General features: G+C 44.9%; 2 protein-coding genes across 2 annotated transcripts; one reads left to right on the top strand and one right to left on the bottom strand.

The window, feature by feature from the left end:
• Window positions 1–3,604: 3,604 nt before the first annotated feature.
• Window positions 3,605–20,529, top strand: LOC308269979 (sulfotransferase 1B1-like; the record flags this gene model as incomplete). The annotated part of the gene is made up of 6 exons (XM_080705565.1): window positions 3,605–3,749; window positions 4,907–5,091; window positions 9,238–9,364; window positions 15,858–15,949; window positions 16,446–16,632; window positions 20,411–20,529. 6 exons carry the CDS (start codon window positions 3,605–3,607, stop codon window positions 20,527–20,529), a joined length of 855 nt encoding a protein of 284 aa, XP_080561691.1.
• Window positions 20,530–40,662: 20,133 nt separating this feature from the next.
• CMAS (cytidine monophosphate N-acetylneuraminic acid synthetase) lies at window positions 40,663–57,603 on the bottom strand (the record flags this gene model as incomplete). The annotated part of the gene is made up of 8 exons (XM_080705852.1): window positions 40,663–40,853; window positions 42,776–42,929; window positions 43,688–43,859; window positions 44,204–44,298; window positions 46,184–46,317; window positions 49,409–49,564; window positions 49,716–49,858; window positions 57,344–57,603. The coding sequence occupies 8 exons, from the start codon at window positions 57,601–57,603 to the stop codon at window positions 40,663–40,665; spliced, it is 1,305 nt and encodes a 434-aa protein (XP_080561978.1).
• Window positions 57,604–72,089: the final 14,486 nt, after the last annotated feature.

The following is a 72,089-nucleotide window of genomic DNA, read 5'->3' as shown; positions in this document are numbered from 1 at the left end:
ACTGCAAATGGGCTTTTCATAACTTTATTTTATGCATATTTGTTAGTGGATAAGCATAGAAATAGTTTCATACATCAAGCTTTATTTTGCAAACCTGCTGAACTAGTTTATTAGTCATCATAATTATTGGTTGAAACTTTGGGATTTTCTAGATACAAGATAATGTTATTTGTAAATGGAGATCGTTTTTTTCCCTTTTCCATCTGAATAGCTTTCGTTTTCTCCTTCTCCTTCTTCTTGCCTAATTACTTTGGTACAAAACTCACTGCAATATTGAAATGAAATGACAAAAGCAGACATTCCTATTTTGCTCCCATCTTAATGAGAGAGCATTTTTTTTTTTACCATTATGTGTGGTGTTAGCTATTGTGTTTTCATAGTGACATTTATTAGATTGAATAAATTGCCTTCTATTCCTAGTGATGTGAGTGGTTTTTTTTTTTTTTTTAATTTAACCATGAAGGAGTGTTAGATTTTTCAAATGCTTTTCTGCATTGACTGGGAGAATTGTGTAATTTTTATCATAACTTCTAACAAGTGTATTAAATTAATTAATTCCCACTGTTGGGTCATGGGGTATACAGATCTTATATAGATCTGTTCTTTCTCCATCTGCTGTTACTGTTGTACATATTACACCGATTGTGTTAAAAATCCACCAATAAATTTTTATAATTGTTGCATTAAATAATATTCTTTAAGGAAGCTGAGAGAAGAAAGGAGAACAAGTGTATATTTATACAGTTCACTGCGCTAACCTAATTTACTACTTCTTTTTTGTCTTGTGTGTTCGTACAGATTCAAGTTGTCATCGGGGGTTATTTCCTTCTTTCAGTTTTGCCTTTTCTCAGATCCACTGCATTTCTGCAGATTATCTTTAACAGTATGACATATTATTTTATGTAGTTGTTTTTTAACTTAGCTGCAAGAATAAAGGAAACAAAATGTGCATTTGAGATGTCTTTTGTTACTACCTAATCACCTTCAAGGGTGTTCTTTCTTGCGTGGTTTGCTTTTCTATGTGGGTGCTTGATTTCGGAGCTGACTTTAGATTTCTCGTGAGGTGGGTCTGCTACCAATTGGTTCTCGTCGTTATTATTAATCCTGGGATACCTTTGTTTCTTCTTCATTTTTATACAATTTTGCTGCAAAGGAGACTCCGCGCTCTCAACAGGCTGCTTTGGTGTCTTGGCTCCGTTCTTTGAAAAGTAGGCTGTTAATTACATTCGGGTTTCTCTGTATGTGAGAATCCTTTTTCTCTTGGGGGCCAGCGTTGAGCATTTTGCTAGGATCCGTCTCGTGTGGATCGCGTTCGGCTTCTCCTCCTTAGAGTTCTTTGAGTTTCTTGGGTGTGTGAAGTAAGGCTTTCGATCGAGAGCCGTGTTTCCAGCCTTGACTCCTTCAAGGTTTCGTCTTTTCTCCACCTCCCCCGGCACTCCCTGATGTGTCCCTGGTGTACTTCCCGATGCCCGCCTTTCTCCGAGTCTCTGTTCACTTGTCTTCATCTGGGCTCTGCCTCTACGGCTTGCACAATCTCCGACGCTCTCCAGCTCAAGTTTACCGAGTTGTGTTTTTCCTGCCAGCTCTTATCTATGGCGGAGCAACCGTAGTGAAGACTTCATGTCAGTAGCTGTATTTTTCAACTCCAAGATCTCCACTTGGTTTTTTAATATTATCTTTCTTTCTCTGCACACCAGGAGACGTCGTGGGCATGCGTTACGTGTTAAGTCACGGTGGTCTTTGGCTCCGCTAGTGTATGGACAGCAACTGTTCCGAAGTGAGTATCTGTTAAGTGACTTCTGAGCCTTTTCACAGACGCGCTGCTGCTCCCAGTCCTTCTCTACGAGTCATGCTTTTCTGTTTCTTTGTGCATCTAATATGTTTGTTGAAATGTGTACGTTTTAGGGAAAACACCGTAATAACCCTGGAGACTGCCGCTCCTGGAGACTTGATTTTTTTTTTTTTTTGTTTAGTTATTCGTTTGACTGGTTTAATAGAGTACATTCCCCTTGGCAAACTGAAGCCTCTGATATCAGTGCTGAAAACGTGTGGCTGGCCTTGGGCAACCAGATGCACAGCGGCCCTGAGACAGGGGCTGCAGCAGGACTTTCTCTGACTCTTCCCTGATCCCCCTGTATTGCTTTTCTACTCTAAATTTCATGAATTTTCATTCTAATCATCATTCCTTATGTTTGTTTTAGGTTGAGCCTGCTGTCTCTCCCAGTGTCTTAAGATGCGAGCGCACGACCCAGCAGCCAGGCTCGATTCACTTTTCGGATCTAATTGTGGATTTCTTAGGATTTTCTATGTACATGACCCTTCTAAACTTCATCTTTGTTATTGTCATAGGTAACCATTTCTCTTTAATTATTTCTCCCACAGAAGACCTCTACTCTTCGGTGATCAGTTAAAATGTTGTTCAGAACCAGGCATGGTGATACACACCTGTAATACTAGTAGTTGGGAGGCTGAGATAGGAAAATCACAAGTTTAAGGCCAGCCTCAGCAATGTAGAGAGACCCTCTGCAAAAACAAGAAATATAATAGGGATGGGGGTATAGCTTGGAGGTAAAATGCCACTGGGTTCAATCCCTAGTAAAAAACACACACACACACACACACACACACACACACTCATACATACACACACAACACACTCACACACACACTGCTCATTAATTTGTGTTAAATTTTCTTATATGGTTAGACAAGCAATGTTTAACTGTGGTTCACTGAAGTAACTGAGCATGTCATTGCCATTTCTAACTGAATCCAGAATATTGCAATATTACTGATAAAAACTAAGAGTTTTGACAAAAAAAAACCCAAGAGTTTAGTTACTTCAACTTTCTGTCTTTATAAAACCTCAAGATAACGCCTTTCCAACGTGGGTGTTTTTACTTCCTTATTATTTCTTCTATAGTATGTCTTAGAGGTGTAGTCTTAAGTCACAAACATATCTTCCAGTTTCTAGAAAAAAACTTCCTGTTTCTCTTTTCTCCCTTTATTTCTTTCCTTTCTTAAAAACTAACTATGAGGGCTGGGTGTGTAGCTCAGTGGTAGAGCATGTGCCTAGCATGAGTGAGACTCTGAGTTCAATCTCCAGCTCTACAGGGGGAAAAAAAAAGAAATACTAGGTACCTCCTCTACTGTGTTAATAGGTAGAAATTTAATTTTTATAATCAGTTCCATAGTGATGTAATTTATTATAGCTACTAAAAAAATCCTTTCCCTCAATAGATCAAAGAACCTGATTAATTGTACTTTCTTAATATAATGATTACAGCCTGACAGCTTGGTAGCTTTGTACACAAATTATACTGAGTCAAGATGGAAGAAATACTTTATAATAGGTGTTATCAGAAAAAAATCAGATAACATCACTTTGGCAATAGCCTTTGGCTCGGTTCTGGTTTAAAAATTACTCTTGACAAGAATTGCAAAAGGTGTATGCATATATATATTTTCCCTGGTTGGAGTGCCAGTTTAATAATTCTGAGATTACTGTGCCACTCTGTTAGAGCTAAGATTAAGGACGACGTTTGCTCTGTGCCCTATGCACAGTTCGTATCCAGTAAACAGCTCGTGGTAGATTTGACACAAGATGTCATCTCAGACTCAGAGGAGCATCCTTCATAAATTTAAGGGGATCCTCTTCTCCACCCTGTCTTCAGAAGAACTTCTGAATTCCTTGGATTCTTTTGATGCAAGAGAAGATGACGTGTTTCTAGTTTCCTACCCAAAATCTGGTGAGTTCATTTTAACGCGTTTTTAAAGTGTAGAAACAAAACAATATATTTAATAATCATTTCCACCCAATATTTTATTTGCCAGAAAATTTCCACCTCTTATTCTAATAAAAGAAATTGATTTTAGAGATTTTAAAAAGTTTTCTTTGAGGAAGAATCAGTTGGAAAGAATTAAAGTTTACTAAAGCTGTTGTTCCTATTTATTCATGATAATGTGTTGATATACATATTGTAAACATCATATCTATAATATAACATCATAAAATTCTTTTTTTTTTTTGGTGGTACTGGGGTTCCTGGAAGGCCTTCTACCTCTGGGCTACACTCCCAGACCTATTTTTACGTTTTTATTTGGAAACAGGGTCTCCTAAGCCAGCGCCCGCGGCTGGCTTAGAACCTGCATGATCCTCCTGTCTCCGCCTCCCAAGCACGGGGATTACAAGCGTGCGCCACCATGCCCGGCTCATCATAAAATTCTTAATCATACTTTGCACCAGGCATAGTGATAATTAAATAGTATTCTTTCAGTTCAATGATTTATAAATGATTCTTTTTCTTCTCAACTAATAAGGACCATAAATATTCTGCTTCAAGGTTTACTCCCACTCATGGTTCTGGGTCTATGAAGGGAGGATTGTAAAGAATAACACTGTGTAAGTTATTGAAATTAGTCCTGGTGTCTACCTCCAACGAGGGGATGGGAAGATAAACAGCACAAGCAATGGCTGCCATGCGGGCTGTGCTCTGCTAGGTGGAAGCTGGGTACACACAGGGAGCCGGGAAGGGGGCCTCGGCTCTGTTGGGCTGAGGACTCGGCTTTAAAAGAGGAGGGCACACGGGCTCACGGGACTCATGGGTCGTGTGCGGGAAGATCTGCGTGAATGTGTCAACTGATGGATCTCCGCGTGAGCGGCAACGCAGAAAACACTTCTACCCCAAGAGACAGAAGCGCGTGCTCCTGCACTCTTGAGAGCGCGGTCCTGTCTGCAGGATGAGCTAGTGTCTCCAGAGCTTGGGCAAGTCTGCCAGGGGTGATAGTTACTCTTTCAAGTAAAACGAATGCTTTCGCTGTTTTTATAACGGCCTAATTGTCTTTAATTATTGCGTCGAGGGGGACATTTAATTAAAATTGTATTTTACCGTGTGTCTCTGTAAAGGCACTCACTGGGTTGCCGAAGTCATCGAAAACATTCCCAATGCGAGAATTGCTCTGACGTCTCCCATCGAATTGGGAGACATTTCTAAGCTGGAAGAGCTAAACGTGTATTCAGAGAGAAGAGTAATCCCAACCCACCTGGGCTACGACATGCTGCCCGTCTCTGTCAAACAGAAGCAGTGCAAGGTGAGCTCGTGGCAAGGGGATCATGGGAGTCTCCGTTTGGGGCGTGATGTCAGTCCAGTCACACGGCTTCTGGCAGAGGGCGCTAGGATTTTAATCGTGTTATTTCTGCAAGGGATTGCACAGGGATAGAAAATTATGACTTGTAACATAAAACGCCAATGAACAGTTACTTCAAGGTGTTTTTAAAACTCACACATGATTATTTTTAAAAGCAAATTATAACTTAAGAGAATTTTCAGCTTCCATAGCTTTCTTGTTAGAAGTGTGTGTGTGTATGTGTGTGTGTGTGTGTGTGTGTGTGTGTGTGTGTGTGGTGTTGGGGATTGAAGCCAAGGGGCATTCGACCTCTGAGCTATACCTCGTCCTGATTTTTTATTCTTTATTTTGAAACAGGGTCTCGCTAAGTTGAAGAGAGCCTTTTTTATTCTTTATTTTGAAACAGGGTCTCGCTAAGTTGAAGAGAGCCTCACTAAGTAGCTGAGGCTGTCTGAGAACAAGGATCCTCCTGTCTCAGCCTCCCAAGTACTGGGATTACAAGTGTGTGCCACCATGCCCGGCTTCCTGTTCAAATTTATGCTTTAATGAAGAAATGCTTATGAGATTAGTTTAGGTAGAAGCCATTTTAAATTCATATATACTAGCTGGGTGTGTTGGTGTACACCTGTAATCCCAGTACTTGGGAGGCTGAGAAGGAGGATTGCAGGTTCAAGGCCAGCTTCAGCAATTTGGAGAGGGCCTCCACATCTCAGTGAGACCCTGTTTCAAAATAAAAACTAATAACATAGGATTTAGACGCAGGGGTTGCTCAGAGGCAGAATGCCCCTGGGTTCATTCTCCAGTGCCACAAAAATAAAAAATTAAATAAATAAATCTGCATATACCAAGTAATCTCAATTTTGTTAAAATATATATACACATACCTATAAAAATGCTAAGTGGAAATACATACACATGCCAAATAATTTTCCATAATATGGTTTTAGGATTGAATTTTATTTTTTTAAGAAATATATGTATAAGGAACATTTTAAAAGTCTGTTTGGGCCAGGAAGAAAAAAACAGTAATGTTTGAAAAGCAGAGACAAGACACACGTGACAGCTGTGGTAAGTTCTCAGAAACGAAGCCTCCCTCCCCAGTGCAGCCGTGTGTTCACGACATAAAAGCCAAGCCACCTCCAGTCGCAGGTGCGCGTGTCAGAGGGGGCTGCTGGGACGTCACCTGAGACCACCGCAGCCTCTGTGCGCCACTCAAGCAAACGCGGGCAACTGGCCAATGTCCAGCAGTGTCAGCTTTATCCCGCAGATCCCTCAGAACAGGGGAAGGAAGGCGTGTTACCTTGATTACACTTCTGCTTAACCCGTCACTTTCCTTCCAAACAGACCCTTTCCAAGAAAGAGAGGGAGAGAGAGACAAGTGTTTTCCAAACCTCTTCCTCCTTTTTCTCCTCCTCCTCTTCCTCCTCTTCTTCCTCCTCCTTCTCCTCCTCCTTTTCTTCCTCTCCTGATCATAACACAGGGGAAGAAAGAGAGGGAGATGGAGGGAAAGGAGAGAGAGAGAGAGAGAGAGACAGAGACAGAGAGACAGAGAGAGACAGAGAGGAAAAGGAGTCTGATGAAACCCACTAACTTAACTAGCTCAGGGTAGAATGATATCATTGAAAATAAGCATCTGTCAGCTGGGAAGGTGTGTGCCCCACAGACATTACAACAATGAGAACTGCAGGCAGCCGGGCTGCAGTGGCGCGCGCCTGTAATCCCAACACTTAGGAGGCTGAGACAGGAAGACCTCAGGTTTGAGGCCAGCCTTGGCAATTTCATGAGACTCTCAGCACCCTAGTGAGACCCAGTTTCCTATTAAAAATAAATAAAATAAAAAAGCTGCCGGGTGTGGTGGCGCCCGCTTGTAATCCCTGTGCTTGGGAGACGGAGACAGGAGGATCGCGCAGGTTTGAAGCCAGCTGCGCTGGCTTAAGAGACCCTGTTTCCAAATGAAAATATATTAAAAAAAAAATAGGTCTGGGAGTGTAGCCTGGAGGTAGAAGGGCTTCCAGGAACCCCAGTACCACCAAAAAAAAAAAAAGCTGAGGGTATCACTCAGAGGTAGAACACCCCTCCTAGAGTTCAATCCCTAGTACCAAAAAATAAAAATAAAAAAATCCCAGGTCACAGGCCTTTTATAAGCAAAGAAACTGAAACTCAGACAATTCAGGTTTTCACCGCCTTGAAGGCTTGGGTGTGACCTGGTGGGAGCAGAGCCTCTGTCTCCCCTGGCCCCCAGGAGGTGGCTGGAACTGAGCTCTCAGGGCTTGGAACTGGAGCTCCCTGCTAGCCTTCAACCCCACATGGCCCGTAGTACCATTCTGTCTTCCCGGGATATCCCCCAACCTCCTCTGATGATTTTTCTGATTTCTTAGATGACCTTCTTTGGCAAAACATGTATTTTTTTTTTTTTTTGCATTGTCTTTCCCGGCAGATAATTAAGACATAAAACTTTGAAGATCCTCCAAAAGGCCTAGAAAAGACACACTTGGAAATGCCATCCTGGTATCTGGGAGGCTGAGATAGGAGGACCTAAGGGTTGTGGCCAGCCTCAGCAACCTGGTGAGGCCCTCTACCACTTAGTAAGACCTGTTTCAAAATTTAAAAAATAAAATAAAATAGGGCTGGGGATGTAGCGCAGGGGTAGAATCTTCTGGTATCTATTCCTAGTACTTAGTGCCATCAAAAATTTTTTTAATATAAATTTAAAAACTGGCATGGAAAATAGCCTTTTCTTTACCAAAAGGGTTATGTCCAGCGGAATGGCTGAGACTTACAAGTCTGCCATTTTACCCTTTTGGTGAAGGCAGGCAGTTTTTTAAGCTGCTCCCTGACCCTTGAGTTTCTTTAAATGTGCTCAGAGTTTAGAGCAGATGGATCAGGCCCCAGGTGTGTGGCTGTTCCGAGACTTTCCAGGAGGCAGGAAGGACACTGGGGCGGGACGGGGTAAAGGTGGCCCTTCATCCTGTGCACGGCGACCTTTACACAGCCCTGGTTGGAGAAGAGCAGGCAGCATTCATGTGGACCACACGGTCCCTGGACTATGAACAGGGCACAGGAAAGCAGTCAGGTATTAACAATGACTCAGCAGCCCCTCCCTTATCGAAGTGAAATGTGCCTGCCCCCGTGGTCAATAACAAAGCCAGCCGGACACCTTGTACTTAGCCCTGTCCTGCGATGTTGACTATGACTGAAAACACTCCTTTTAAGTCCGGCCTCTCGTACAGGCTTGTTGACGCTTCTTCTGGGATTGCCCTGCACCCTCTGTGCCCTGTTAACAGCTCTGACGCTGTCACAAGGGTCCTTAATTATCTGCCTTCCTCGTCTGACTGCGAGTGTTGAGAAGGCTCAAACATTTTTTTCTCGCTAATCATTGTGTTCGTTGGACCTCGAACATTGCACACTACTTTGTACACAGTAGGTAATAACTAAATATTTATCAGATTGAATTAAACTGCTGTTTCAGTGTTCATGGAAATCAGGAGAGCATCTTGGATTCCCTACTTTTTGGGGAAGTCAACTGTAGAAAAAAAACCTCAAAATAGTATTCTTCCTATAAATACAGACAACTTGTAAGAAACCCTATCGTATATAAGATTGGTTTATAATGCATAAATGATTCATAACACATGTGTAACACATATAACACAAATCATACGTAAATAACACATATAATACATAAATAACTGAAAGGTAATTTTGTTCTGTAAATAAATAGTGATGTTCCTCCATGTCTCCCCTAAAAGATAGGATCGGGTGTAGCACAGAAAATTAGCAAGTCTTGTTGGTAGACTTACTGTATCAATGTCACCTGTAAGCTGGTTAGAAATGCAAAACTCCGGGCCTTTTTCTGGGCCTCTCGAGTTGAAAATCTGCCTTTTTCTTTTTTTAACAAGACCTCCAGGTCAGTCGGATGGGATGTGCACTAAGTTTTGAGAGATACTAGCCTCTCACTAGACTGTGTTGTCATCTCTGAAAGCGGCTAGCAACACCCAAACCGTCATCTGCACGGGGAAGCTGAGCTGCCACTTTTATTCTTTTCGGGAAATGTGTCGTGTTGGGGATATTTGTATTTCCATGCGAAAATAAATTGATTTTTCTTAACAGATTATCTACATTGTCCGAAACCCAAAAGATATCGCTGTTTCACTCTTCCACTACTACAGAGATAACCCCAATCTCCCGTGCATCGAAACATGGGCCGAGTTCTTAGAGCTGTTCCTCAGAGGAGATGGTAAATATCACACTGTTGTTTTTTTTACTATTATTCAGAATGTACAGCGAATGAATAAGTGGAGTGCACTCTCTCACTCAGGATGAAAGCATTTTCCACTGCCTGTTTTTAGAATTACAGGAAGATGAGTCTATTTCCTCTAAGTATATTCTGTTCTACTTTCCCTATTCACAGTTCCATCACGCAGGTGAAGTAACATATTAGTGACTATTTACTGAGCCGGTGTTAATGTTTTCAAAGCAGACATTACTTCTGCATACGCATCTTTCCTCTTTTCCTTTCCGTGAACTGTCTTTCTTTTCAGGGAATAGTTATGCTCTGCCTCAAATGCCGAGGGGTAACCTGAAGCACACTTCACATAAACCTGCCTGAAAACCAAAACAACACAAATAAACAAAAAACCCATACACGCACCAGCTCCCCCAAACAGACCAACAAGCGAGTTGTGAGAGGTTGATTCCGAGAAATGGAGCAGAAAGTAATTTGTTCTGAGAAGCTGCCGACCTTTGGACGGTGTTTCTTTCCCCAGACTCAGTAGTGTCTGAAACACTTCTAAACATCCTGAATTCCCAAATATTAAGCAGAAAAAATATACCAGGATGGTGGAAACTTTTTTTTTTTTTTGCAGTACTGGGGATGGAACCCGGGGGCATTCTACCTCTGAGCTACACCCCCAGCCCTATTTTTTATTCTTTATTTTAAAACAGGGTCTCACTGAATTGCAAAAGGCCTCATTAAGTAGCTGAGGCTGTCCTCAAACCACAATCCTCCCATCTCAGCCTCCCAAATGCTGGGATTACAAGTGTGCACCACCATGCCAGGCTCAGGATGGTGAAGATTTTCAAAGAGAGATGAGCTAGGTCTGTAGAGTCCTCAGAAGGCGCTCTCTCTCTCTCTCTCTCTCTCTCTCTCTCTCTCTCTCTCTCTCTCTCTCTCTTTCTCTCTCTCTCTTTCTCTCCTCTTCTCTTCTCTTCTCTTCTCTTTCTGTCTCTGTCTCTCTCTTTCTGGACATAGAGAGGATCTTCTTAAAGGGCCATTTCACTGTTTCACCTGCTGATCGCTCAGCTCCTAGCAAATGTAGGCTTACCAGGGGGAGAGGACCGGCCCCAGCAGGAGGCTGCTCTGCTCCTGCCCTCATTCCGAGCTGCTTTCCATTATAATAGTAGAGTCATTCAGTTTCAGCGAGGGTAGGTGCTTTTAAGTTTATCTGGTCTCAGTATCCACAACTGACTCAATTCTTGCACGACATCCCCAGGAATTGTGTCGATGAAGCTTAAACACCTTAGCCCCGAAAACAGGTCCGTCTCTTCAGAAAGCAGCGCCTTCCACCTCGGAATTACCACTAGAAATTTCTCTCTTCTGTTCTTACCCTGGACTGTGCACTCACCACGTGGTACAGACCCTGAGCTCCGTGCTGTGCAGGCGGTCCCCCTCTCCATCTCAAGAGGACAGCCCTTGGGGAGATGTGGGGTCCTCATTTAACAGTGAACCCCGGGAAGCCAGATTCTGCATCCAGAGATGCGCACAAGGAGCAGTGACACGGTGGGATTCGAGTGTTAGCTTCAAAATCTCTGCTCTTAACTGTTGCGCCATACTTTGTACAGAAAAAAAAGTCACTCCAACTACTAATCTTTCTTCCACACGATAACCTTCTAAAGATTTGAAGATGGTTAGCATGCCTCGCTCTGCCTCAAGTCCATTTTTGGAATAACCAGAGTGTAAAGATATATGGTATTGTTCCAGAACAGACCTTGAACCTGTTTTTCAGCACACATGGTGGTTTCTGACTCTCTCCACTGTGTGAGCATTAACTTGGCCATGCTATATATATATATATATATATATATATATATATATATATTTGGATAGTAGGGATTGAACCTGGGGTTGTTTTACCTTTAAACTACACCCCAAGCCCTTTTTAAATTTAATTTAATTTTTTCATTTGGTTTTCATTTGGAACAGGGTCTCACTAAGTTGCTGAGGCTGCCCTTGAACCTCCTGTCTCAGTCTCTCAAGTGCTGGGATCACAGGTGGGTGCCACTGTGCCAGGTTTGGGCCCGCTTTTATTACTGTGTAGTGCTCAGAAAGCAAACGCGCCTCAGAACGGCCTGACGCAGGTCTAGCGCTGCTCCGATTCTAGAAGTTATTTTTCCATGGATACAGACACCCACATGCCAGCCAGGGCCAAAGAGGTCACCCGGCCACGGTCACACTCTTCCCACTGTGGTCTGACCATCGGGAGTCTCTGCAGTTGCTATGCAGGGAGACAGAGCCCAAGAAAAATAAACTCTCCAGGTGGTTCTTGGGCACCTTCGTAGGTGGGTGTATGAATTTTCAGTTGTCAAGGATTTTCTCTACAATTTCTTCCTACCTGTCCAGCCCGGGCAAACCCGGCACCACCCCTAGTGGTCACGTGATCACAAAGCCGGTCCTTGGGAATAGGGGCTATGGCTTCTCTTTTTTGCTGTCAGTTACAACCTGGCTGTTTGTGTTCATGAGCACGTATTGTTTGCCCATGGCCGTTTTTCAGGGCCCTTCTTCAGTGAGTCTCTGAGGGAGGATGACTCCTCTTATAACTGAGAACATGGTGTAGTAGAAAGACAGGTGTCAGAGGCAGGAGGCCATCATGTCCCGACTGTGCTTCATTGCCTGTGTGACCCTGAACAAGTAAAATACAACCAAACTGAGCTCCGCACTCCAAATACACACCAGAGCTAATAAAATGGTCTCCTTTGTAGGATGGCTTAGAGGTTCAAGTTAAATAATGGCTAGAATATGCTGGAGAAACCTACTCTCTCAGTCTACTGGACAAAGACTTTCCACCAGTTTCACACTGGAGCTGAGCAGTCTGGAGTCAGCATTTATCTGCAGAGGTGGTTTTGTAACTGAGCTGTACCCATTTCCAAACATAGACATAGGTCTGTGTTATATAAGGTGACCCTACAGTACAGAGACGTAGCCAGACGTGTATCTAATTATCTAACAGGCTTTTTACATAGCATATAAATACACTTTAGCTCTTTGAGTTAAACAATAACTCTCAATTGCGTTCTGGTAATACTATCATGGCAGATTAATGATCTCTATAAAATTTATATTTTAGCAACCAGCTTTTTTCTCTCTCTCTCTCTCTTTCTCTAGCTCACTCTCCAGTCTTAAGTTAGTTATTAGTACACTCTAGTTCTTAGACACTTCTTCCTGGAGACTTGCTTTCCTCCACAACTATTAGACCTTCAGAGAGCTTCCTAGAAATGAAGGCACTTGTGGTTGGAGCCAGGCAGAAGCTTGGCGGGAATCTGAACGGGCCCAGGTGTCAATACCAAGCCCCTAATTTCTCCAGCAGCGCCAGGCTCACTCCTCAAACTCTAAGCTACAGGAGAACAAGGCATCTCTAATCGGGGGCATTCAGGGGAAGAAAGGATTGAATCGCAGAGAACCACACGGCACGTGTTAAAGGCTGGAGGTAGTGAGGTCATTCTTTAAGTGAAGGATATGGAGAAAGGCATTCCCCATGAAAGGAAGGGTTTAAATCTCCTTTCCCTCAAGCAGGGCGTGGTGGCGCACACTTGTAATCCCCGCGCTTGGGAGGCGGAGACAGGAGGATTGTGCAGGTTTGAAGCCAGCCACGCTGGCGTAAGAGACCCTGTTTCAAAAATACATAAAAATAGGTCTGGGAGTGTAGCCCCTGGAGGTAGAAGGGCTTCCAGGAACCCCAGTACCACCAAAAATAATAATAATAAAATCTCCACTCCTTCCCTCCCTCTCTTTCTTTCTTTCTCTTTCTTTCTTTCTTTCTTTCTTTCTTTCTTTCTTTCTTTCTCTTTCTTCTTTCTTTCCATGCTTCCTTCCTTCCTCCCCCTCCCTCCCTCCCTTTCTTTCTTTCTTTCTTTCTTTCTTTCTTTCTTTCTTTCTTAGCTAAATTTTCCCTAGAGCTAAGGTCTACTAATGACCTGGACAGTTAGGATTCTGGTTGAGAAATGAAGCTGGGCGTGGCGGTGCATGCCTCTAATCTCAGTACTTGGGAGGCTGGAGCCAGCCTAAGCAATTTAGTGCGTGAGGCCCTTAGCAACTTAGTGAGACTCTGTTTAAAAAAAAAAAAAAAAAAATCAAAGTCAGTCACTAAGCCAAGCATGAGGAGGGAGGGGGAGGGAATGGGGCGGGACTTGGGTAGGGGCTAATTGGGTGGTGTGTGCGTGTACGCCTCCACCATCTTGTACCCCGTTAAGATGTATGACTACAGCGCACCAATAAACAGTTAAAAAATAAAAACGCCGGGGGTGTAGCTTAGATATTGAATGCCTCTAGATTCAGTTCCCTATGTATCTAAATCGACATATGTATATATGTAGCTGTAATTATATAGATATATCTGCAAATTGTCATTTAAAGCTTTGAACTCTTCAAAAACACGCTTTCATGTATACTCCTAATACATTTCTTGTATCAGTGAGGAAGGCGCAGGCTGCCGATTTCTTAAATTCTTCTGCTTGGCTTAACGTCCTTTCAAAACGAAGTGGCATATAAATCAGTTAAGAGCAAAGCTAACTTTCAAATAATAATAAACCTATGCTCCTAAGTGCATCCTTAAGTGTATTTTGAGGCCTGTGCACTAACCCATTTCCCACTAACCAGTTGCAAGTCATCACTGTGAGCAGGGCTCCGGGCCTCTCTGCCCAGCCTCCAGGCCTCAGGAGCTGGGCTGCTTTGACAGTCAAGTCTGGAAGGCTTCCGGGCATCCGCACCTCTCTGGCCCAGTCCGCTGACCAGACGTTGTACTGAGTTAACAAGTTAACTTCCCACATTTGCTAGGGAAAGCTTGCACCTGGGAAAAGGTTCATTGGGGTACTAGGAAGAGAATTCCCTTATCACTGCCGGTAAATTGGGTAATTCTAAGATAAGCTATTGGGTAAGACACTCAAACAGCTTGAGATTGCTGCTAAAGGCGTATCCTGGAAGCAATCCGAGAAGCCTACATAGCACTTTGGGTCCCAGTGCTGGCAGGCTGGACTCTCAGGACATCACAGTCATCCTCAGTTGGGTACAGTGGCACGTCCCTTTAATTCTAGTACTTGGGAGGCTGAGACAGGAGGATCGCAGGTTCAAGGCCAGCCTCAGCAGCTTAGTAAGGCCCTGTTTCGAAAATTAAAAAAAAGGGAGGAGGCTGGGGTCATAGCTCAGAGGAAGAACACTCCTGGGTTCAATCCCCAGTATAAACAAACAAACAAACAAACAAACAAACAAAACAAGCCAGAACTCAGTAGCACTGAAAATTCTTGTTTTAAAAATACATGTGGCTCTTTCATTCCCCTTTGTGTCAAAGCTGACATTTCTGAAAACTTGCAGTTAGTTTCCAGTTAATTATACTTGAATTTATTCACAGCGTTAATGTTCAAAACATCTAGCGCGGTATCTGGCAGACGCTAATGGCTAAATAAACGCTTGTTCCGTGGATTGAAAGGCGGCAGCTCTTCAGGAAATCCCCGGTAGGGCAGCTCTTTACTACGTGGGGCATAGGCTAGAATTTGCATCTTGAATGGTAAGGAGGACCCTGGACATGCAGTATTTTAAGTTGGTTTCATGCTCTATGCTGCAAACTGGTTGACTTCATGAGGTGACAGAGTAAGTCTGATCACCATCGCCAGAAACGTTGTTTTGCACGTCGTAATTTTCTTTTAAGCCCTGGAGGTTTTTTTTTTTTTAAGGTTGTCATTTAATAACAATCACAGCAACTCTAGATAAACCCCTAAGATTGTATGTTTCAGTCTTGAACTAAAAGTGTAGAGAATTATTTTAAAACTTAGCGCTTTTTTTCTTTTAAACCAAATTTAGTTTTTTAACTGACACATTAAAACATAACAATTATAAGAATTTTTTTTGTGGTACTGGGGGGTGGAACCCAGGGGCTTTCTACCTCTGGGCTATACCCCAGCCCTGTTTTATAATTAATTTGGAAACAGGGTCTCACTAAGTTGCTGGGAATTTCACTAAGTAGCTGAGGCTGGTTTCGAACGTGTGTGATCCTCCTGTCTCAGCCTCCCAAGTGCTGGGATTACAAGCGTGCGCCACCACGCCCAGCTATAAGAATTTTTTTAAAGAATAAATGTATAAACCTTCAAGCTAAGAACCTAAAATCATGAAAAATGTCACTTTGCAGGAAGAAAAGGATACATTTTTCATATTTCCCTATTTCTCACAAGCACACAAAAGCAGCAAACACAGGTCTGAGATTCTGCTGCCACTTTCTTAGATGAGAAAATATTTACTAGAAATAAGGAGAAAAAAAAAAAGCCCAGCAGCCTTATTAAAGACAAGCTCATTCAGCACCATTCCACAACATTGTGTTTAGTTGAATCGATGATAAAATTCTGGCTCCTCTCAGGAAGTCTCACGATGGAGGAGCCTTGTCTCGAGGACTTTGCCCATGAAGGGGACCCCGGGGCTACACGGTCACAGTTTAAAATAATAACCCAACAATTCACTTTCCTTCCAGTTGTGTATGGATCCTGGTTCGACCACGTCTTAAGCTGGGAAAAGCACAAAAACGCTAACATTCTAATTCTGTTCTTTGAAGAAATGAAGAAAGTAAGTCCTCCCTATTGTTTCTACATACAAAAGTTCAATAGAATTAAGTTTTTTTTTAAAAAAAAAAGCCAGGCATGGTGTCACATGCTTGGAATTCCAGTACTTGGGAGGGTGAGACTGGATGACCGCAGGTTCAAAGCCAGCCTCAGCAGCTTAGTGAGATTCTCAGCAACCCAGTGAGCCCCTGTTTACAGATAAGAAAAAAATCGGAAATCAGGCTGGGCATGTAGCTTGGAGGTAGAATGCCTCTGGGTTCCATTCCTAGTGCCAAAGATACAAAAAAAAGGAAACCAATCCATGAATTCCTCTTTCCAGTTTCAGGGAATGAACTTGATACTTTGATAATAGTTATACTTTTTTTTTTTGAAGATCTAAAGAAGTTTATTAAAAGAAATACAGAGGATAGGTACAGCTCCATACTACACTGGCATGGAGGGGTGACTCGAATGAGTACACCCTAGTTATATATATTTTTTAAATTTTGCTTACCACTCAGGATTTTTCTGAAAGCTTGAAGAAAATAACTACTTTCCTTGGCATAAATATGAACGACAGTGAAATTAATAAGATTGCTCGGAAGACGACCTTTCTAGAAATGAAAAACAATGCAGTCAAAGAAAACTGTGACCCCAACCACACCATCTGTGCCCTCACGTCCAACAGGAACCTGGTGTTTAGAAAAGGTGAGAGGGAGATGCCTGCCTTCCCTGGGCTTCCGTCTGGAAGAACGCAAGGCACTCAGTATCTGTAGGGTCCTCCTCTGCCGATTGAGAATATGTGAGAAGGAAGTGTGACCGTACCGAAGCTGTCTAGACTATTCCTGTCATTATATTTCCTAAACAGCTCTGGATGTAGCACTTACCCTGCGTTAGGGGTCATAAGTAGCATAGACATTACTTAAAGTCTGTGGGGTGTGTGTCGGTTATATACAAGCACTTGGCCATTTACAGAAAAGACGCGAGCATCAGAGGGTTTTGGTGTTCGTGGTAAGATGTAGAAACAATCCCACATGGGTACCAAGGAGCAACTGCAGTTCTGTCTTTAATCACAAATTTTGCCTCGTCTCGTCTTACGCAATCGGCTGCATTAGAGCTGACATCCTAGAAAGTGACTCCAGTGGCCGCGAGATACTGGGACCGGGGATGCTACGGTGTCACGGGTCCACAGGCCCACACACCTGAGATATCACGGGAGATGACTGCAGTGTGGACAGAGGAGGAGACAGGATGGCGCTGCAGTGCTGCTTACCACAGCGCACGTCTGGAGCACACTCAGATGGCCACTGATCAGAAACGAGGCCACGTCCACTCGGGTGGGCGGTGGAGTCATGAAAGATAGGAACTTACCCTAGCAAAGGCGACATTTACGGGGAGCCGACGGTGCGCCCCGCACGTTACTTCCTTTCCCTCACTGTAAACTGGACGGTGGACTCGAGGGTGATGCTCGTGTCAGCCGCACTTTACAGAGACGTTGGGCCCCGTGGGACGCTTTCAAGTCTCAGAAGAGCGAGTCAGGACTGGAGTTCAGTCAGCCTAGATTGGTCTCTAACTTCTTGTTGCAGTTTAACTAAAGATTTGTCCATTTTATGGTTTCAGAACAGCCATTCTTAATTGATTTTTCTCTTTTCTATTCTCTGTTTCACTTATTTCTGCTTTACACTTATTATTTCTCTCCTTTTTCTAGCTTGGGCTTAGTTTTTTTTCTTCTCTGTCTAGTGTGTTGAGGTGTGACTTTAGGTCACTAAGATAGGTTTTTTTGTTTTGTTTCCATTGTACTAGGAATTGAACACAGGGACATTCTACCTCTGAGCTCCACCCCCAGGCGCATATATATATATATATATATATATATATATATATATATATTTTTTTTTTTTTTTTTAATTTTTAATATTTTTTGCGGCACTGGAGATGGAACTTAGGGGCATTCTATCTCCCAGCTACCCTATTTTTTATTCTTTATTTTGAAACGGGGTCTCACTGGGTTGCAAAGGGCCTCACTAAGTAGTAGCTGAAGCTGTCCATGAACTCGGATCCTCCTGTCTCAGTCTCCCAAATGCTGGCATTACAAGCATGCGCCACCACGCCCAGCTATATATTTCTTTTTGAAACAGGGTCTTGCTAAGTTGATGAGAGTCTCACTACTTGCTGAGGCTGTCCTCAAACCTGCAATACGCCTATCTCAGCCTCTCAAGTACTGGGATTACAGGCATGCCAAGTGAGATAGGTGTGTGTGTGTGTGTGTGTGTGTGTGTGTGTGTGTGTGTGTGTGGTACTGGGGGTGGAACCCAGGGGCTTTCTACCTCCGGGCTATACTCCCAGCCCTAGTGTATACTTTATTTGGAAACAGGGTCTCACCAAGTAGCTGGAGCTGGCTTTGAACCTGTGTGATCCTCCTGTCTCAGCCTGTGAGATAGTTTTTAATGTAGGCTTTTGTCGTTATAAATTAGAGCTCACAAATATATGTGCTTGCAAAGAGAACCAGCTGGGAGGCTGCAGCCCAGCAGATCTGCCATAACCTGAGCCTTGCTAGCTGAGCTTACGGCCTGCATTTTTCTTTTCTTTGCTCAAGTGTATTTTCCATAATCGACATATATAACTACTACTTTTTTATTTTTGCTTTTTTTTTGATTGGTGCATTGTAGTCCTACCTCTTAACAGTGTACACGACGGTAGAGGCATGCATGCACACATCACTCATTTAGCCCTTCACTGCATTATACGTTTTTTTTTTCCCTAAAAGTAAGTAAAAGTTCCAGGCATGGTTGTACATGCTTGTAATCCCAGCATTTGGGAGGCTGAGACAGGAGGATCATGGTTTGAGGACAGTCTCAGCTACTTAGTGAGGCCTCTGCAACTCAGTGAGACCCGGTTTCAAAATAAAGAATAAAAAGTAGGACTGGGGGTGTTGCTTGGAGGTAGAATGCCCCTGGGTTCCATCTCCAGCACTGTGAAATAAATAGAAAGAAAGAAGGAAAGAAAGAAAGAAAGAAAGAAAGAAAGAAAGAAAGAAAGAAAGAAAGAAAGAAAGAGCCAGAAAACAAATCAGAAACCAGAAAGGAGAAGGAGGCCGAAGTCAGGTGATGGGGGTGGGGTGGGGGTGGCGCATGTGCCGTGGAGGCAGGGCGCGCCTAGAGTCCTGTGTGCAGGAGGACGCGGCCTCTGTGGCTTGAGCGTGTCGGCCTGTGGAGCTGGCCGGGTCGTGTCCACCTGGGTGTGTTTTGGAGGCAGTGTCTTTCCTGGCTGGAGATCTTTGCTCTGGACGGGCTCCCATCCCTGATCCTTCTCCCTCCCAGCAGAAGGATTCCCCTTTGCTCCTTGAACTCAGTACACCAAGCACTCCTGAGCACTCCTGTATTTCTTTGCTGCCCATGACATTGTCTGGCATTCCGTCAAACTGTATGTATCGAGCTCCCACTGGAAGCTGCTCAGTACTAGACCAGGGTCTGCACGCGAATAATACATCAGTCACTGGTGTGAGAGAGAGTTTATAAGCTAACTGGGGAAAAAGATACTAGAGATAACTCTACAACAGTCTGGAATGTAAGGGTAAAACGGTATCACTGGCTCAGGTACCTGGACACCCCGGGGATGAAGCTTGAAGCCAGAAATGGTACAACACCACAGAATGCCAGATCCAGGGCTGGGGGCTGCGGCAGGGGCTGGGGCTGGGGCTGGCACCCCCCCCCCCAGGAGGGAGTAAGAAGGGCAGTCGTAGGGGTGAGCTTGTGGCCAAGGCTGGGAAAGCTAATTTGTACCATCAGGAGAGGCTAATGGGCTGCGTGAAGTATACACCTCACTACCAAATGCCTTGTATTGACACTCAGTGTTTCTATGTCCAATTCTCCTTTGTTTGTAATTTCCTTAAGCCGGGCGTGGTGGCGCACGCTTGTCATCCCAGCGTTTGGGAGGCTGAGACAGGAGGGTCGCGGTTCGCGGACAGCCTCAGCTACTTAGTGAGGCCCTCCGCAACTCAGTGAGACCAGGTTTCAAATAAAAGAATAAAAAGTAGGGCTGGGGGTGTGGCTCTGAGGCAGGATGCCCTTCAGTTCTCTCCCTAGTACCGCAAATAATAATAATAATTTCCTTAAAATGAGACCAATGACCTGTCTATCCCTGTAGCATGTTACCATTGGTGATGCGGGTACCCAGGGAGGGAAATAAGTGAAATATCCTTATGCGCATATCGTCTGATGTATGGCATCGTTATGTTTATATTAGAAACTTCTTTCTCTGCTAGAGTAAAGCCTATGATGTTCATGTATTTTTAATCTCCCTTCTTTTTAAGAAATAACTCATTAAACTGTACAAGTTAATATACCATTGCAGAATAATCCCCCCACACCCTCTTATCGCCAAGAGATACCAAATGTTCCCATTTTATTACACAGCTGACAGACTCCTTTTATGAATTCTATACATTTAAACGGGTTCTTGTCTGATACATTTCCAATTTTCCCAGGAGTGGTGGGTGATTGGATCAACTACTTTACTTCGAAGCAGAAGAGAGTATTTGATGAAGTGTTCGCAGAGAGAATGAAGCAGAGTGAGCTGGCAAGGGTATTGAGCGAGAGCTCTTAATACAAACAGGAAGCGAAACCGATTTCTGTTTTATGCAGCGCGGCGCTTGGGGAATATGTAAATATTTTTCATCAGTGTGGAACGCCGGTATTTCTTTCGGTGAGAAATGGATACTTCAGGAATGTGTCAGAATGAGAGACTGCTATTATCATATTTGGTGATAGTCGAGTAAAAGGAAGTATACAGTTCTTGAATGGCTGAATTATACGTCTGTTTTCAGGATACTCAGTCAGGCAAGGCCCTTACTTCTGTTCAGAAAGAGTATGATTGTAGGTGTGCACTAAGTTTCATTAATGTGCAACAAAAAAGGTGAGGAACTATGTAAAATCACAGATTTCTGGAAAGGATTTATTTTCTGCCGGTCTGGACAATCATGACCTCTGAACCAACACTTTTATTTCAACATTTCCTGGTGTCTCTGTAGAATTGTCTCCCATGTCATAATAATGACAGATAGTATTTTACTTAGGTGGGAATTTAAAAAAGGTAGATTCTATTAAATGTCCTCACTCTAACATACTGGTAAAAATAAAGAAGGAAAAGAGACTCGTTCATATTAGCACTGGTGTAGCATTCCAGAATTTCTTTTTTGGAGTCAGCCAAATTACAAGATTTCTTATTTTTCAGTTTCAAAAAGTATAATTTCTCCCGAAACATTTACTGTTCTTTATAATATTTTGAATATGTATGCTTTTCTCCAGAATCATTTCCAACATTAATCCAACCTATAATACCCTTTCTCCCGTAATGAATATTCTTCTACAGCCTTTGCCTAGAGAACATTGTAATGAGATTTCCTTATCTTATAATAAATAGTCCCTAAGATAAGGACTATGTATCACATAGATGACAAGATACAAATTAAGTAATATTGTTTACATCTGTCACAATAGGTAACTCATAGCTTCATGGTAAATAAAAATTGCATATTGTGTGTAACTCCAAGCTCTGAACTCAAAGCAATGGGTTGACCTACCTAATTTAGCTAGACGCCTTGATTTTATGCCTTGGTGTGTTGTATACCTACATAAATTATTAGTCACGAATCTGTTGGAGTCGTTTATATCAAGTTTACCCTAATTTAGCAAAAAATTAAATCTTCATAAATCACCTGTGTATACAGATTTGTTACAAATAAAATGTATTCCTTTTGCCTTCCTGGAATTTTTTTCTACAACATTAACATTCCTTGGAGATTCACGGAGACATCTCCCTTCCTCAAATAGATGAGGCAGTGAACGGCAAGAGCAGTCGTGTGTGATCTCGGTTAAGTCTCGTCTTCCCAATGGTGCTGACATAGCATCTGATCCCGAGTCAGGGAACAGCAAAACCATGGAGCTTATGAGGCTGGGAGTCAAACTGGGATGGGCGGGCTGGCGGGACCAAATCCCTTGACACCATAACATTAAAATGACCACGGAAGCCAGAGAACTGAAGTAAAACTATGTTTGATGACGTTATTGTATTTTGGATCAGTAAGGTAACTCTGGGATCCAGTCCTGAGAAAACATCGCTAAAAGTCAGTAATCTAAAGGTATAGCCAAGAACCGAATTCCCGGATCATTTATCACTCAGTGAAAATATTCCTGAGTCTGGGCTGTGTGCAAGGGTCTGTTGTAGATTGTGGGTCCACAGTAGCCCCTTTGGGGGCATGGTGAAATTGAAAAATCTCTGCTGGTGGGAATAAAGATTGTTTTTTAAAGTAAACATATGAGCGATGTCAGGTACTGAAATGCACTAGAAAGGTAAAGTAAGATCAAGATAAAATGTGTGGTAGACTGTGACACTGGAAAGTTGGGCTAGAGGGTCAGAGACATAGACGCTCCCTGCAGAGTATGATGGAGAGCTTGAATTCCCTTCAGAAAAAGTCCTCCTGACTACTGGATGGAGGACAGACTTAAAGGGCAAGGAAAGAGGCTGAAGGGACAAATGGCTCTCGAGACGATGAGGTGAGAGGAGACCCATCCTGGCATCGCGGTGGGGATGCTTAGTCTAAGGTTATAACATGGATCCTGAGCTGGCTAAGCTGGTCATGGAGGAGAAAGAGACAGAAAGGAGTAGACAACAAAACCTACATGGGGCCAGTCAGCTCAGGGTCTGAGAGTAGCATTTATTTGCATCTGAAAGTTTGATGACAGAGGGACTTGGTGGGTGGGCCAGGAGCTTTGGCCATGCTGTTTGAAATGTGTGTTCGGTTCTGGGGAGTTGGTTGGATATAAGATTCGCTGATGACTGCTGTTTTGTTCTCTGAGGTCTCTCTAGTAGGAGGCTCGAGAAGGTGGGGAGATGCGGAATGCTGAGTAAAGCTAGATCTGCAGGCCGCCTGGGAATGAGCGTTCAATTTAATATTCTATCTATGTAATGAAAATTAACCTTAGCCATTCTTTTTTATTGTCATGAAAACATTTCAATAACCAGATTTAAAATATTTTTCCCGATTAGCGCTTCTAAGATGAAAGTTTAGGGAAATTACTTTCGTCAACTCTTTATTCTCTGTCCATGAGTTTAGTACTACTGATGAACAACGCCCAACAGTTGTATGCCTCGGTGCCCGCAAAGGTGGTCAAAGTTGCCCATGGTTTTGTTCATGAAGACACCTGAAGGATCCTTCAGCGATCCTTTGTTTTTCTTGTATTTGTGGTGAACTTCAGATGCTCAGGGGCCCCTCCTCAGTGGGTTCTGTGTTTCAGCCACGCACCCTGTTTTTCTCACTTCAACTCACATTTTCTGAGTTGCTCCTGGAGGGCTTGGCATTGTCCAGGTGGACCCGGGCACGTTCTTTTGAGCCCTGCTGCTCATCCTCTGCATTTCCTCTGGGTCGCTGTCCAGACTCGCCAGTCAGGCTGTCCAGGTGGCTGAATCAGCTTCAGAAGGAAAACCTATTATCCACTTCGGCCCTGACCCACACGGCAGGGCTTTCTCTCTGCACAAATCCCGGACCTCTCCCCCTGAACTCTGACCTACACCTTCAGCACTCTCCCTCCTTTGGGTCCTAGAAAACAATCGAATATGCATTTTTCTTCATCCAAAGAAGAACTCTGTCTGAGGCTCACCGCTCTCTTCTTCCTTCATGATTCTGCCTGCTTTTGCGGTCAGTCAGCAACCACCACAGCCCAAAAGTCTCCCAGGGTTCCTTAGCCAGCACGGTCTCATTTCCAGGCACTGGAGGCCTGGTGCCTTGATGGTAACGCCACGATCTGTTGGACACTAGCTCTAGGCGGCCTGCTGATAACCCCCTACTCGTCGCCCTGGTGAGTTTTCATTCCTTCTCCATGGACTCTGTTGATTCTTCACTTTAATCAGCCCTATTTTCTCTTTCTTTTCTTTCTTTTTTTTTTTTTTGCTGGTACTGGGGTTCCTGGAAACCCTTCTCCGGGCTACACTCCCAGATCTATTTTATTATATTTTTATTTGAATACAGGGTCTCTTAAGCCAGCGAGGCTGGCTTCAAACCAGCACGATCCCCTGTCTCTGCCTCCCAAGCGCAGGGATTACAAGTGTGCGCCACCACGCCCAGAATCAGCCCTATTTTCTACTCTCCACCATTTCGAGCCTTGTACAAGTAGGTAAATGTGTGTCTTCTGTCCTGGCTTGTAAAGCCCTTGCCAGCTGGAGTTAAAGTCCTATTGCTCTTTGTTTCTTTGCCCAGTACAGAGCTCATAATAGATGTTTGACAAATGTTGGTTATGCATTGGGTTCTTCATTTTCCAGGAAACTCAGTTCTAATATGGCAACCCATATTGATCCTATTTTTCCATTCTCCTAGTACTTTATATCTGCATTGGTCCATTTTCAAACCTAATCTTATTAAACCTAATATTACATAGATAGAATATCAAACCTAACCTTCCATTATTGTTTAAACTGTTTCATACTGCACAAATCTTTTTTCCCAACTTTACGGTAAATTTACAGGTAGCTTATAATATGATTCCTAGGGAACTATGCAGTTTATTGACCATGGAAATGTTTTAGAACATGTCAACACAAATGGGAAGTGAATGGATGACGTGAAGACACAGTGAACGCACTCCTGTTCCATTATCTACTGGCTCCACTTGCTGGTCATGGAAGCATGACTGCTTATGAAAGCAGTTAATTCTCTGCTTTTCCCCACTTTCCAAATCAAACTGCTTGCCATATACGCCTTTTTATTTTTATTTGTTTTTATTTATTTTTAAATAAATTTTTATTGGTATACTGTAGTCGTTTTTATTTATTTTTAAATAAATTTTTATTGGTATACTGTAGTCGTTTTTATTTTTAAATAAATTTTTATTGGTATACTGTAGTCATACATCTTAATGGGCTAAAAAAACTTGTGGAGATATACATGCACACACCACCCAATCAGCCCCTACTCAACCTCTAACCCCTTCCCTCCCCCTCCCTCCTACCCATGCTTGGCTTCCTAACTGGCTTTGATATGTCTAAGTACATCATGTGCTTTAAAGAGTTTCCCTTCTCCTCCTTCTTATCCCTCAGATACGCCACCTTCCTTGCTCCCCTATAGGGCCCCTTCTTCATCTAGTTCCTCCTGTTACCCATTTCTCCCTAATATTTTGCACATTAAGAATTAAGCATCATTTCTTATTTTTTGTGACATTTCACTGTAAATGTCATAATTTTGTTCTCCCTTTTGGCTGAGCAAAATCCCATTGTGTACATATCCCATAGTTTTGAAATCCACCCATCCGTTGAAGGACATCTTGGCTGGTTCCACAGTTTGGCAATGGTGAACTGTGCAGCTATGCACATGGTTGCTCACGCATTAGTTTGGTATTTTGGTTTCCATTCTTTTTGGTAGACACCCAGAGGTGGTACTGCTGGGTCATAGGGTAAGTTCGTTTTCCTTCTTCTGAGGATCTTCTATACTGTTCTCCAAAGTGGTTGCACAAACTTGCAATCCCGCCAACAATGAATTAGAGCTTCTATTTCTCCACACTTATTCCCACTTACTGAAAAACTGTAAGCCAAAAGACGAGTAACTTTGACAGGGTGATCCACTCACAACCAATTTTTTTAGTAGAAGTCACTTGGATCTGGGAATCTGCTGAGAGATTAGGTGAGGCAGCGGCAGCTTCTAGTGCTTCCAGGCCACACAGCTGAAGAAACCCGCTGGCCCTTTGCTGTGGAGCAGGCATCAGTTCCAGTCCTGCCGTGCAACAGGCTCCAGGCCCGGCATCGCTGGCTCCAGACCCGGCCTCAACCCGTGGCAGGATCCGGGCCCAGCCTCGACCTGCAGGAGGCTCCAGGCCCAGCCTCACTGGCTCCAGACCCAGCCTCGACACATGGCGGGCTCTGGGCCCAACCTCAGGGGTTCCAGACCCGGCCTTGTGGGCTCCAGACTTGACCTTGTCCTGCAGCGGGCTCTGGTCCCCATCACTGTGGGTGGGATGTTTACAGAGGTTCCCATTTTTCCCTCCATAATACTATATATATATATATATATATATATATATATATATATATAATTTTTTTTTGTGGTGGTGGTACTGGGGTTCCTGGAAGCCCTTCTACCACTGGGCTACACTCCCAGACCTATTTTATATTTTTTATTTGGAAACAGAGTCTCTTAAGCCAGCAAGGCTGGCTTTGAACCTGCACAATCCTCCTGTCTCCACCTCCCAAGCGCAGGGATTACAAGTATGCGCCACCACGCCCAGCTTATATATTTCTTTAAGTAGGAGAAAATATCACGTGTCATTTGCAGAAGCTGGGAGCCAAGTTCCCTAGCAGCAATGGATTTTATCTCCCCACTGAAAGTGGAGGCTCGCAGCCTCACCATGGAGAGCGGGATCCACTGCACCAAGCATACCCTGGCCCCCAGCGCAGTGCAGATGAGTGCGGCGGCCATGAGCTGAGGTCTCCCGGGACACCTGGTGCAGCGAGCCAGCCCAGCAGTATGGGCGGGGCTCCCTCTGACTTGTCCAAGACATTTTTCTTACATAGAATTTGTCCAGAATTCCTGCACATGTGCGGCAGGAGCAGTCTAGTTTGGGGAGAGTTCTTCGAAAATTCAACATGGATCTGTTTGGATGTTTCTGCCTCTCCTGAATACTGGACGCCGCTGCTGCCGCCATTTTGGTCCATCTCCACGAAACTTTTTCTTACATGGTATGTTGTTCAGAGTTCCTCAGCATGTGGGGCAGGAACAGTCTACTTTTGGAGAGATTTCTTCAAAAATTCAAGGTGGATTTGGTTGGATCTGTCTGCCTCTCCTGAATACTGCCCGCCACCGCCTTCTTGGTCTCTCCTAGAGTGTGTTGTTTTTAAGTATTCCTGTGCCTGTGTGGCAGGAGCAGTCTGCTTTCTGATCCCTTCTGTGATACCCCTCCAAAATCACTTTTCTCGCAGTGGTGGGCACCGCGCTGCCATCCTGCCTCTGATTTCTGCCATTTTCCACTCTCCTATATTTCAGATAGGAAGTCATGACTGGACTGTGTCTTCTTTCAATCAGCTATTAAATCAAAATCTGTTGCCCAGGGTTTCTCAGAGGGATGCATGGCCTATTCAGCCACTGCCAACCTGCACCACTCTGGCTGTGGTCCCCGCTGCAGCTGCAGCTGCCATCATCTTCCTCCCTCTTCAATATTTTTTAATAAAAGAAACGGTATGTGTCTTTTGTAGGATTTGGGGGCCCAGGTACTTAGTAGTAATGTGTTTTATCTCCCTGCCAAGAGTGGAGGCCCACAGCTTCACCATGGAGAGCAGATTCTGCTGCTCCGAGCGCACCCAGTCACAGCACTGTGCAGAGGAGCGGGGCGGCCAGGAGCGCCCTTGGTTCCCAGGTCACATGGCACCAGCTAATCCAACTATGCCAGGCTCCATCTGACACATCCCGAACATTTTTATTACATAGTATGTTGTCCAGAGTTCCTGAGCATGTGTGGCAGGTGCAGTCTACTTTCAGGGAGGTTTCCTCAAAAGTTCAGGGTGGATTACAATGAATCTACCCCCCTCTCCCCGATACTGGTCGCTGCCACCGCTGCCGCCATCTTGACCCTCCTCCTGAGCATTTTTCTTACATAGTAGGTTGTCCAGAATTCCTGAGCATTTGGGGCATGAGCAGTCTTTCTTTGGGGAGATTTCTCCAACAGTTCAGGAGGGTTGGATTGGATTTATCTACCTCTCCCGAGTACTGGTCGCTGCCGCCGCTGTCTCTACTATCTAGGTCTGTCGCTTCTCTCTTATATTTTAGGTAGGAAGTCATGGCTATAAATGTCTCTATATGTTGTCCCAATCAGATATTAAACCAAAATCTGACGTCCGGGATTCCTCAGAGGAATACCTGTCCTATTTGGCTGCTGTCAGCTACTGTTGCTGCGGCTGCGGTTGCCAATGCAACCGCGGCTGCCGCCATCTTCCCACAGCTCTGCCATATACTCTTGATTCTTTTTTCAATTTTTCTTCTTCCTTATCCTTCCTTCCTTCCTTCCTTCCTTTTTTCCTTTTTTTTTTTTTTTTTTTTTTGTAGTGCTGGAGCGTGAACCCAGGGACATTCTACTTCTCAGCTCTACCCCCAGCCCTAGTTTTTCTTTAAATTTTTCGTTTTGAAACAGGGTCTTACTAAGTTGCAGAAGACTTCACTTAGGTTACCAAGGCTTGCCAAAACCCACAGTCCTCCTGTCTCAGCCTCTCAGTGCTGGGATACAGGAATGGAATGCACCACCATGCACACTTTTTTCAATATTTTTTAACCTATTCTTTTATAAAACAAAATATTAACTGGTACATTTTAATGGGGTTTTAACTGGTATATATTAATGGAGTATGCCCAACGTTTCTGTACATGTATATATTGTACAATCAGGTTAAATATATCTTTCTACTCCAGCATATCTTACTTCTTTATGAAAAAAAATTAAAATCATTTTATAGGTTTTTGAGATATAAAGTACATAATTATTATCTATAGTATCTATTTCATTTCAATCTGAGTGTATCAATACATTACCAATGATCCTTCAAACATAAAGATCAATTATAAATTATAAAAATAGTATGTAGCTACTACCAGCTGTAGGGTAAACAAATCTGGTAGAAAGGTCTGTGGGTTTGCACAATGTGTGTTTTAACCTTTCTTTTTTTCTTCTCTTTCTTTTTTTTGTGGTACTGGGGATTGAACTCAAGGTCATTCCACCTCTGAGCTACAATCTTCAGCCATATTTTATTTTTTATTTTGAAACAGAGTCTCACTAAGTTGCAAAGGGCCTCACTAAATTGCTGAGGCTGTCCTTGAACCTTTGATCCTCTTGTCTCAGCCTCCCAAGTACTGGGCTTACAGTTGTGTGCCACCACGTCTGGCTTAACTTTTTTTCCCCTTAATTTTAGTATGGATATATTTACTTATAACCTAAATTATGTTTTTAATTTTCTCTATAGTGGTTGGAGTTGGGATATCGCATTGACAGCAACACACATACACACAGAATTGGAGCCCTCCCTCTGCTGCCTCCCCAACTCCGCCCTTCCCCATACAGAGTACTGAGATTGTTGATAATTTTTTCTCTTACTACGTAAGACTAACAAATAGATGTACTTTTCACACATTAATACAATACCAGCTAATGCCAGGTAACCGAAAGTCAGTGCCAAAGAGGAACGACGTTGCATTTAAGTATCACATGCACCACTCATTTCCACTTTAAGAATCCTCGTCCTGTTTCTCCACGCAGAGGTGCAGACCCAGAGGGAATATTCTAAGAATCAGCAGAGGCCTTAGTTGGAAGTGGCCTTTATGGCTACTTTAACCTGATGAAAAGCTACCTGACACCTGAGACTCCTAGTCGTCAGTCCGGCGAGCCCAACTGCTACCAATTTGGACACTAATGACAGGCGAGTACTGAGCTTTCCACTCAGATAAGCAGGTTTGGACCATCACCCTTCTGGAGCATAAAAAGCCCAATCTTAGGCTATACCTAAACCTGTGAGCAAAGTTACTTTTTTTTGCACCCCCAGGCCCATTTTTTATTCTTTAATTTGAAACAGGGTCTCACTAAGTTGTGGAGAGCCTCACTAAGTAGCTGTGATTGGCCATCCTCCTGTTTTAGCCCCCCAAGAACTGGAATTATAAGTGTGCATGCACCACCATGACCAGCTCATGAGCAAAGTTTTTGAGTGAATTTTTTGGTTGCTTATTATAACCATCAGTCCTTTTTTTTTTTTTTTTTCAGTACTGAGGGTGGAACTCAAAGGCATTCTACCTCCAAGCTACACCCCCAGCCCTATTTTTTATTCTTTATATTTGAAACAGAGTGTCACTGAGTTGCAAAGGGCCTCACTAAGTAGCTGAGGCTGTCCTCGAACAGCGATCCTCCTGTATCAGCCTCCTGAGTGCTGGGATGACAAGTGTGCCCACCACGCCCGGCGGTACCATCAGTCTTTTGAAGTGTCTTATTATTGGCGTATGGTTAGAGGGCTCACTATCCTCCATTGCCAGCTGCGTGCCAGTTATCCCTGGGATGAGAAGGAGATTATCAGAATGGAATTAATAATAAGAGCACAATTCTGAGCCAGTTTATGTGTATAATAAATATGTGTGTATATGTACTTCTAAAATCATGCCATTGTTCAGCTTTGCTGTTAATGTACTTCTGTTAATTTATACCAGATTTGCTCTCACAGAGAAACGTGCAGCTCTTTAGATATTCCATGTTATTAGGCCGGGCGTGGTGGCGCACGCTTGTAATCCCCGCGCTTGGGAGGCGGAGACAGGAGGATCCTGCTGGTTTGAAGCCAGTCGCGCTGGCTTGAGAGACCCTATTTCCAAAAAAACATATAAAATAGGTTTGGGAGTGTAGCCTGGTGGTAGAAGGGTTTCCAGGAACCCCACTACCACCAAAAAAAAAAAATAGATATTCCACATTATTTAAATTGCAGCTTCATTTGGGGGGAAGGTTCACAGCCCCCAGAACCTGAGTGAAGGACAAGGAGAGATTCAGGCAGGGAGACATCCTTCTGACCGCTAGTCAGGTTTTAGGGAAAGAGGGCCTATTTCTGAGTAGTGGCCCCAAAGGGAATTTTAATTAAAATAAATTAGTGTGACTAGCTACATCTCGCTAGGTGGTACACAGCTGAGCTAGAAAGGGACATGAACTTGTTATTCCGTCCAGACAGAAATACCTTTCAATTGTTAGGTAAGAATATAAATTACTCCTGTACATATTGTTCAAAAAGAGCCGTTTTGGCCAGTTGAATAAACGTCTCATTCCTCGTTGGTGTGCACAGCAGACGTCAGCTGTGTGCTGAGTGGGGAGGGTTCCGCTTCTGATTTCAACTGAGGCGGTGCATCTTCCGTAGCCAGTGGGTTGGGGTTCCCCTGAAACCCCTAGAGCCTACTCCAGAAATCCCTTCAGCCCTCTCCTGACCCTAATGAAAGGAGCCCGTGTCTCCGCGTCCTCGGGGAACGCCAGCCCAGCTGGGGACGAGGATGGGGAAGACAAGGACTCCTTTGCTGTCCAGCCACGCTGAGAGCCATACTGCCGTGGGCTCGGATAAGCCCGGGCTTCAGCCGCAGCCTTGGACTCCCCCAGATTCGGTCTAGCCCAGTTCATGCTACGCTATGCAAACCTTGATATTCAAAGAAAGGGAAATGAAACAGCTACGTCCGTGTCTGTGAGCTGGGAGGCTGCACAAGAAGACTCCCGCTGTCCATCCGGTGGTACCTTCCCACGCCCTGTGCTGCCTTTCCTGGGGACACAAATCCCGTGAAATAGAGAGAGCGAGGAATGTTGGTGCGGAGTGCCGGTGGGGGATGGAAGGCTGCGCCAGGTGTGGCGCCATGACCTTGGCCACTGCACCCTGTCTTCCTTCGCCTCCCAGCAGCGCTCAGGCCTCAGGTCACTGTTTTTGCAGGTGATTGAGAGAAGATAGGAAGTCCTTTAGAGAGGACCCCAGGTGCGGAAGCGACCTTGGAGATGTCTAGGAATAAGCCCGACAGTGTTGTCTTTTGAGAACTGTGGTCTGACGGGGAGGGTCACAACAGGAAGGCCACCGGGTAAAGCTCGGGTGCCGCTGTGTGGCGGGGCTGAGAAGGAGCCCTGGAGACTGCCGCTGGGCCCTGCTGGGCAGATAACAGCGTCCATGGAAGTGTACCACGGTGTCCTTGTGGCCCACCTGGCTGTAACTTTTGCGAAGTGTCACTCTCTGGCCAAGTGAGTTAGGCACGGGGAGAGAGGCCACTGCCCAACTCGGCCCCTTCATTGACAGCTTTCGCTCAGTCTCAGACATATGACTCAAGACAGCCCTGTCTCTGAGTCCAGAACACCAGCTAGACTTCCATTTTGTCTAGAAAGGTATTAGTATGACTTAAAGACATTTCCCCTTTGGCACTCCTTTCCCTGACCTGGATTCTTATTCTTTAAGAGTTTCTCAAAGTATGTTCTGCAGAAAATCGACCCAGGAACCAGCCACCTAAGGATTCAGTCCAAAACTCATTGCTCAAGAACAGCAGCGGTGAGCTCTGCCCACGAGACCCGCAGGAGAAAGCAGAGCTTCGAACACCACGCCGTCTGGTGTCTGCCCTGAGCTCCGGATTTGGTTGGTTGCATTAGCTTCAGGCATCTGATCTTTTCAGCGCTCTCTGAGGTGATCTGAGTGAACAGTCAGGGTTGGGGCTCCCCGGTTAGAGGCGGTCTCCACAGATGAACAGGCCCAGGCTGCAGGAGGGTGGGTGCTGGGGCCCAAGGCTGCTGGTCGTCAGGAAGAAGGTGTCCAAGGCACACAGAGCCTCTTTTGAAGAGAGTCTAGAATGTCCCTTCAGCGTGGACTCCGTCCTGCTGCCCCTGTCTTCAGAGGGGCCACCCTCTCTTTCTCTCTTCCCAGTAGCGGAGCTCCCCTACTTCACTCCTCTAGCCAAAGACCTCAAAATTCAGTTTCCTACCAGGGGACGCACATCAAAAATACTCTCAGGTCCCACCTAACTCCGGTTGGAATGGCGGTGATGAAGAGTAAAAACAACCACAATGCTCGTGCGGCTACGGGGATAGAAGCCCGCACACATTGTTGGTGGGTTGTAAACTAGAACCAGCCCGACGGAGCTCGGTGTGGAGGTTTCTCAGAAGACCAGGAGTGGGGCCACCCTCTGACCTAGCCACACCACTGCTCAGCGTCAGTCGGGATACCAGAGTGCGCCACGCACTTCCGTGCTCCTACCACTGCCACTCACAAGAGTCGTGCCACGGAACCAGCCTAGGCGTCCGTCAGCAGAAGAACGGATACTGACAATGTGGTCTATACACACACTGGAGTTTTACTCAGCCAGAAAGAAGAACCAAATGACTCCATTTCAGGAAAATGGCTGGGACTGGAGACTGTCGTGCTACGTGAGATCAGACAGTCTCGGAAAGTCAGGGGTCAGGGGCCAGGCGTGGGGCGCACGCTCGTTATCCCAGCCTTCGGGAGGCTGGGACAGGAGGATCGAGGTTCCCAGCCAGCCTCAGCTACTTAGTGAGGCCCTCTGCAACTCAGTGAGACTGTTTCAAAATAAAGAATAAGAAATAGGGCAGGGGGTGTAGCTTGGAGGTAGAATGCCCCTGGGTTCCATCCCCAGAACCCCCCCATACACACACACACACACACACACACACACACACACACACACACACGGATGTTTTCTTTCATAAGCGGAATCTAGAGAGAAAATAGAAAATCAAAGGAGCTTCAGATAAATGAGAGGCCAGCAGAACTTCAGAAGGGCGTCGGGGGAGAGAGGCGGGAGGAAAGGAGGGCCGAGGAAGGAAATGGTTCAATGATGTCCTGTCCGCAGATGAAGACCTCACTGGGACACGAGGCTTGGGGAGGAGGAGGGGGTAGGACGCAGAGGGAAACTCACCAAGTGTTGTGTACACGCCTGTGTGTTGGTATTGCACTGACTATCGCCCCGTGAGTATAGTTACAATGCACCCATGAAAGTATTAAGAAACATAAACCCTCAGTGCGCGTGAGAGTCACCTAATGGGATTTTATTAACATGGGGATTTTCAGACCTTCTCTCTCCTGTAGTTCTGTTTCCCCCAGATGGGACTGGGTATATATTTAGTAAATATTATACTTAGTGATTATTCCATGTGGTTTTGATGAAGGTGGTTGAGAGATGGAAGACAGCGTTGCCTGGGCCTTCACCACAGGAGTCTCTTCTGCCTTAGGAATGCTCCAGATCTGCCACCTAGTGCCTGACCTGGGGTAGGATTAGCTTCTCTGTGCCTTACTGTCTGCATGTCTGCCGCAGAGCAAAGACAGTGCTTAACACGAGGCGCTGGCGAGGATTCACAGGAAGATATAAAGAGGTCACTTTTATGGGCGCAGGTCCCCAGGTGACCACGCTTTGGGACACTTGTCTTTCTTGTGGGCTCTGGTTTGTCTTCCTTCTGTCAGCTCTCCTGCCCCACTTCTCCACACTGGGCCCCCTACTCGTGTTACAGGCCTGGAAAAGGACTGCAGTGGCACTTTGCAGACGCTCCCAGAGACACCGAGGTTGGCATATGAGGCGGGAACAGTGAAAACGTGTCAGGAGCTTGTTCCAATCAGCGGGTGAGGACGCCACAGCTCACAGCTGAGATCTGGGAGGACACCCAGTGGCCAAAGTGGAAACTGCCGGGACATGGGCGGCACATCGGGTGCTTTTCTGAGCTCATATGCAACACTACAACGACTTTGAACACTGTCTGCAAGGAAGCCTGGCTCGGTCCTGCAGGGGGACTGTGGCTGCGAATCGTGGATAACACAAATGTACCCTTTAGCGGTGACGGCCAGTGATAGCGGCAAGTTATTTAGGCGGCAGGCTCCTTAAACAAAGCTTTTAAAGATACAGAAAGTGATTTGGGTCAGTACGTGGTAAACAAAAGGTCAGGCACCAGCAATTGGAGCAGAGATCAAGGCGCCTTGACAGCAGGCACGCGTGCTCCTGTGCATAATGAGAACAATGAACACACTGCCTTGGTGTTTGCGGTGCCGGTGATAACTTGACCTAGCAGACGCCCAAACGGAACAGGGTACTTTGCATCCTCATTAACATACTGGCTCAAATTTTATTCTTGGTGTCCTGGATTGAGAAGCAGACTGCCCAGGAGGTTTGCCAAGGTCTGTTCTTGGGATGTCCTTCTAGAAGGGACAGGAAGGAAGGGGACCAGGAGGTGGAGGCACTGGGCTCCTGTGCGATCCCGTGCGGGTCCCAGCAGAGCTCACAGGAGCTGAGCTAGCTAGCAGGGCCCCCAGAGTCATCACTTACTGGGGCGAAGGGGCAAGACTTTCGTGCTATGTCCATTTGGCCAGTGGATGTAGGCTACCCCAGAAAGTAGGTCTTCTCAGGTGAAGAAGCTCCGAAGAGGGTTGATGGCCGGTGCTGGTCTGCTGCTGTCTCTCCCAGCGGGTGGGGTGAGACCTCCCTACCACGGTGTCACCACACCAAAGCAACATGGCACGGCAGAAGAGGCAGGCTTTCTCTGAACTTTTGTAATTTAAAGATCCACATTAAGCCGGGCGTGGTGGCGCACGCTTGCAATCCCCATGCTTGGGAGGCAGAGACAGGAGGATTGCACTGGTTCGGAGCCAGCCTCGCTGGCTTAAGAGACCCTGTTTCCAAATAAAAAAATATGAAATAGGTCTGGGAGTGTAGCCTGGAGGGAGAAGGACTTCCGGGAACCCCAGTACCACCAAAAATAAAATCCATATTAAACAAACGAGTACTCATAAATACTCAGGCCTGAGGGAGCTCAGGCGGGGGAAGATGGGGACAGTTGTCTTCTCTTTGGAGAAGAGGGCAGGAAGGAGACAAAGAGAACAGAACACTGGGCTGGGATGTTTAGTTTGTTCTGTGCAGGGTATAGAGTAACTCTAAGGTTGTTTGTCGTGGTACCAGGGATGGAACCCAGGGGTATTCTACCTCTGAGCTACATCCCCAGCCCTATTTTTTATTCTTTACTTTGAAACAGGGTCTCACTGAGCTGCAAAGGGGCTACTAAGTAGTAGCTGAGGCTGTCCTCAAACCATGATTCTCTTGTCTCAGCCTCCCAAATGCTGGAATTACAAGCGTGCACCACCACGCCCGGCTTTTAAAAGCAAATTTTTAGTGGTTGTTTCAAGGCTTGAATATACACTTAATTTTTATTTTTGGTATAAGGATTACCTCCACCTCTGATGGGTACCCCAACCCCTTTTTGTTTGTTTGGTTTTTTTTTTTTTTTGAAACAGGATCTCACAAAGTTGTTGAGAGTTCTGTTAATTTGCCGAGACTGTTCTCCAATCTGTGATCCTCTTATCTCAGACTTCCAAGTACTGGGATTACAAGTGTGTCCACCATGCTTGGAGATATATACATTTTAAACTTCAAATGACATTTCAGAGTCCCATTTCATCAGTATTTCCAGCTCATCCCTCCCATCCTGGTTCCTATCGGCCCTTTCACTCCTCCATCCCTGTCATCACCCTGTACATCCCTATGACTATTAGTCAGTTACCTTTCAGATCAGTTAAAGATAAGAAAGAACAAGATATTATTCTGCTTCATGTATCCCTTTTCTAATGTTCTATTTTTGTGCAGATGCAAGTTTCCGGCCTCCATGGGTTGCTTCTCTCTGAAGAATTCTTTAGCATTTCTTATAGGACAACTCTGTTTGCAATGAAACCCCTCACTTTTGTCTGTTTTATTTATATTTTTGCTTCATCAGGTGTGGTGGCTCATACCTGTAATTCTAGTACTTGGGAGGCTGAGACAGGAGGATCACATGTTTGTGGCCAGCCTCAGCAATTTAGCAAGGCCCTCCACAACTTTGCCAGACCATTAAAAAAAAAAAAAAGTCTGAGGGGTGGAGCTCAGAGGCAAAATAAATGCCCCTGGGCTCAATCCCCAGGCACACGGTGCAGCTCAAGTGCGCTCTCTATCTCTCTCCCTCTCTCTATCTCTCTCCCTCTCTCTCTCAATCTCTCTCTCCCTCTCTTTCTCTTTCTCTCTCTCAATCTCTCTTCCTCTCAATCTCTTTCTCATTCTCTCTCCTCTCTCTCAATATCTCCTCCCCTCTCTCCTTTTTCTCTCCTCTCTTCCTCTCTTTTTCTCTATTTCTCTCTCTCTCTCAATCTCTCTCCCTCTCTCCTCTCTCTCAAACACACACACACACACACACACACACACACACACACACACACACACGGATATATTTTATGCTTCTGAAAACATTTTTCACTGAATATAGAAATCTAGGTTGGCAGGTTTTGTTTTCTTTCAACATTTCAAAGACTTCACACCACTGTTCTTGCCGGCATGGTTTTTGAGGACAAATCTGCTGCAATTCATGTCTTTATTCCTCTGTGCATGTGTGTGCGTGAGAGTGAGTTTGCTTGTTCCTGGCAGTCTGAACATGATGTGCCCAGTTGTAAGGTTTTTGGTTTTGATCCTTTCATATCTGATGTTCTGTTTCCTGGACTTGTGGTTTGGTGTCTGTTGTTAATTTTGGGAAGTTCTTGGCCATTATTCAAACATTCCTTCTGTCCTATTCGCTTCTTCTCCTTATATTCCTATTACAAGACGCTGTCCCACAGTTGTCTCTAGAATTTGCCTTTCATTCTTTTTTTTTTTTTTTTTAGTTTCCATCCCTTTATGGACATTCACATTACCTATCTGGTCTTACACACACACACACACACACACACACACACACACACACACACACACACCTTTCCAATTATATCTATTTGCATAAAATCATAGCTATTTTAAATTGCCAATCTAATAATATTGTATCTGTGTTATACCCGAGTCTGGATATGGCAGCTTTGTCTTTTTAAGATTTCTGTTTTTTCTTGACCTTTGGTGTGTCTTTTAATTTGTTGTTGAAAAAAAACTAGGCTGTATTGGCTAACAGGTACTGAGACAAACAGCTCTTCAGTGTGAAGACTGGGGTTAATCTTGCTGGAAGCTGAGCTGGATTGATCATTGTGGCTCTGAGGAGATGAGTGTCTTTGTTTTGGGTTTTGGGATTTCCTTATGTATTTCTCCTTAGAAAAAGACTGGAATTAATCTGCTCTATTATGTCAGGGTCGTGGTGTAGCATAGGGGGTGTTCCAACATGGTCTAAGCTGTGGTCTTTGGGTCTTGGTGTGGTATAGGGGTGTTCCAACATGGTCTAAGCCGTGGTCTTTGGGTCTTGGTGTAGCATAGGGGTGTTCCAACATGGTCTAAGCCGTGGTCTTTGGGTCTTGGTGTGGTATAGGGGTGTTCCAACATGGTCTAAGCCGTGGTCTTTGGGTCTTGGTGTAGCATAGGGGTGTGCCAACATGGTCTAAGCCGTGGTCTTTGGGTCTTGGTGTAGCATATGGGTGTTCCAACATGGTCTAAGCCGTGGTCTTTGGGTCTTGGTGTAGCATAGGGGTGTTCCAACATGGTCTAAGCCGTGGTCTTTGGGTCTTGGTGTGGTACAGGGGTGTTCCAACATGGTTTAAGCCATGCATGGTCTTTGGGTCTTGGTGTGGTACAGGGGTGTTCCAACATGTGCTAAGCCGTGGTCTTTGGGTCTTGGTGTAGCATAGGGGTGTGCCAACATGGTCTAAGCTGTGGTCTTTGGGTCTTGGTGTAGCATATGGGTGTTCCAACATGGTCTAAGCCGTGGTCTTTGGGTCTTGGTGTGGTATAGGGGTGTTCCAACATGGTCTTTGGGTCTTGGTGTGGTATAGGGGTGTTCCAACATGGTCTAAGCCGTGGTCTTTGGGTCTTGGTGTAGCATAGGGGTGTTCCAACATGGTCTAAGCCGTGGTCTTTGGGTCTTGGTGTGGTACAGGGGTGTTCCAATATGTGCTAAGCCATGCATGGTCTTTGGGTGGCTTGGTTTTCAGCGCGCGGCCTCCACAGCTGCTTCCTGTCGTGTGGCTTCCTTCCCACTGCCCTTGTTCTTTCGACCTCGCTCTGGCATTCCCAGTCTGCTTCCGGAACGCCTGATCTTGTAGACTGAATTTTTCCCCTTAGGTGAAACACAGCAGTGGGCTGGAGTTAAGCAGAATTCCCTTCTCCCAGCTAGAGTAAAACTTCAGCACAGTCCCCTGGGGAGGTTTTTTTCCAGAATGTTCCTGGTTTGCGATGGTTACATCACCCACTCCCCCAGGCCATGGGGGCTTTCTGGCATTCTTGGTAGGATACGTGTGTGCCTACACCAGTGGCCCGAGGGTTTCTCACTCACAGCAGTGCACACTTGGCCTATGGCGCCACCAACACTGTATCTAAGTGTCCCTGCTAGCTCATGGCATCCGGCAGCTTCTGGTCCTTTCAGATCCTTTCTCACTCTGGATGAGCCTGTCTTTTCCAGATTTGGGAGGCTGTTTGTTCTGTTGATAGGCTCAAGGAAAATCATCGATTCTGTTTGTCCAATGTGTGTGGCAGCCTCTAAGTTCTTTACACATTAGAGCTAAACACAGGCTATTGACATAAGATTTTATACTACTGGAAGCACAGGAAGTTAATGGTGAGGCAAGGAGATTTTCTTCTACTGGGAACACAGAAAGTAGTTGTAATAGAGAACGGCATTGTCTCCTTTGCCTTGGGTGACTGAAATGAAACAAGGACTCCAGTATAATCTACACTTACCCATAGCAATTACTTGGGCTGGAGAAGGTTTTTGAAAAGTGAATGGTTCATGCTGATAAAGGTAGGCCTGAGAAAAACAGGCCAACAGAGCCACTGTTGGAGAATTACACAGAAAAGCTAATACAGAGCAAAGGAGTCCACAATAATCAGTAGTATCTATGGCTGTAAATACTAGGCTGTGGCCACACTACTATTTGAACTGAAGTATGTTTTATTCTGTGGTACGGAATTACTAAAAGATTTTTTAAAGGATTAACCACAAATGTGAACAATTAACCGGGCAACACATTGGATAAACTGAACACTAGTAGTATCAAATTCAAGACTTGGTATCCAAATAGATAAGAAAAATTGAGGCAAGCTATGACATCTTAATAATAAAATCAGAAATTTGAGAGGTGAGGTCCAGGAATCTGACTCATAACCTGTCCAGTTTGAGACACAAACAGAACTCACAGTGAAGTGTGGAAGCTACAGGACTGGACCTGCAGATCACCTGTAGATGATGGCAAAAGCTGAATACAGATGTGGTCTCTGGGAAGAACAAGAACCAGGGCGAGAAGCTCCGGAGTAAATTTAGGAGTGCAGAAGAAAAAAAGAGTCAGCAATGGGAGAATAATATCAGAGTAAAATCAAGATAGGGTAAAAAGGAAACTGAGGTAGATGATGGTGCCCTTTCCCCTCCAAATCAGGCCCATCCCAGAGGGACAGACTCGTCACTGCAAGTCCAAGTCCCAAGGAGGAAAACGAACTCCTGAAAGCTTGTGCTGAATGGCGTGCTTCTTGTCACAGCTTAATGTGAAGCGAAGGATAGAAGGAGATGTAAACGTTCCACAGGAAATGGTTAGTAACCGTCTACATTGATGAGATAATGCTCCATTGTTGAAATCTTCGTTGGCCATAAACTGTGATGACAGGCAGAGTTGTCAAAGTTGCCTCAACCTCTGAGTGACTGCACAAGAGTTACTCTGCCTTCCTCAAAACAATGAATACCCTTCACAATACAGGATTTTACTTGATATATAAGCGGATGTTTGATATGTAAAATGCAATCATATGCTTTACACTAGGCATCCAGTGGTTGCAATCACTGAGATGGAATTCTGGGTTTAGAAAAAATAAAGAAAATACTTGGTAAATTTTTTTTAGCAATAAGGCAGTTTTCATCAAGTTTGTGAAATGTAATTTTATTAACAGAAGAGTATGTCTTAACACACACACACAGTCTCCAAATAAATAAAATCCCAGGAATCTTGAGAGCACACAAACACAGTTTTACAGATACAATATAAAGTCAATTTTAATAATGTCTTACTTGTATTTACTAAAAATCTAAGAAAGACTATGATCAATTTTTAAATAATTATCTTGCATAAAGAGAAAAGTTGAGCACAACTGTTTCACAGGTTTTGGAATGATAATTTGTTTCTGAAAGATATATTAAGATAAATCTCAAAGTCACACCCTCTGCAACATTACACCATGGAATTGTACTTAATCAAAATAAAAACAAGGTGGCTGAAGAAGGCTCCATCTTTTCTTTCCCAACATTACATTAATTTCTATTTTTGGCATGAGTTATTGACTTTTTCCATCAGTAGGAAAATATGCTCTGCAAACTCTCGGAGGGCACCGCGGCCCCCGTAACATTTGCAGATGTACCCGACGGCCTTCTGGGCCGTGGAACAGGCATCGGCAGGAACGCCACTGAGGCCCACTCGCTTCAAGCACTCTTCATCAGACACTTCATTGCCTGTCGAGTAAAAGAAACAAGGACGGAGCATTAAAGAGACAAAGAATATTCTAGATGAAAATGCAAACAGCAACCAGTGAGGAACTCTGATGTCACTTTAAGACCTAAGGCACTGCACATAAAAATGCTTAAGAGTAGAGGGAACATCAAAGAAATTACTGATTAACAAATTCAGCAAAGGAGCAGGATATGAAAATCATTAGCTTTTCTATATGCCAACCATGAGTCAACTGAAAAAAACCCAGAAAACAATTCCATTTGCAATAACTTCAAAAACACAAACACCTAGAAATAACCAAGGAGATAAAAGATGTCTACCATGAAAATTATAATAAACTGTAGTAAAATTAATACTAAAGAAAGAAATGGAAGAAAAAAGATCCTTAAGATGAAAAGATCTCCCTTGCTCTTGGATAGGCAGAATAGGTATTATAAAAATGGCCATTCTACAAAAGGCAATCTATATAGTCAATGCATTTCTTATCAAGATACCAATGTCATTCTTCATCGAGCTAAAAATTCAGTCCTAAATTTCATATGGAGAAGCAAAAGACCTAGAATAGCCAAAGCAATTCTCAGTAATAATAACCATGCAGGAGGCATCACAATTCCTGACTTCAAACTATACTACAAAGCTGTAGTAATAAAAATAACATGGGGCTGGCACAAAAACATACATAGTTCCGTCTATCAGAAGACAGGGAAGCCAATCAGAGCCAAGTGATTATTGACAAAGGAGCCAAAACATTTACTGGAGAAAAGACAGCCTTTTCAACAAGCGTGTGGGAAACTGGCTATCCATGTGTAGAAAAATGGAACTAAATCCCTGCTTCTTACCCTGCACAAGAGTCAACTCGAACTGGATCGAAGACCTGAAAATTAGAGACTCTGAAATGACTAGAGGAGAGCAGATGTCCAACACTGCAATATAGAGGCACAGGCAGAAACTTCCTCCAAAAAAATCAGATCATGAGATCCTCAAAGCTCAGGAAATTAAAACAATTAATAAATGGGATGGCACTAAACTAAATAGTTTCTGTTCAGGAAAGAAAACCATCAAGAGTCTAAAGAGAAAGCCTACAAAATGAGAGATCTTTGCCAGCTAGTCCTGATAAAGGACTGATACCCAGAATATGGAAAAAATACCTAAAAGACTCAGCACTAAAAAACCCAACCAATCAAGAAATGAGCAACTGAGCTAAATAAACACTTCACAAGAAAAGAGATACAAATAGCCAATAAAGGCATGAAAAAATATTCAGTATCACTAGCAATCAGGGAGATGCAAATCAGAAGTACACTGAAACTCCACCTAATGCCCACTGAATGGCAATAATCAAGACTGCAAACGGCAGTGAATGCTGGCGAGGATGTGGGGAAGTGGGAACGAGGACACTGTTGGTGGGACTGCAAATCAGTGCAGTCACTATGGAGATCAGTGTGGAGATCCCTTAGGAAAACAGGGCTGGATCCACCAAGAGATCCAGCTGTACCACTCCTGCACAATTAGCAACAGCCAAATCATGGAACCAGCCCACGTGGCCACTGACAGATGAAGGCACCGATGACTCTAACTGCTTTACCTAGGTTCTTGGTTCCTACCATAGCCCTTTGCCAGGATGCACTTGACCACTGCAGCCTCCAGACGAGGAGACCAGGGCTACCTCACCAAACTGGCTGGTCCGCGGCACGTTCTGACTCAGCAGTATGTGCCAGTAATCATCCTACTGGGCTACCCTGGACACAAGGCATCAACCTAAGTGCAGGAAGGCCGTCTGGATTTATTGCTGCTCAGCGTGCAAGAGAGTTCCTGTTTTCCTACCATCACACCTAATCTGGAGAATGTGCTTTCTTGTTGACCTATTTCTTAAAAGCAGATAGTCCAGGCGCGTTTCACCAGGACTGAGCAGACCGACACCCACCGAGGTAGGCCACTTCTTTCCAGGACAAGCCCATCTCTCTCCTCCACTCGTCCACGACGGCCAGCTTGTCCGACACACTGGCCTCTGTCTTGCAATCCAGCTTTAAGGCGGAGAGTGTCTGCTTGGAACAGCCCCTTTCTGAGATGAGCCTCACCTGAGGTGGGGGGGGGTAATAAAGGAAAAACGAGATGTGGAAGGAGATGATTTTTTGGTAACAACAAAGCCTTGTAAATAATCCAATTTACAAATGAGCAGCCCTTTCACCTTCTGAAGAACCAATGCAATAACATCAACTGCCACTTAAGACAAAGTTTGCTTTATTTCTAATAGTCCAAGAGGTGAGACACACTGTTTTCTACAATGCAGAGAACTCTACTTATGGGTACTAAGTGTGGCATGCACTATGTATAACCTAGCTAAGATTTTCCTGTAATTCAATTTATTAAAAGAAATTCTACAATCTATTTTGTGTTGCTGAGTAACACATACGTAAGCATTCTAGTGAATTATAATCATTTCAGCCTTTATTTATAAAATGTAAGCTTTGTTTTAAATTACAAATCTCTTAAGAATATGCTACATTTTAAATCCACAAGATACTTGTCCTTTCTAAATGCCAACACCAATCAATTAGAAAATCTTTCTTGTTGTAAGACCCTATGGGAAATACGAGATAGCACCTATTTAAAAGTAGCATATTTATTGAAAAATAAAAAATATTATTTGTTGATTAAAATATTTCCAATATTGCTCATCTAAAAGCAAATAGTGTAATAATTTTCTAGGCATGTGAAGGCTAAACTTTAGATATTTTATACCAAATATTAACAATTTAACTCTCTTAATTCCTTGCATGTTCTTTAACCCTGAACTGAAATCTTATAAAATTTGCTATATTCAGGGAGCACATACCTCAATACCACTTTTCTTTAACAAACTTATCCCAATAGCATCTTTTACATCATAAGATATTATTTCTTTTTGGTCTCCTGATACATAAATGTGGCCATTGGTGAGACATCCGTCAATATTGCAAACCAAAAGTTTTATCTCCTTAAACTTCTCTTTGCCAAAATAGCCAAATCTAAAAGAAACCAAAATAGAGCTTTGAGTACAAGTGCAGCGCTGAACTCTTCCTCTCACCGGCCAGTGCCAGAGAGCGCACAAAGCTCCACCCAACACGCAAACACCACGCCTCGCAAGTACTTTGCCCAGACATTCCCACTTAAGAGTGCAGGACAACAGTGAGGTCTAACTGGACAAGTCAGTTACAGGCACATTTGACACATACTACCTTCCTCACATCAGAAAACTAACTACAAGACCCTGGGATATCTGGAGGACCACAACTGTGTCTTAAGGACAGTTAAACGTGTCCGCTAAAGATAACGTTAGGCTCTGAGCAAAGGCTGCTGAGTCTTCCTTTACCTTAACACCCTTTGTTCTGCAATGGGCCAGTCGATGTCCACGTCTATATCCACACTGTGTTCAGCTTTCATTTCGTAGTATGCCATTTTTCCACCCTAAAGATAGCACAAATGTCATGAGTATGGTTTTAACACACATGCGAGTATCATCAGAAACTTATGAAGGAAAGCTCATCCGAGGTAAATAACCTTTATCATTTCTCAAATTCTACCTATTCAGTGCAAGTTTCCTATTTGTCTTTAAATAGATTTCTATTTTAAGATTGTAAAAGCAAAAATAATGCCCAACCTTCAGTGTTCCGACCAGAAGGGATTTTCTAATCCCCCTAAATTATACCACCTCCCTTTTCTTCTGGGAGTCTCGCTCATCACTGTCCAAAAGCAGTAGGAGGTTTTCAGAATTTCTATTCCAAACTGCCAGTCAGAGCGGCAGGACCAGAGAAGAGCAGAGCCACTTGCTGCACAGAACTGCCCTGGGGCTGAGGGAGAGGAGGGCAGCCTCCTCCAGGTCGGGGGTGGCAGACGGGCAGAGCCTGAGGCCCAGGGCAAGAGGAAGGCACTTCCCTCTCACAGCAATTAGTTGAATGATCAGATCAACTACTAGAAAAGTCCCATTTTCTAGAAAATTTGGAAACACATTTTTTTCAGAGCTTAAGTCACATTAAAATGTTTACTACAGAGTGTAGAGGTTTTCCTTCTCTTTTTTCCTTTTACTGGTGCTAGGAACTGAACTCAGAGCCTCACACACACTAAGCACATGCTTTTTCACTGAGCTATGCTCCCAGGCCTCCCCGTTTTTCCTATTTTCTTTTTTTTTGCAGTAAAATGGATTGAACTAGGGACATTCTATGACCTACACCCCCAGATTTTTCTTTATGTTGCTAAGTTATCTCACACTGTCCTCAGACTTATGAACCTCCAGTCTCAGCCTCCCAAGTACTAGGATTACAGATGCGTCCACACCTCATGCGGCTCTTTAAGTGTAATTTTGTGTGTGTGGTACTGGGGATGGAACCCAAGGGCATTCACCTCCAAGCTATACCCCCAGAGACCCTATTTCTACCTGGAAATAGGGTCTCAATGAGTTGTGCAGGGCTTCACAAGTTGCTGAGGTTAGCCACGAACCTGTGATTCTCCTGTTTCATCCTCCCAAGTACTGGGATTACAAGCGTGCGCCATAACACCCGGCTTTTCAATTAATTGCTGAGTAACGTAAGGACTGGCTCTAAGTTCTGGCAGTCATAACTCCCCTGCTGCTCCGTCCTAACCCCTCACTGCTCAGAGCTGCGGCTCTCTCCTTTGATCTGGAATGGGTCGCCCCAATCCAGCTGCTATTCAGATTCTGAGAACCTAGGCCACGTGTTCCAGAGCCTCTGGTGCACAGACGTGTTGAACAAATAGTAGCTGTAACTAGAATTAACCAATTTACAAGTATGTGATGTGACCATGAAGATTCTAAAGAGGGGCAAGACATCCGGTCTCTGTATTTTAAAATTAGAATCAGCATAGATCAAATGATACGTTCAAGGTGCACATCAGCTAGAAGTGGCGTGTGGTTTTCCTGACACCCAGGCTGGTGCTTGTTCACATCTGCCATGTTGGTTATTTTCCCTTTTGTAAGTAGTACACATTACTCCATGCAGCCACGACCTGACGTACATGAACACGGGCTACACATGTCTTCAGGTGGGCCGATGTGAAACCAGGACCGTGTAGGCGTTCAGTACTGGCTCACTCTTTATCTTCATGTTACAGCTGTTAGAGAGTCCCCTGAGGATTGCTGAGTGGACCCAAGAGCACGCTGGGGAAGCTGGAGGGTAACTGCGCAGGATGGTAAAGTCTGCCAGCAGCTGCTCTTCTTTCTAGGGGCCGACACTTTCCCTTAGGAACCAGGACAAGCTCCTTCCCTGGAGAAGAATATGTACAAAAGCACACACACACCCAAGTTCTTGAACAGATTCAGCAAAACGAACGTACAAACCTGTAAGTAGCCCATCTCTATCAAATGCCTCTTAGCAAAATAGAAGGAGCCGTTTTCATATAGTTCCCCATCCCAGTCTTGTCGACGAGGCCGCTTAGCTGGATTCAAATTCAGAGGCTCAGTCACCTCACGAACTAAAATGAAAAGCTACAGTGACCCACATTGCTCTGAATACAGAAAATGTTCACTTAGTAACTTTAAAAAAAGCAAGTCATCATTAACTCAGAATATACAGTTTTTCTGTACCCAAATAAGAGGGCTTTTTAAAGATAACATCTCTAATAATTCTGATGGCATATCTTTGCTTTCCAATAATAATGCAAAAAAGTCTTTTATAAAGAATTTCAGGACAATTAAGGTTTAAGATGTTTACACAAATGAATTGCTCTGGGAAGCATGAAGCCAGCCTCCAGGTAACTTCAGAAGGACCAAACTTGTCCTACAGAGACACGCTCGGCGTCTGAGCCCTTCACTCCTCCTCTGCATCTACAGGATACCTGTGGGCTGAGGAATTACTTTCATAGAATGATTACAGAAAACAGGATTTTCTCATCATGTTGATGGAATGTTTACATATTATACTTTCTTACCAGTAGGTAAGAATATAGAACATGTACTTAGTAATGCTTACTTTTTAAGACTTGATAATGAAGACTCAGTAATGTCAAATTAAAGATTGTGATGTGAGATAAAAAGTGAAGCCTTTGCTATTGGTGCATTAGAGACTGTCTTGCCTTTTCAGCGAATTCTTCCCTAATTTGTGTACACAGACGTGTAGGGGTACACGTGTGTGTGGTGTTTAACAGCTAGTCATTCTTCAGACTCTGTCTTTACTTTTGCCTGTCACTTCTATATGTAAAGCCTTCTGCTATTTACCTCTAACTGAACCATCCTCTGTTCTGTTCCACTCCAGTGCTTGATATCATCTAGGAAAAAAATATCAGCAAATCTATTTTGAATAGCTATCGGTAGCACAGTTTTAGAGATGGCAATGAACTCAACTTTCTCTACTCTTGCAGGCAATCTGGTGGTGGTGATAAACAACGATAACAAAAACCCAGTTCATTCAACAGGTGCTTTGAGGAAAAGGAGAGAGAGGGACAAGTCCTTCCTAGGACCAGTGGCTGCTTTCCCTGGGGCTGTTTGCTGAGTCTGAGGACAAGGTGAGAGAGAGCTCGAGCTTGGCCTTCCCGCTAGGGAATGAGAAACTAGAAGAGCTTCTAATGCCCTGTAGATGTGAGTTGCAGACTGTCATCCAAACCCCAAACCAATGTCTCTAGTACCAAAAAAGAAATTCTATTTAGCCTAACAAATCCAATACATTATAATTTCAACATGCGATAAACATAAAAATAATTGAGGTAGATGTTGTAATCTTTCTTCCATATTAAGTCTAGAGATTCATTGGGCATTTTACACTTAAGGCACACCTTGGTTGGGCCTTTTAACATTTCGAGTGTTAATGGTGTTAAGGCTTCCATATTAGTGCAGTTCTAGAGAAACAACTCAAGGAGACTACTAAGTGGAATTACTTAAAAGTATTGGATAAACCACTAGCACTTGCTGCAGTCGTCATTTTATAAGCAGGAACGCAGAAGCACCCTGAGAAATGTCAGTCTGGTAGAATCCCGGTCCTTCATAGCGCCGTTTCTGTCGTTGTGAGGGACTTTCAGCTGATATACAAATGAAACGACAAAGCTAGTCGCTGGCACCCACTCTTAATGTTGAAAGACACTTCTTCAAACATCTTTAATTTTCTTAAGAAGTATTTATGGATCTGTCATTTATGAAACTGTCACCGATTTAGTCTAGATATTTGTTGAGCTTATTTAGCCTTAATCAAGGTTAAAGCCTTGATATTCAGTTTAAATTTGGTTTTCCTTTATTTACTTCAAAAATCTGTTTAAGATTTCACAGAAGCAGGGCACGGGGCACACACCTATCATCTTAGTAGATAGGAGGCTGAGGCGGGAAGACTACAGGTTTGAAGGCTGCCTCAGAAACTTAGACCGTTTCAAAATAAAAAAATAAAAAGGGGTGAGTGTGTAGCACAAGGGTAGAATGATTTAGCAGAACCTTCCTCGATCTTATTCATAAAATTTAAATTTTTTATACATATAACCTAACATAGAACTTGGCACAGAGAAAACAATAAATGTTGACTGAAATAAATAAATGTACTCACTGATGTATTTTACTGTTTTTTTAAAATGGTACTAGGAATTGAACTCAGGGATGTTCTATTTCTGAGCGACACCCCCAGCCCTATTTTATCTTTTATTGGGCAATAGGGCCTCACCAAGTTGCTGATGCTGGCCACGAACCTGCAATCCTTCTGCCTCAGCCTCTTGAGTATTGAAACTCTAAGTGTGCACCATCGTGCCCAGCTTATCTTTTTGGTTTGATAACATCCCCATTTTGAGATTGAAGAATCACTATTTTCAGTCCATCTTCGTCCATCTGGTGACCATGATGTGTTTCCCCCACACCTCCAGTTTCGCTGCAACTTCCTTACGTCTCGTTTAAGACTCATATGCTGGAAACTGGCACCTCACTTGACAAGCCACACTGCTCTTCCCCATGCATTACATCTCCCTACTTGCCAGTGATGCTATTCATTATCACATATTTGGCCAGTTTATCTGGCTAGAAATCAGGTTCCCACGAAACCCTACGAACCACTCTCCTATATGCAATTACAAATGTGGGGAGCTAGTCTACATTCTGTTCTTGGGGTTCTCCAAAACTCTTTGGTAGATGCTTCCTATTGCCATATGATCTGTATGGAGTTTACCCAACACATTGAGGACAGACAGCAATGCATTTGATCTTAAAAGATGACAGACATGTCTGCCTGAGAAGGCAGAGAGCAACAGAGGATTAGTGTTTAATCATAAAGAGTAAAACAAAGAAATAACTTTCCTCACTGTCTTGCGTCGATGACAAGATTTAGAACTGAATGTAAACTTCACTACTGCAGACAGGAATCAAATAATGACTAATGTTAGAATTGATTTTACGTGTCATTATCTGCAGTTAGAAATCAAATATCCCTTGGCTGCTCTCCTCACAACTAAAGTATATTAATATATTAAAACCTTGATTCTCAGTAGAACAAACTAAAGATGTCTCAAACAAACAATACAAAGGGCTGGGAGTGTGGCTCGAGGTAGAGCGCCCCTGGGTTCAACCCCTAGGAACGCACACAGAAACACTGCAGAGTACCTCCTTTCTGGATTTCACTCCATCGAAACTGGTGGCGCCTCACAACAGAAAACACAGAGTCATATCCTTCCTCTCGAATCATTTCTGCAACCTTCTGAAGGTCAGTAGGATGTAAACATGGAGAAGTTGCTTGAATATTTCCTACAATGTCAACCTCTGAAGAAGACAGAAAAGAAAAAGATGTCAAAATGAAGTTCCCGGCAAGCAAGCAACACTAACACCTTTCATTTGAATGTTACACGGGTCTTGCGAGATGATAAAGTTAGAGATTACATAAAGACTTGAATAAACTAGCAAGCAGACTCACCATTGTGATAACTAAGGAACTCTACAATGGCATCTAGTGAGGTAGAACTGTCTTTTGAAGCCTCTGAACTTCGTCGGTGGACTTGCGCCCCAAACTGTTTGGCCACGTTCTCAATTTCATCATGGTCTGTTGAAACCCACACACTATTCAGATTGCAAAAAAATAAAAAACAAAAAAACAAAAAATACATAAACAGCCCAGTCACCAAAAGAAATAATTAACAATTAAAAAAAGCTCTGTGACCCAGAAATACAACTTATATAACGTTAATTTTTATACCATCAAAATAATGCTAGAGAGCCAAGGCGGCCAGGTGAGGTGGCATGGAATCCGTACTTGAGAAACTGAGCCAGGAGGACTGCACGCTTGAGGCCCATGTTCCCAAATAAAAAGTGAAAAGAGCTGGGGTTGCGGCTCAGAGGTAGAAAAGCCCCTGGATCCAATCCTTAGTACCACAAAAGTAAAGATCCGAAGTAATAGAAAATGTCAAGTATAAAGCACCGTGTATGTAAATTTTAGTTGTGTCTAAATAAAAATATGGTCCTACATATATTTACATTTTTATATAAGCTTTTTGTGTTATGTATTATTTATAGATACAGTTTTATAAAGCTAGGACAAGTCATTGATACTTTTTAGATTGCTAGGAAACAAAATAGCACTAGAAGTAAAATCCAAAAGGAATTAAAGGTGCTTCTATTCCCCACTCACACACAACCGGGGATTCTACCTTGGAGCCATACCCTCAGCCCGTTTTGGTTCGTATTTTGACAGTGTCACCAAGTGGCCAGGGCTGGCCTTAAGCCTGCACTCTCCTGTCTCAGCCTTCCATGTATTGGAATTAAGGTGCACACCACTATGGCTGTCGTCATATAAAATATTTTAAAATACTTTAGAGAAAAATGGACTTGGCTTTGCTAAATTATAAAGCTGGAAGTCTCAAGCCTAGAAGAGGGTGAATGCCTAAGCTTGGGCTCAGAACAGTCAGATGAGTCGATATTTTTAAAAATAATGAACGAGTGTGTGTACTTTTAGAAGTGGGATCGTTTGAGTTACAGTTAATAACAACAGGTTATAGAGACTGTGGCTTGATTGGCTCAGTGAGTTTAACTTAACACTTTCTGTTCAACCCAGCTTATATATTTTCCTATTTAGGCATTATAAAGTGAAGACCAAGATCAAAAAACTATTTTTGAGGGGAGATGTACCAGTCTCTATTGTTTCTTGGATTTTCAGAATGCCCACTGCTAGAAACAGATGTGATTATTCTGCCAATGTTTTAATACTGATATTATGAAAAGCCATTTTAATGACTTAGTCTCTGGCATAAAAGCGGTATATATTTCTTTTATCCTGTTCATACAACATCTACTGAGAGAAGATCTGAATGTTTCATGTGCCACTGATCATTTCTTAAGTGTAAAAAGAAGTGAGAAACTGAAGGATTTTTTTTCAGTACTGGTGATGGAACCCAGGGGGATTCTACCCCTGAGCTACACCCTCAGCCCTGTTTATTTTTTTTTTTTATTTTGAAACTGGGCCTAAGTAGCTGAGGCTGTCCTTGAACCAGATCCTCCGGTCTCAGCCTCCCAAATGCTGGGATTACAAACGTGTGCCACCACGCTCGGCTCCGAAGGATGTTTTTAAAAAATCTCTGGATTTCATTTATTCATTTATTTTATTCTCTTTAATGTCTGCAGAAAGAGCACTGAAAGTACAAAACTGGTCAAAAAAATTTATTTTTAAAGAAAGCCTGGTAAGCAAGGTGAGTTTCTGGCTGCTGGTAAGAAGTCTCGCAATATGTGCTCCATCACGTGGTACAGGGTACAGCATGGAAGAAGCCCAGGCTTTCTTCATCTTAAAATCAGGAATAGTTTGGGGCAGATTTTTCACTAAAGAAATGTTACAAGGGTGACAGAGCAAGCACTAATGAGAGCCCAGTGCGCTGTCAACTAGAGGGAGTAAAGGGAGGGCGACGGTAATTACAACGTATCAAGCAGTGATGAATAAAACAGAGACTTGTCTCTGAACATCTAACTATGTCACTAGTTGAAGTAAACTTCTAGAGCCATTTACTTTCTATCATCTTTACTGAGTGAACATCAAACACCACCGGCTTCAGCGATCCTTTTGAAGTGTTTGGAATATAAGAGGGTTTTTTTTTTTTTTTTCCGGTGGTACTGGGGGTGGAACCCAGGGGCTTTCTACCTCCGGGCTATACTCCCAGATCTATTTTATATTTTATTTGGAAACAGGGCCTCACTAAGTTGCTGAGAGCCTAAGTAGCTGAGGCTGGCTTCAAACTTGTGCGATCTTCCATCTCAGCCTCCTAAGTGCTGGCATTACAAGCGTCTGGCGAAATACATGTTTTAAAAGTTTTGTTCTTTCTTCTCTTCCTTTTTTCATTCGTTCATTCATTCATTCATCTCTGAAATGTCTGCTGAGCACCTGTTCTGTCCCAGACACTACTCTGGACACTGGGAAGGTGACACCTGCTTCAGCCCACCAGTGGAAACAGGCCAACACAGTACTGCATTCCCTCTGAACCCCGGGGCAGGAGGCGATGACAGAACCACACGTGTGTCCAGCTCTTGCTATGCAACAGGTGCCCCGTATGTATGTGCTGAATAAATCAAACAGTAAACGGGCACTTCATCTGCTGAGGAGGACTACATGTGCACTGCTTACCAGAATTCACGTTTAGTACGTTAGCTGTTGAAAACACTGCAAAAAAAAGGGCAATAAGGAAAGAGATACTCTTAATTCCCGCTCGACTCTGTTGGAAGGAAAGCTGACGTCCTGCTTTCAGATCTTCAGTGGCCCAAATAGCAAATTTGTGTGTATCACATAAGACAATGGCACTACAAATATGTAAACAAAAAAGTTAAAATCATGATGATCATCTTTACTGAATAACTTTCTTTTGGATTAGGGCCAAAAGAAGAGAGATGAGTAAAAGGAAACCAATTAGCAAATGAAAAAACAGACCTAACAGAACTTAAAACCACATGGGGTAGGGTTCAATGCCTTTAGCCCCTGACCAAGGCATTCTGTACCTCAGAGTGGGGTTGGGGCTGCCAGTGATCCTTAGTTCAAATCATAAGCCACCATTTTAGGGTAAAAACAGCACGGCTGTGTGAGTCATATATCCACACCCAGAAATGAAACAAAGATCTGTGTTTGCTTCTCGCCAGCATGGACACAGGACTTTAAAGATCAATTTGTTGAGGTTCCTTACATAGCACCGCACCACTGCCGAAAACCGAGCGCTCACAAAGCCAGGACTAGAAATAATTTGACTCACTGAAAATGTTTATCTCCGCATTTTTCTTGACTGCCAACTATCTTAGTATGCAAAGTGTAGCGATACTAAAAATTTTGATTCTGAGCAGGACAGAGAAATCTGCCTCAATGAAGTCAAAGTGTGGTTTTTAAGTAAAATAATCTCTAAGGTATCTTCTGGTCGTAAAGACACAAATCTGGTAAGCTACAAGTTTCTTCAGTCCCCTCCTAAGGTAAATATTTGTGGAAGGAGGAAAAGAGGCCCGCAGGCAGGAAGGGTGCTCCAAAGCGCTGTAGTCATCGTAAGCCCATAAAACGCAAACCCACACTGTAACTGCAGATCTAAAAGATAAGGCCAATTCTTATTCACAGGATGAATAAGAAAGTGCCAGTGTGCCAGTTCACTGAAGCTTTCGCTCACTAAGCAGGGGCCTTCAAAGCCAAACCTGGCCATTCTCAGCCTGTTTGTGACATTTATTAGAGTACAGTCACGTGTGTGTGTGTGTGGGGGGGGTATTAGGGGTGGAACCAAGGGGCTTTTCTAACCCCGGGCTACACTCTCAGACCTATTTTATACTTTATTTGGAAACAGGGTCTCACTAAGTTGCTGAGAGCTTCACTAAGTAGCTGAGGCTGGCTTTGAACCTGCAATCCTCCTGTCTCAGCCCCCCAAGCACTGGGATTTCAAGTGTACGCCACCACACCTAAATTTTTTTTTTTTTTTGAGGTACTGGGGATTGAACCCAGGGGGATTCTACCTCTGAGCTACACTCCTAGCCCTATTTTTTAATTCTTTATTTTGATACAGGGTCTCACTAAGTTGCAGAGTGCCTCACTAAAGGTAGCCGAGGCTGGCCATGAAGCTGCGATCCTCCAGTCTCAGCCTCCCATGCATTGAGATTACGAGCGCCTGCAACCATGCCTGGCTACAGTCATTCATTCATAAATACACTGTTACGGCCACGTTTACAATATACAACCACAGGCTGAGTAACTGCAACAGAGACCATCTGGTCTGCAAAACCGAAAATATTTACTGTCTGTCCCTTTGCTTCTAGAAAAAGCCTGCCAAAAGTTGAAATATGGAATAAAGATGTATTTCCACTAACCCTCAAAGCCAAGGAATGACAGTTCTAGCATACTGATGCATACTAAATGCACATTTTACAAGCAAGGAAACTGTGGCTCGTGGAAGAGATGAGGATTAAAACCTCCAGGGCAAGGGGACAATGTCATCCCCGATCACATGCTGGGGCCAGGGTCTGTCTTCTTTTGGTGAGACTAGAGATTGAACCCAAGAGCATTCTGAGTTACATACAGCCCCAGCCTTATTTTTAAACAGGGCCTCGCTAAGTTGCTGAGGGCTGGCCTCCACCCTGCGACCCACCTGTCTCAGCCTCCCAAATCCTGGGATTATAGGTCACTGCGCCTGGTGCCTGGCTCTCTTCTAAGGGCCGTACCTACACTACCTCACTTAATCCCCTCAGCCTACGGAGAAAGCTTCAGTGAACAGTGAACATGTAAGTCTGTTCTGCAGATTAAGAGACTGAGACAGAGAGAACGGCTGTGCGGTTAACACATCGCCACCCTGCAGTCCGCATGAACACGAGGGCAGGATGGCCTCCCAGAGGACCCTGGGGGCTGCGTGGGGAAGCCGCACTCTACTCTACTCTCTTCAGGTCTCCAGGTCTCAGAAAAGATGCTAAGATCATGTGGCCGTGGGAGCTGACCCAGGGACGTCACAGCAGTACGTGGCACTGGGTTAAGAGAAGGCCGTCAGAACTATGCTGGTCTCGCTCGTTCAGGGAGGCATCAGTTTTACTTCTCATCATCGGTGTTGTGACAGGTAGCACAGGTAGCTCAAAGAATAAAAACAAAACCATCCCTATGCTCAGGGCTTACACTCTAGCAATCGAGATGTACGAAGTAAAGCTGGTACAGAAAAAATCGACGTGTAAGTTGCTTTAATGCACTTAATGAAAACAGGAACGCCGCTGTTTAATCTACGAGTTTTCCCATCATTTCCCAGCAACCTCCAGTGTCTGCAGTCGGCTGCTGCTGGGTTTCGACCCCAGAACCTGCTCCCTTCCCTTGCAGCGATCCCACTGCCACGTCTCTCTGGGCCTTGTGGGGTCTGTGGCCGGCTTCCAGGCAGGGACGCCACTCAACTGCAGCAGAGAAGCATGCGCCCTGCTTGCCGCCAACCAACTCAAGAGTGAGCGGGCCCAGCGAGAACTCTGCTAGCCGAGGATGGCCAGTCCCTCCAACTATTCGCACCTGCAAGGGCAAGAGCAGGGAGTGCTGTCGGGATGAATGAAGCCAGACACTAGTTACAAGTGGCAAGGACAGGAAGAGAGGTGGGAGGAACTAAACTTGAATTTCAAAGGCAGGGTGTGGCCAGGGCAAGGCCCAAGGTCTCCCAGGGTCTGGCACAGGCGAGAGTCATCTGTATTCACTGGCTGGCGCCTACCTGGTGGACAGCCATGTCGTTATGACAGGTGGCAGTGCAAGCCAAGCAAGACGCCCAGCGAGCCAGGCCCCTCCCTACAAAGGCGGGAAGGCCGCCTTATCTCCCAGCATGCCCTGTGGAGGGAGAAGGGCCAGTTCCTGCAGCTGAAAGCTTTCTAAAGGCGCTTCTCTGAGAGGGGGTGTGGAGGCTTATCTGCCATCCCCAGGATTCTCCTAGAACGAAGAGTATCTTCTGACAGCCTTGAGCCCTCCACGCAGACATGGGAGGCGGGGTCCTCTCAACTCCAGGAAGGAGAGCTTGGTCAAGCCTGGCGGTGCAGAGCTCCGCAGTTTTGACAGTCATTCTGACATGCAGTCCAGCACTGAGGGCTGGTGTTAGGCACACCACCCCATGCCTTGGTGTTTCTTACTCACTGATGGCCACCTAGTATAATGCAGAGTACTCTGCTTGCACACTGCCTGTCTCCTGTCACAATGCCAGCGCCACGCTACTGGGCGAGGCTAGTGCTCACTCCGAGCACCAACAGTCTGCTCTTGCTGCTCTGCCCCACTCCCCAAATAGCCAAAACATCAGCGTTGCCTGAAGAGAGACCAGGAACCATAGCAGTCACATGACTCCTCAACTAATGATCTCTCTTTAGGGCTACAGGGGCCAGCGCAGGCTGGGACGCCTGGTGACCGTGGACACCATAGAAAGACATCAAGAAAACATACTGCAAGAAGGACCACCGCAGTGCCCGCCTGGCTGTGGCTGGGAACTCCTCAGAGCCCTGTGGGCCTCTGCGCCTGGGACCCCTGGGCAGATGGAGCTGGGTGAAGGCCTGTACCACCCATCTGCCAGCTCACTGCCAATGAAGCTCTTTCTTCCAGTAACTGGCTGCGGAGGGTGCCAGAGCATCAGGCTTTTGGGTGACACAGGGACCCACCTCCTGTTAGCGCCACATCTCCTGCTTCAGGACAAGGAACGATGCCTGTCACTCGGTAGTCAGGATTTACTGGACCAAAGAATCACTACTCTGGTCCTTGAATACAACCACTGTACCTGAAACGAGACTTATCCCTTTTGTAAGCCAGTTTGAAAGCGGTTTCTTGACATACGCAACCCTAGAGTAACAAACCACAGTTCTGTTCCCAAACGCTCATGCATGTGACTTTGATGTCTAGTTCATTTCACAAAACTGAGATTTTACTAGACCACTGTGGGCTGGATGTACCTAGTTCTCTCTTCAGTCTGTAGCCTAAGAAGGGAAACTATGGCCCAAAGTAGCTAAGATTCCCAAGGGCAGGAAGCGGGGGTTCTGTCCGTGTTGGTGGGCTCAGGGGACGTTTGCCAAGTCCGGGTCTCCTTCGCAGGCTTCCTATCACACGCCGGTTATCTTCTCGGAGCCAACTGTCGCTGCCTAGCTCCACCCAGGGCTTCCTCTGGGTTAAAACACCAAGGAAATTAGTAAACTCCTATCTTCTTGGAACTGCCTGTGAACAAAACTGGCTGACAGAAAACCACTTGCTCACGCAATAATGTGTGTAATTAACTACGGGAAATTAATGTGCTTCAAAACGAGTCAACGCCTTAAAAACCCGGAGCAAGAGGCCTCCCCGGGTGTGACGTCCGCGGTAACACACGCCGTGCAATTCGGCTGCAGCCAGCGTGGATTCAATCCTGGCAAGGAATCCGCTCTCCCTTCCTCCACGAGTGCCCTCAGCGGGCAGCTCCTGCCCGCACGCCGAGGCCTCGCCATGGACGCGCAGAGGCCGGGCCGGGCGCCACCTCCACGCGGCCTGCGCCCCTCGCCGCTCCCTGGGTCGTGCTGACTCACGCGTCCCGGGGAGGGCGGCCCCAGGCCGGCCCCGCGCACCCGCCGCCCCGCCCCGCGCACCTCTGGAAGACCCCCGCGTCCAGGGCGGCGCGCAGCACCCAGCCGATGAGCGGCACGCCCGCCAGGCGCTTGATGTTCTTGAGCGGGATGCCCTTGCTGCCGCCGCGCGCCAGCACCAGCGCCGCCAGGTGCGGCGGCTTCTCCAGCCCGCGGCCCGCGCCGCCGCGGGAGTTGCGCTGCAGCTTCGGAGGCCGGCCCCGCGACGGCCGCCCGCGCGGCGCGGACACGGAGGGGGCGGCCCCCTTCTCCAGCGCCTCCATCTTCCTCCCGCGCCGCCTCCCCAGCGTCTCCACATCCGGGAGCGCGCCGCCGCGGGGCACGCCGGGAGCCGCGGTCCCGGGCGCCCGCGCCACGCCCAGCCGCGGACACGCAGGGCCGCGGTGCCTCGGCCCGCCCTCGCGGAGCACGCCGGGACTTGTAGTCCTCGACGTCCATGCCCCGCCCCTCGCACGCCAGGACTTGTAGTCCTTGCCGGCCGTGCCCCGCCCCTCGCGGAGCAGGCCGGGAGTTGTAGTCCTTGATGCCCATGCCCCGCCCCTCGCGGAGCAGGCCGGGAGTTGTAGTCCTTGCTGGCCACGCCCCGCCCCTCGCGGAGCAGGCCGGGACTTGTAGTCCTTGATGCCCATGCCCAGCCCGTCACGGCGCACTCCAGGAGCAGCAGTCTTGGATACCTACACTCCGCCCCTCGTGGAACACGCCGGGAGCTGCAGTCAGCCGCGCTCGCGCCCCGCCCCTCGTGGGCAATGTCGGGAGCTGAAGCCCGCGCGGATCCCTACGCCACGCCACGCCCTCCCGCGGAGCGCACTGGGAGTTTTGCCACGGCACGCCCCCTCGCGGGCCTCCAGGACCTAGAGCCCGCGTTGCCCACGCCACGCCCCTCGGGCACACTGGGAGCTGCTCCACGCCACGCCCCCTCGCGGGGCACGCCGGGAAATGAAGTTCCCAGCACCCACCCGCGCCCGCTCAGTGGGAGAGTGGGGTGCTTACAGGAGGCGGGGCTCTGGGGTGCCCTACTTGTGTTGCTAAGGTAGTTCCTCACTCGAGAGTTGTAGTGTGTACCCAGGGCACTCCCTGGCGTCTCCTAACAGAATCGTTTTCATATTTTAGCATTTATATTTTATTTTAAAGTCAGTTTTGTGATACTAGGGATTGAACCGGGGTCAGTCTACCTTTGAGCTACATCCCGAGCCATTAAAAACAGGTTTTGGGAACCTTCTGAGAGTCTAAGTTGCTGACGGTGTTGTGGAAAATGTGATCCTCCTGTTTCCGCCTCCCAAGTGCTGGGGCTGCGGGCATGCCTGGCTTAGAGTTTATATTATAAACATCCATCTTTCTCCTGTGCTGCTGACGCACCCCCCAACCCCAGGATATTCTCTCATGCAATGACCTACAGGCTCCTCAAACTCGACATTTTGAAAGGCCAGCGCAGTGGGTCTGCTCTATCAACCCTACACTGCAGCGCGAACCTGTTTCTTTTTTTGGAAAACTTTCTAAATCATTCGTCTGCTAAAATCTTTTAGGAATCATCATGTTCGTCACCTGGCCAGGTGCAAACTCGTCCTTTACGTGGGAGGAGCGAGGGTGTGTGGCCGGGCTGGTGTAAAGATTCATTCTCCTAAACGGCTGTACTGTAGGGACAGACGGCATGCTATGACCACGCAGACTCACCTGGGTCTTCCCAGACTTATGCAAGGAAAGGTCCTTTTCTGATGAATCTGGGGATTGAAATACCTTGTAAACCCGACATCTCAGGGCAGGGGGGCGGGGAGGGGCTTTCTTGATCTGAAAGAGCTGGAAGACAAATCTTGACACCAAATAAAACAGGGCCAAGACTTGGTGGACAACCAAGAAGTTTAAACACATGCACACGAACACACACACACCTTTTAAGTAGATTTTTTAAAATTATTATTCTTTATTTTGAAACAGAGTCTCACTGAGTTGCAAAGGGCCTCACCAAGTAGCTGAGGCTGCCGGCGAACTTCAATCCTCCTGTCTCAGCCTCCCAAATTCTGCGAGGACAAGCTTTCGCCACCACACCGGCTTCAAGTAGATTTTTAAGCAGATTAACTTTCGCACTTTTTGTCTGTGGCCGCTTTTGCAAGTCTGTAATCTGGAAGCAGAGAGTTCCCAGGAGGAATGGAAAGCAGTGTATTCCCTTTCCTTTTTGGAGAGCGTAAAAGACCTGCTTCTCAGATGCTGACCCTTTCTGAAAGGGACAGAGTGAACCTTTGGTGTTTGGTCCTAGAAGAAGCACCGGACATTTCCCTTCTCTTTGCCTGTGAGGTAGCTGATGGCCCTTTGTGGGACTGGTTCTGGCAGAAGGTGCTTCATGCAGAGGGGCAAGGACTGCTGTGAGCAGAAATGGTGGGTGCAGTGTCTGGGGAAGGGCAGGCTCTGTGACCCAGCCAGCACTGCCAGCCAGTGGGCAAGTGGCCCCCACACCGGCTCCTCCGGTGGGGCTTCTGCATTGCTGCCTTTCAGAGGCACGGGCAGAGCTTTTGTGAACCCTGTGAGGGCGACACCTACTGCTTCTGACCCACCAGAAACCCTTTTCTGCCTTCCACCCCAACAAGGATCTCAGTTTCCACCCCTCAGTTAGTTGTCATTTCCCACATTTCCTAGAGGGCAAGGGCCCTGGAAGCTTGGACTACGGGGCAGCCAACAAGCTACGAACAGAGCAGGAGCCCCCCCACCTCTCCCGTTGCCACCGTTTCCTACCAGCAGCTGAGATAATGTTGTCGCGCGCAGTGACGACTCTTACACGATCTTCCTCAAGCAGTTTATTACCCCAGGTTCTTGTACAGTTAACCCTCCGGCCCTCTCAGGTAAAAACAACATCAGTCTTCTATCCTCTCCCTCATCACTCCACCAACCCTCTTCCGTGGCACTCTACGTCTCTGCTGCAGCACACACCGGTCACAGTGGTGGCTTTGTGAACATGTCCGTCCCAGCTCGGAGCCCGGAGCAGTCCGCCAAGAAACTGCTCTTCCTGTCCACCAACCCTCTTCTCCTTCTCCTTCTTCCCGCTAGGGCATGCGCGCTTTTTTAACCTTCTCCTGGGCGGGCAGGTGGTAGCACGAGGCGTTGCGTCACTAATTATCCGTAAGGCGCCTGATAGGGCTCACTGCGCAGGCTCAGGGCACCGCCAGCCTCGTGAGCCTCGTGACTTGGCTGCAAGCCCAGGCGCCATCTTGAGTCCACGCTGGCAACAAGCCTGGGTGCCACCTCGGTCCTGCCGAGTGGGCCCCGACATATCTCCCTTTTTGTTTTATTAAAATAAGGCTCGGGATCGTGCCTGTCTTAGGTTGCCGACCCTCAAGGACCATTCTTACCCGTCATTGGGAGAACAATAGCATGATTGTTTCCCTGTCTTAGGTTGAAAGGTCCCGGGGACGATCTTACCTGTCACTGACTACCGATCCAGCATACTGAGCCGTACATGGGGAGATAAGCCAGCTTCAAGGGCTGCCAGAGCTTGCACCAATATGCGCTGTTGTTGCAGTGTGCGTTGTCGAGTTCGCCTGATATATTCAACCATGAAACATCATGCTACCACCAGCAAGAATGCCCAGAACGCCATGCCACCCCAGTCTTTTAAAAAACCCAATGTTCCGTGTATTAAGTCCATTCATTGTTGTATTGCGGCGACTTCTACGCGGGTAGAATTAATTGCAGCGATGGATGCTCATAGCTCAATCATGGTGTGTTCAAATTCACGGCTCCAAGTTCCTAGAAGCGTCTTGCTTAATTGACGAAACAAATTGCCTGCATAGGAGAAATTCTGATACTGCACATACGTTATACATATAGTCCAGATAATTGAGCTTGCTGAGCCATGCCAGCAGCCACATGTGAGGATAGAGCATTCATAGTGGCTGCAATAACTGCCACGGCCACAGAGGCCACAATTACAGCAATAAGAGCAGAAATTCCAAAGTCTCCAAGGGTGCATAGAAGCATAGCAGAAAGTCAGAAAACAGGTATCAATAAAACAACCTAAACTATCATTAACCAAGGTAAAGGAAGAGGGAAAGTAGAAATAATTCCCCAAAGATCTTAAAGAAAACAACTCATCTCTACGGTACCGAGCAGCAGTTTACAACTCTTACGTTAGGAACTAATCTTCTGACCTATCCTTTACACATTAGGCGCCTTTCCCAACTAACCTCAGGTGTCTTCCATCTATGGTGGCGGATTAGGAGAGGGAGTCGAATCAGGACCAGCCCGATTCTCTAACTTGCTTACACTAAAAAATATCCTCCTTAATGGAGCCCCCTTTGATCGGGGAAAATACAGCGCTGTCCCTCGCTTTTCCGCGAGCCTCGCTTATCCGCGAGCCTTATTTACCTCCTTAATGGAGCCCCCTTTGATCGGGGAAATAACTTGCTTACACTAAAAAATATCCTCCTTAATGGAGCCCCCTTTGATCGGGGAAAATACCCTCCGTAAACGGAGCCTCCTCCTCAAAGGAGTACTTACCAGCCGGCTGCCCTGGACTGCCGAGGTTCTGATCAAAGCGAAGTTCCCCGTACGGGCCACCATTTGTCGTGCGCAGTGACGACTCTTACACGATCTTCCTCAAGCAGTTTTATTACCCCAGGTTCTTGTACAGTTACCATTCCTCTTTAATGCTCTCTCAACGCCCTCTCAGGTAAAAACAACATCAGTCTTCTATCCTCTCCCTCATCACTCCACCAACCCTCTTCCGTGGCACTCTACGTCTCTGCTGCAGCACACACCGGTCACAGTGGTGGCTTTGTGAACATGTCCGTCCCAGCTCGGAGCCCGGAGCAGTCCGCCAAGAAACTGCTCTTCCTGTCCACCAACCCTCTTCTCCTTCTCCTTCTTCCCGCTAGGGCATGCGCGCTTTTTTAACCTTCTCCTGGGCGGGCAGGTGGTAGCACGAGGCGTTGCGTCACTAATTATCCGTAAGGCGCCTGATAGGGCTCACTGCGCAGGCTCAGGGCACCGCCAGCCTCGTGAGCCTCGTGACTTGGCTGCAAGCCCAGGCGCCATCTTGAGTCCACGCTGGCAACAAGCCTGGGTGCCACCTCGGTCCTGCCGAGTGGGCCCCGACATAATGTCACAAGAACTCTTCCAGCAGAGGAAGTGTTCCTTCCCAGAGCAACACAGGGGCTCGCAGTCTGGGCTCCCGAAGCCCGCAGTGTGCATCTCCGGTTACTTTTCCAGTCTCTGCCCACACATAGGTTCTTCTGTAGTTGCAGTCTGATGATAGTAAAGCATTTTCTAACCCGTATATTGTTAAGGCACACTTTCTTGGGGGAGAGGCTGGGATAGAGCCCAGAGGCATTTCACCTCCAAGCTACACCCCCTGCCCTGTTTTTTTTTTTTAAATTATTTATTTTGAAACAGGGTCTCACTGAGTTGCAGAGGGCCTCACTAAGTAGCTGAGGCTGTCCGGGAACCTCAATCCTCTGGTCTCAGCCTTCCGAATGCTGGGATTCCAAGCATGCACCATGCCTGGCTTAAGGCACACTTTTTAATGGATTGGACAACTGACCTCAATTTTGAGAAGGTGTGTTGACAGACACACACACACACACACACACACACACACACACACAGAGAGAGAGAGAGAGAGAGAGAGAGAGAGAGAGAGAGAGACAGAGAGAGGAATCTAGTTCAACCTACGGCACATAGAAGCATGCTAATTTTTTCCCAGTGAAACTACAGTGTACTCATTTAAAATACCTTCCTTTCATCTAAATAGAGAACGACTATGCCACAAAGAGGAAGTATTGCTTTGACTTTGTTCTTGGGCTACTTTGGTGGAGTAAAATAAACTCCTCATAAAGGAAGTACTCAGAGTCAACCTTCCTTTGAAGATGAACTAGAAGCATCACGGCCAAAGACATTATTCCTGTTTGTAGTTGAAAGAACAGATCTTCACAGTACCTCTGGCTTTATGTTGCCATGTATGAACAAATTCAACACACAGTGGAGTTCGCTAATTGATTAACTAACTTATTTATTCACATTTCTAACATCCCACCAGCGAGGCTCTGCACTGAACATGATAAATACCACTCCAAGAGCTTGGTACTGTAATGGTGTCAAAGCCCAGCACAGCATGGGTTGGCTGTGATAGAGGTGTGGGTGGCACCCTCAGGGGAGAAGCATTTGGCTAGAAGAAGCTTTTGTTAGCTGAGCTGCTACTGAAAGACCGTTAAAGTACCAGAATATTGTAGGCTGAGAAAACAACACTGCAGAAGGTGCCACTCAAGGAGGCAGCGGGATAAACTGGAAAACACGATGTAGAGCATGATGACCAGAGGGTAAGACCGTGCATGGGCAGCATGTCTGCTGTGCGTGTGTCTGGTGTGGATACACATACACTTTTGAACTGAACTGAGAACACTCATATTTCTCGCTTTGTAATGACAGCTGGTGGTGAAGCGCCAGTTCGGTCTGTGCGAATGACCTGCGATGGAGGCAGACCAGTGATGAATCATTGAAGTTCAATGCGGCCAACGTTTGTGAAGCTCATGGCAAGTGGGAGACACAGTATTTGTCCTCAGAGAATTCCAGAAAGGTGTTTCCCAAGCAGATTTAACAGAAGATGGATGGGGAAACGTGAGCGTTAAAACACAAATAATAGAATTTGCAGGTTTAGCCATTCACGGTAACGCAGGCCTGTAATCTTAGTACATGGGAGGCGGAGACAGAAGGATTAGGGGTTTTCAGCCAGCCTCAGCAACTTATCTAGGTCCTGTTTCTAAAAAGCAAAAAAATAGGGCTGGGGTGTAACTTGGTGGTATAATGCTTCTGATTTCAATCTTTAGCCAAAAAAAAAAAAAAAAGAAAGAAAAGAAAAGAAGGGAGGAGAGGAGGTAGGGAGAGAAAAGAAAGAGAAAGGAAAGGAGCTCCTGAACTTGCTTGTGTTTTATTTGTAAGTAAAGAAAAAGAGATATTGAAGGAAGACCAGGGGAGAGATGGGTAATGTTGAGAATGAAACGAGACTGCGGCACCTGCCACACACACTCTCCCATCCCATCTTGTCAGGCTCTGTTACATCTTCTCTCTCTCTTGGGCTCACTTGAAAAGGCCACCTCCTCCCTGGAGTCTTCCCTGGTCCTCTGACCACAGAAACAGGCAACTCTTGACCTGTAGAAGGGAGTTATTCCCGGAGACCAAGATCTAAATACAGGCATGCAGCACCATGCCTAGGTCATTTTTCTTTTTAACACAATGTGGATTGAAGAATAACTGGTTGAAATCAAAACGACACAACTCCTCCCCCCCAGGAACTTCTGCCTATACACGTCTGTCTTCTTTAACTCCTTTTTTGCTTTTATGACTCACACTTAATCCCACGAGGCTGAACTTTGCTGACCCCAACACACCCAGAACCTGCCCATGGCGGGAGTTCAGTAATATTTGCTGAATGACCTAACAAATAGAAATACAGAGAAGAGGAAGAAACGGACGAAAGCATCAGGGTATTTTTGGGGATACATTCTTCATTTAACTTCACTAGCCTTTAAAATTTGCCATTTGTTATTCTATAAACTAATTACAGAGTGATTAACATTGACTGGGGAGATGACCCTTGACTTTGTCAATGCAGAATGCTTAAAGCACAAAGAAGTGGATAAAACAGTAAAAATGACCCTCTTTTACAAAAACACAAAGATACACCCTTGTAGAACCAATAAATTAGTTATATCAAACAGAAGATATTTTGTTTATATGTTGATTCCAACAAGAGTATAAACGAGAAGGGACAGAAAGGACAAGTTGAGTGTAAGCTTGTGTTAAGAGCGCCTTATTTTCGAGGCACTCCACGTGTCCCTCCGACGCAGTGCTTTATAGTTCTGTCCCTTCCTTCTGCTTTTGTAATAATAAAGTTTGCTTAAGCTCGCAAAAAGAAAGATTGTGTTAAGGCTCATGAATACTTGAAAAGATAATGTGTGAACTCAGGTCATTTTCAAAGAAGAGAAGAATGTGTTAAATACTGAGAGGACTTCTGTCCTTACTGTCTTTTCTGTGCTAAAGTTTGCAGAGAGACCCCACAGAACGCTTCCCGCTTAACATCTCCCTGTTAGAAGTGGCTGCTCCTTTTCCTATCCTAACTTCGTAGAACATATTTCCCCCTCATTACAATGTTTTTCTTATGAATTTTTATATTTTCTCTTTTATGTTGATAAAACAACACAGCTTTTGATTCTTTTCACCATTTCTTTTTACTGGAATCATTTTTACATAATTGTGCTTTATAATTAGGTAGCTGAATCTACGGAGCAAGGTCTATTTAAGAAGCCTCTGCGTCATCTATTCCCGCTGCCTCTAGTCTCTTACTAACACACAGCTAGGCATACCTCATATAGTAGATGCAATAACATGGTATCCTTTTGGTTTTCTTAGATAAATGAGAGATTATGCAGTTTTTCTCCCTTTTTCCACTTAACAATATACTTTAAATACAATCTATAGTATTATACTGAGTGTAAACATATAACCAAAAGGTTAGGGGAAAAGTCTGGAGTTACATTCCAGATTAAGTAGGAATTACTTAAAGGCTTTGTTTTGGGAAATGCACCCGTGATCCGTTTACTGCGTGCAGAACAGCTATTGCCAAACACTAGATGGCACTATACACATGTGCTTTCTACACTGCGTTCATTTCTAGTATACCCCAACATGTATGTTTAATATGTGGATTTGTTGCACCACTTATTGCTTAAATAAGAAATAGACCCGAGGTATAGAAATAATTTTTGATATATTCAGATTTTTAATTCAAGATTTATTTGAAATACTAGCACTTGTAGCACACTTGTGTGTGTGTGTGTGTGTGTGTGTGTGTGTGTGCATAGATAAAGATGATGTCACTGATACCCCAATAACAAAGTGTACACATTTACATTTTAATTCCAGGCAGTGGTGACGTAATGGGTGAGTCAGTCAGTGTTGGAGTAACCCGACTGCAGCCTGAGTATACTCTTCAGGCACTGACACAAGGGTTGCCCCACTATCATATTTTAAAGATTGACATTTTCAAAAAGAAACCCAAATAGACAATGCCCACCCAAATCAGGATTTTGTGGGTCTTCCTCAAATTTAGATTGCATTTTTTTTTTTTTACTTTGAATTCCTAATGGTATCTTTAGAAGTTACCAATGATCTCCATTTGCGGGATCCACGGTTCAGTTCTCAGGCTCCCTTCTGTTTGACGCAGCATTTCACACAGCCGATTTGCTCTTTTCTCCTGAAAAACGTCTTTTTATTTTCCTAGCTCTCAGGGCTCCACGTCCTCCCCGCTCTCCTTCTGCATTGGCTATTTCTTCTATAACTTCACTGCTTTTTCCACTTCTCTCCAACCTTCAGGGTCAGATGCCCCAAGATCAGCGACTGCCCAGCTCCTCTTTCTTATCTTTACTCACTTCTTCACACATTATGCTAAGTGGGACTAGTCCGTCACAAAACATAAGCTATCAGATGCTCTCCCTAATATGTGAAAGCTAGGGAAAAAAATGGGCCATAGGAGAAACTCTAGATGAAGCAGATAGATATTAGAGATGAGCAAATAAGGCGACCTGAGAATATGGGAGAGGGAAGAGGGAGATTCTCTAATGTTCATGATGTACATTAACAAACATGTCAAAGTCAGTCACTGAGCCAAACATGCGAGGAGGGAGAGGAGGGAATGGGCGGGAACCGGGGCAGGGCTAATTGGGCGATGTGTGCATGTGTGCCTCTGCCATCTTGAACTCCATTGAGATGTGTGACTACAGCGCACCAATAAAAAGTTTAAAAAAGGAAGTGAGTCTTGGGTCTAGAGAAAGTGGCTCAGGTCTTGAGTAGGGACACACCTGCTGTGTGGATGAACTCTTGTGTATGTATATGTAGGAATGTATATGAGAAGAAGCTTTCAAACAAGCACACACACACACACACAAAACAAAAAAATTAGGCAACCCTACGAATATATTAATATTCAGCAGACTGGGCCTCTGCAATCTCTCTCTGTGCAGATACCGAGTGCCACCAGCACCTTTCCTGCTGCAAGCCTGGTTCTCTGAGTCTTTCTCAGTCTCTGCAGATGACCAGTATCAATGGCCTGGATCTAGTGTTAAGTGTAGATCGTCCTCCACGCCTTCCACAGATGTGGAGTCTTGGTCTCTGCCTCTGTGGGTGGCAGATGCCTCTGAGACCAAACTCAGATTAATCTAAGAGTCTCTCTCCTGCACAGCCAGGGCTGGGCGGGTCTAATTTCTCCCCATTCACCTCAACTGGGTGGTCTGTGTCGATCCTAGAGATCCTACTATTTGAATCTAGTGTTAAGCGTAGGTCTCCCCCCACACTTCCTACTGATGCAGGGCCTGAGTCTGTCCGAGCCTTGCTATGTCCAACAGCAGACTCCATCCCCACTCCCCCCAGGTTGATCCGCAAAGCCTCAGACCCAGGGAGTTTATCAAATTTATCAGCTCGCTGCGCGAGTCCCTGGGGCACCGCTCTGGGTGTTCTCCTCTAGGGATGGCGGGTTCACTTACTGATGGGGATTGAGCGGAGTTGCTGAGCACTGGTCTGGATCTCTGGAGGGTGTGGTGAGTATGGCTGTCACCTGCTGCAAGTTGTATTTGCACAGAAGGAACTGATGGTTTACAATTCCAATAAGCTGCAGCTGCTTAAAATTGCTTAAAACAACCAATGTAAGTCCTTGGTTGTTTTCCGGTTGTCTCTGGAGTCAGGTGTAGTCAGGCAAGATGGCGCTGTTGTGGTGCCCATGGCCATGAGGTGAGCAGGTGGGTTTCTTTCCTGTTCTATGATGGGTCTTCTAGCCTTTTTTTTTTTTTTTTCTCCTGTTACCCTTGTTCTTTTTAAAGTTGTGTTGTTTTCTGGCTTTTGTAAGAACTTTGTTTTAAGGCCATGGAGATTGAATGTCAGCACGACTGGCATGTGCGGCTTCCCTTGGCCGCCATCTTCCCAGAAGTCTGAGACTCACTTCTTGATGATACGGCTCACCCTCACATCTTTTCTCTCACACTGAAAAGCTGGCTGAGGTGCCCATTTACATCGTGAATTTTACTCCTGGTCCCAACATTCCGTCTCTCTCATCCTACTCTTTCTCTCTCTCTCTCTCTCTTTTTTTTTGCCAAAGGACATATCATCTTTGATATGATGTATTCATAACAGATAGTAATATTAATCAGTATTAGATACTATTACGAAAAATATAAATATACTTATCCTATGTGAAGAAAATGAAGAAATACATTTTCTATATTACATATAAATAATAGAAGGTAATTGTTTATTATATTTATTATTTCTTGCACAAAAATATGTTTCATTTGAGTGGTATTTATATCTCTTCGAATTAGTTCTCTATCAGTGCTTAGAATGGTGAGCTAGACTGGGCCTGGTGGCACACACCTGTAATCCCAGTATTTAGGAGGCTGAGACCGGAGGATCAAAGGTTTGAAGCCAGCTTAACAATTTAGTGAGGCTTTTGGCAACTTAGCAAGACCTTGTTTCCAAATAAAAATAAAACAGGGCTGGGTATGTGGCTTGAAGGTAGAACGCCCCTGGGTTCATTTCTCAGCAACACACACACACACACACACACACACACACACACAGAGTGACTTGGTGCATTATAGGTGATCAAAAATGCTTATTAAATAATTAAATAAAAAATAAAAGATGTGAAGAAATTTTTTTCAGTATTTTGGTTTTCTCAAGATGACTAATGTTCATTTAGATATTTTTCATTTGTGTTTTTAATAGTGGTCCATTGTTGTTATAAGTTTTTTATTTTCTTTTTTTAAGGTTGACTGACTGAATCAATGGTAGATTTGCTAGAATGAAATTTCAAAATATTATACAGCTGGCCTAGTTACAAATATAACATACATAATTTGTGGTAAATGTTTAGGTGCCTGATTAGCCTAGCAAGGAAGGAAACGGCTACTAACAAATACACGACTCTGCAGGCCTTTCACACAATCATTATCATTTACTTTTGGCAGTTCTGTGAGCAGGCATGGCCTAGTTTTGCTCACACAGAGGTTTTACTTGGAATTTAAAGTTATTTGACCAACATCATGAACCACTTGACCACGTGAAGTATCTGGAATTCAAACTTGGTTTTGAGTTCTAATCTATATTCTTTTAGTGGCACACATGATGCTGTCCCCTCCCTTTTAAAGGAGAAATATGCTAAATTACTTAATTAAACTTATATTTTGTGCCCAAACCAAATATATGAAAAACCAGAGAGCGCAGTGGTCTTGAACATTTGTGGCCCAGAGCTGCCCAGAGCTCTGCCGGGAGCTGCCCAGAGCTGCTCCAGGGCTGGTCCTTCTCCAGGATCAATTTGATTTTACTTAATTTTATTTTGGATAAAAATGAGTTAAAAAAAAATACTGCCATTAGGTCTCTACATATGTTAGATATGAATAAGTGAAGGCAGACTATTGCAAGTACTATTACGTGTCACCGGAGTCCCCTCAGAAGAAACAAAGCAATCTAATCTATACAGTGAGATTGTCCTAACCAGGGATAGTCTGACTGACCACTCTAATGACAAATCTAGATTTGAATTACCCTAAAAAAATTAACCTATTTTCCATCTTAAATCGGGATGGGGAAAATAATAGAACAAAGTCCTTCTGTCTGAAGAAGGGTTTCTTCCAACTCACACGGGCTGGTAATGATCGGAAGGCCAAGCACAGAGAGCCTGTGAAGGCCATGTGCTATCTGAAAGCCCAAAGAAGCCACCTGAAGACACAGGCGCCCGACACCTGGCCCTCTAGAGGCCAGAGATGGACGGGCAGATTCCACGCTCCTCACCTAGCTGATGTGTATCAAAACATTTGGGGAAAGCGTCTTCCCTTGATACTTGAGCTGTAGCCCAGAGTTACAGGAAGTTCTCTCCTCTCTCATGCCCCGGTGTTAGTAGAGTGACTTGTAGGCCTGGGGATGTTCCATATCACTTTTATTTTGGGAGCATATGTTATGAAACAGATGGCGAGTGTTAATGACCCGGCTGCGGCGCTCAGGTCCGCACGTCCTCTCTCCCCATCTCGGGACAAGGGAAACAGCCCGGGCTGTGGTTCTCACAACACAAACGAGACTCGAAAGCCTCGGGATAATCCTCAGTGGGCCAGGAGCTATTTTCCAATTTGGCTCAGGACCAAGTGCTAAAACACGTGAAACCATCGATTATGAGTTACTCCTTCTGGCCAAACAAAGTCGAAATTAGACAAACATACAAGAGCAGCTTATTATATTTTTCCCACATCCTTTCTTTTCCCCAGATATATTGTTTAAATGTGAGCCGTTCTACAAAAGATCCCAGGGGAACGCCACTTCCCACATGAGCAGCTTCCTTGCTTATGAGAGAGAGATTCAAGTCTCCGGATGCCGAGCGCCCAGTTGAGGGTTACATAACCCAAGCCCAGACGTCCTTACACGCCGTTCTGAGGGAGGGGAAGGAGAGAATCATAAACCCTGAATCCTTGCAGGCTGCTCAAGATTATCTTGTGCGTCCTGGGGTCTAGCAATAGCTTCATGCCGTCTCACCTGCACCTAGATCTCACCTGTGAAAGAGGAAGGTGAGAGGAATGAGGGGTGGTTAGCTCACACCTACACCTGCCTATGAAATCTGTTATGGGAACTAAGCTAGTTATTGAGGACTCAAAGGTGAGTTACAGTCGACCTTTGCCATGAAATTTGCAATCTAGAAGAAAAAAAAATAAGAGCTGGAATTTAAACCAGCTTTCTCATGGACCAAAGGCAACACTGTCACCTAGCAAGGAGTTGTCACCAGTCACCTTACAGTCCTTTCAACACCGCCAGAGCCCTTGTGCACCTCTACCCTCTGCCGGGATGAGACAAAGAAGTAGATTTAGTCTTAGACTTGCGATCCTCAAAATGCAATTGCATGTTTTTTTTTTTTTTTTTTTTTTTTTTTACCTAGCACTGGGTGATAATTACATCTGTTATGTAATTCTGTCATACTATGTGAAACCCAAATTATGTTCCATTTCAAACAACAACAAAAAATTAAAATATGGGTAAAATATGTATACTTAATAATCAAGGAAAGAGGAAATATTTTAATAGTCTTTTTTGGATGGAAAGAGAAAAGTAGGTTCAAAAATAGGTTATATGATTCAATTCATAAGGCCTAAAATATACTATTTCTCTTCTTAAGCCTAATAACCCGCTTTCTTTACTCTTATTCCGATGTATAAACTTATTTTGCACTGTGGAGACAAAATTGTTTAGCATAAATGAAGGTAAGAGATAATTTTCCATGCGGTAATAAACTCCATAAACACAGGTTCTCATGCACACATATAAAATCATGCATCTATTACCCATATAGAAGATGAAGAATACTAGTATCTAAACTTATCAGCCTTCTGCCTATCCTGCATTATCCCTGTTTCTGTTTTTAATACCTACTAATGTTGGGATGAGAATGGCTAGTTTGGGAGATCTTTTCAGTTGTACCTTCCTTGGCTTACCATCTCATTTCATATCTAACATTTTGAGAGGGAGAAAAAAACACCTCATTTTGAGGTCTGAAGGCTATGGACACCAGTGTCATTCCAGATCACAGGGAAAGTATGTTTCTTGTCATAGAAAGATAAGGATAACTGTATAAACAATTGTTTTTCTTTCTAGGAGACTTCTCTGTGATATTTGTTTTTTGTTTTATATATATATATATATATGCACTGTAGTCATACATCTTAATGGAGATGGTGGA

This window comes from Muscardinus avellanarius (genome assembly GCF_963383645.1).
Source record: "Muscardinus avellanarius genome assembly, chromosome: 11".
Lineage (NCBI taxonomy): Eukaryota > Metazoa > Chordata > Mammalia > Rodentia > Gliridae > Muscardinus > Muscardinus avellanarius.
Note: the sequence above shows the minus strand (reverse complement) of the source record. Positions and strands in the feature narration are given on the sequence as shown.